This window comes from Mytilus trossulus, chromosome 6, assembly GCF_036588685.1.
Source record: "Mytilus trossulus isolate FHL-02 chromosome 6, PNRI_Mtr1.1.1.hap1, whole genome shotgun sequence".
Classification (NCBI taxonomy): Eukaryota; Metazoa; Mollusca; class Bivalvia; order Mytilida; family Mytilidae; genus Mytilus; species Mytilus trossulus.
The window spans coordinates 90,300,684-90,372,772 of record NC_086378.1 but is presented as its reverse complement, the minus strand read 5'-3'; the positions used below and the strand labels follow the sequence as shown (position 1 = coordinate 90,372,772).

The window sequence follows — 72,089 nt, the reverse complement described above, 5'->3', positions numbered from 1 at the left end:
CACGAACTTCTCTCTAGTGATCGGACTTAAAGTTTAATGTAAAAAAACGGTCCCTTTCCGGAAGTCGCCGTTTTGTTTGACCATGCGACAAGAGATAAATTAATAATCGCAGACCCGAACTCGTACTTTTTTTTTTTTGGAGGATTTCGTTACAGTCGGCGGAAAAAATAAAAATAAAAGCAGGAAGCACTATTTTTATTTTTATTCTGAAATCGGACAATGTGGAGTCGGCGGATCTCGTTAAACAGATAATAAAAAAATTCTGGCCTAATCAGTGACGCTCATATCAAAATAATTAAGCCAAGCAAGTACAAAGTTGAATAGCATTGACTCCAAAATTCCAAAAGGTTGTGCCAAATACGGCTAAGTTAATCTAGGCCTGGTAATAGAAAATCCTTAGTTTTAAAAAAAAAAATCAAAGTTTTGTATAAATTATGTCAACATCTGGTTTTGAAATAAATGTGATTATATCCGATGCATAGCACCTATGAGTGAATCAATATTAATACATAATTTCTTCTTTTAAAACGGCAAATGTAAAATATAAGTGGAAATGTCAAGAAAAAAGCAATCTTCTCATGCCGGACCAGACCATATAATCAAAACACAATATTTCCGTTACGAAATTTGGACTAGTTGAAGTGTATAACTATTTAAAATAAAACCTAGAAAATGTAGTCTATAGTCAACAAAATATTAATTATCAAAGATGCAGAATTTATCTATGATATTATAGTTTATATGTTTCAACTGTTCAAAATTCATTTCTTTTAAATTTATTCTTTCACTACAAACTTTATTTTATTTTGGATTTGGTAAGACATTGTATGTTTCGAAAGTATTTCTATAAATTTTAAAGGCATAATGCTGTTTAATGATAAACGGCCTCGTCTCTTTATCAATTAACTTCAGTTAATCCGCATTTTTTTTTTAAATCGTATGCAGAGGATCTTTCAACTATGAATTATTGACCGGAACATAAATGTTAACAGTTACATTTTTTTTAACTTGCCTGTTGATACACATAAAGTCCTCATAGTATTTGTTTAAATCATCTTCTTAATTCCCTTGTTATTTTAACTGAAATTTTCGTGCCACCTTGTGACAATATTCATCTTCATAATTAGAATTTTAGTGTGTGATCACATTTTTAACTTACAAAACTGGCCTTCAATCTAAGATAACTTCATACTGAAAACAAATTTTGTAACTGTCTACCATAATTTTAATTGGTTCCATCGCAGTAGATTGAAGTTTTATATTAATGATATATTATCACCTGTTTCGGTTGATATGTCTACAGCTTGGTTTCGAATGACGATTGAAATTTAGAACAGTTTAATCTAATATGAATTTGATTGTTCCTATGTAACACGGTAACACAAAATCCATTGACAATTACTGTCCCACGCATTCAATTTCCATATTAGTTTAATTTTGTTCAATTATGTGAGGCAAAAAAAGAAGACATGAATTTGAACGTCTCTTTGGTATCTATCGCCTCTGTTTTATGATGAGTTCGAGTTCGAACGTCTATACTTTTCGTTGCCTAGAGTGTGCAGTTTTCCAATAATTCATTCACATACTTTTTTCTGATAACTTTATTCATACAGTCAGAATCTATCTGGTATGATTGCTGATGTGACAACTATCCACCAAAAATGAAATGAAGTTGATATAAGTAATTATAGGCAACCGTACGGTTTGTAACAATGAACAAACATATACCTTAAAGTTTTTAAATTGTATTATCTAGCTATTTCGGTTTTTCTTCTGAATCAAACTGTAAACCAAATATATCGTATAAATTTTGTTAAACCAAATTTAAATCTTATAAATGAAGAGGTTGATTAATTATCTTTACCATAACATACGGATATAACAAAAAAGACGTAAATACCTTTGACAAAATACGATGAGAAGAACAAATATAACATCAAACCTAATTACATGAATTTGGGACCGAAAATTACTGTGACACGTCTTTTAGCAATTTGAATGCACATTCTGCAAAACAATCAAAATCGGGATAAGCCACGTTTGGTTTTTAAAAGATCAGACGACGTAATGGAAAACCACAATCTAACACGTGGTAAAAATGTCCTTAGTTAGTTTGGACAAAAAACACATCGTATGGATCAATCAATTCGTGAAATTTACGGAGTGTCATCTTTAATCTGTCAAAACTTTGTAAGAGCAGTTTCTGCAAAAGAAGCACAGTCCTGTATATGAAGTCCGTATAGTGTGGAAAAACATAGAAACCCTTACTAAATTTAGTATATACGCCAGACGCGGGTTTCGTCTACAAAAGACTCATCAGATATGCTCGAATCCAAAAAAGCTAAAAGGACCAAATAAAGTACGAAGTTGAATAGCATTTAGGACCAAATTCCTAAAAGTTTTGCCAAATACAGCTTAGGTCATCTATGCTTGAGGTAGAAAGTATTTAAAAAATCAAAAATTTGTAAACAGTAAATTTATAAATATAACCATATCAATGATAATTCATGTCAGCGCAAAAAGTGCTGACTACTGGGTTTGTGATACCCTCGGGAACATAAAGCTTAAACAGCAGTGGCATCGACCAAGTGGTTGTAACTAAACTCATCATAGATAGCAGGACTAAATTTAGTATATATGTCAGACAGGTGTTTCGTATACAAGCACGAAAATGACGTATCAATTGAAATATGTAAACACCATACGAAGGGACAGAGGATATGTTACTGCTGACAAATGTGAAATTGATAATTGGGAAGTTGAAATTGTGCCGTTTATCATATATTTGCGTGTGAAAATTTCTATCTGTGTCCATAATGAGGAAAATATGAAGGTATGAAGCAGTCCTTCTAGAATCAGTAGTATCCTTAATTTCAAGTTCACTGGGATATATGTGATGTAAGTATTGGTTGAAATATGGGTTATTCAATGATAGAACATCATTAATACATCAGAAAGTAATTTAAAGAATTTCGCAAGTGCTTTTTCTTTTTGTCTTTTAGAAGGTTCTGAATAAATTCTGCTTCATACGAGTAAAGTAGGGGTGCACAATTAGTACCCATTGGAATAACGACTGTCTGATGACATATAGGTCCTTCAAATTTCAACAAATATATTGTCGATCAATATTTCCAGCAACTTCACTATATTTTCTGGTAGATTCAGTGTGGTTCTTTACAAAATATGAATTATTGTAACCTAAAAACAAGAAATTTGTATCTACGATTCCCATATTCATAAAAATGCTCTCTTTCAACAGAGCATGGAAAATAATAGTGTAACACGTACACAATTGAGAATCCACATCTTTTTACGCCACTGGTAAAATGTATCTCATCACAATATGTTTGAATCCCATCTTTAACTGTAGAAAGAATAGTAGTCAGTACTTTAGAAAGACGTTTAGTCAAATATGTTGATTACCCAGCTATGTATCGTCGTTTATATGGAGTTTTGTGTAGTTTTGGTAGTTTTGGCATCCAGTATATAATATGGTAAGTTGTCTTCGTTTTCTTTGATGATGATACCAAAAGAAAGAAGGACAGATTTGTGATTTTGTAAACTTTCGTCCTTGGTAAATGATGTTAACGAATATGAAGGGTCACCAGTAGTTCTATTTATTCCAAGCTATGATGTGAAACATTGCAAGTAATGATTTTGACATATTATTGAAGACTTTATCTGTCGGAAGAACGACAGAGTTGTCACACAAAGAGGATAAAGCATCCACAACATCCGGATTTTTTAGTTAGTTACTCTTGTGCTCATATTGCATTGTAGTGTTTGAATGCTCTTCTGAATGCATGATCGAATAGCTTTGATCAATTCCGACAAAGTGGGCAGGTCAGGTTCGTATGGTTCGCGATTTACCCCTTTTCCTGCATAGTTCTCATCTGCATCTATCAGTAACTTGAAGTTCTTTTTAAAATTAATGGGCAGGGGAATTCTATATTGTGGTCCCTTAGCTAACAACTCTCTTAGTTGTTCATTGGTAACGATGCCTTAACGATGCAATAACAAGTGGTAACGATGCAAAACAACGATACCAGGCTTAAAGATTTGTACGCTACATATTACACAGCGTTATGTGTGTTTATAATTAGTAGTGATTGTGCTGGACAGCTCATAAAGATAAATATGTTTTAACACACTAATTAAATATTGCTATGTTTTATATCAGAAACAAAATGGTTGTGACTTTGAAAATATCACTATTTGTCAAAATGAAATTATCTCTGAAATAATATTTGATTTATGCACGTTTTGGTCCCTGCCATTATCAAGTTTAAAGGATCACAATAGTAATCATGGACTTCAAGACTTTTCTGTGTTTGTGTATGTGCATACAAATAAATGCTTCAGTTTAAAAGCTTTATATCAATGTTTAAATAAATTATGTTAATATCTATTTTACAAAAAAAATGCCATGTATATCTAAAATTTATTTTATTTCCAATAGCATTTTTATGTTTTCATTTATGCCCACGTCACACTGTCCCGATTTTTACGCCGATGGCAACACGATTATGGCAATTTTCAAAATCGGGACTGATCGTATCCATCGTAGAATCATCGGCCACTTTTTCTAGCCTTCGTGAACAATTTCGGGAAGGGTTCTAAATTTTTTTAAATCCCCGAAGGCACGATGTTGAGGGTTCGTATTGAGTTCCTATCAACATCCTTATCATCGTAATGTCACCGGGAATATATCTTTGAACATCGTATTGCATTCATGGTTCAATAATTTCCATCGGGCAGTTTTGACATAACGATGTCTACACGAATGATTTACGAAGCTACCCGAAGGTCTTACGATGGCAACACGACTTCGTGAAGACCTCGTAATCCCGTCGTGTTGCCATCGGATGAAAGTACGAAGGCGACAAGATGGAACTACCACGGCAATAAATCCAGCTAAATGTAAGTTATTTTTCGCAATAAATTACATTTAAAAGGCCATGCGCGATATGCACTGGTCAGTCTAATACGACAGTTAAGAAAGACGTTCACAAGACATGGAGCTCATTTCATATGATTTTATGAGAACAAGAAAGGCGACAGCGTTGTTTCTATTAATCCAAAGGGAACAAAAAGAGCAGTTATTACAGGCTCAGGATTTAAATGTTATAATATATAATATAGTAAAATATTATTCTTGGTAAATTTTTCATGTCAAGCAACATATAAAAATCATAAACGCGACTCGTACACCAACACTGCAGGTACACGTATATAGGGAAACCAACTTTTTCTTCATTATTCTGATTTTTTATGTATCGTCTGAGTTGTTGTCACACGATGTTTACTCCAGAACCATTTTGTTTTCTATATGTCATATTTTGCCGCATTTGTTGCTTTCCCCACATCCTTCCTTTTGTCTATATTATTATTATTATATTCTCCTGGAAAAAGCTCTTTTTGAAAAAAAAGGGATCAACGAACCCATTACCTTACCTTTAAGATAGACCAGTAAACATGTGCATACTTATGGGTGATTATTCAGACTAGTGCACACATTTTACGGTTCAAACAAAGCAATGCCGAGCATTGCATCCCCTCGTAAGTAACATGATTTAAATGCATAGAAAGCTGTACACGACGTCTTTTTGACACTATAGGAAAATAATACGAAGAAAATCAAACATTATCAAAAAGACAAACGATTCAGCAAAACAAACCTTATCAGAATCCGTGGTTAAACTCAAGTGTACCAAATTCTCGTACTTGTTTTCTACCAGTCACATTTACTATCTTCCTACTTAATATGGTGTTCAGTCGTATGTATTGACAAAGAATCTTCCAGATGTACCATGAATATGCATAGCTTTTATCTAAACCTTAAACATTGTAACGCAACTTAAAGTTCTTTGTTCCTTTGGAATTTCAACCAAAGATGAAGAACTGGATCTTCCATCACTGTATTAGTTCTTTGTTCCTAAACTACATAAGTGTCCTTACAAACAACGGTAAATTGCTTGGTCTTCCAAGTGCTCCACGAAATCTTTCTAAATGATTAACATCTATTCTATCAGCATTCAAAGACGGGCTTCAAAGTTATTGTGAAACTGCCTATTCTAGAGGTGACGTGAATCAGATGTGTATACTTAAAAAAATCCAAAGATCTTTTAGAGTACATACAATCGAACTCTCATCTTGTAACAGTATTAAAACATTTGACTTTTCTACTCTTTACACAAGTATTCCACATTCAAAACAAATAGACAAATTGAAAGAGTTGGTATTGTTTTGTTTCATAAAAAAGAATGACAATCGTAGAAACAAGTATCTTGTCTTAGGGAGGAATAAATCCTACTTTGTAAAGGACCACTCTGATTCTAACAAAAAAATCTCTAAAACTGATATTATTAAGATGCTTGATTTCTTGATTGACAACATATTTATAACGTTCGGAGGACGTGTTTTTCAACAGACTGTCGGCATTCCAATGGAAACAAAATGTGCCCCTCTACTAGCCGACTTATATCTTTATTACTTTGCGACTGACTTCATGCAGGAACTTCTTAGGAAGAAAGATAAGAAGTTAGAAATATCCTTTAACTCTATTTTCCGCTATATAGATGATGTTCTTTCACTCAATAATTCAAAATTTAGTGACTATGTGGAACGCATCTATCGCATTGGACTAGAGATACAGTCAAGTCGGCTTAATATCTTGACTTGCATCTAGAAATTGACAATGAGGGTCGATTGGAAACAAAACTTTACGACAAAAGAGATGATTTCAGCTTTCCAATTGTGAACTTTCCATTTTTAAGTAGCAACATTCCAGCAGCACCTGCATACGGAGTATATGTCTCCCAATTGAAATGATATTCCCGTGCGTGCATTTCCTATCATTATTTTCTTGATAGAGGGTTGCTGCTAATAGTATACTGCTCTGAAAATATATCATGAACATATCTTTTTCGTGATTGTACTATTGGTTTGCTGTTTTGTACTTACGGTGCCTGCATTAAGTATCTATGAATAAATAAAATGTCATACATATATCGCGCGATGTCTGTAAATCGCACGATCTTCTCAAGTGTTTTTCAGACTATTTTACCACTTGTATCACATACCGTAAATATTGTACAATAAAAAAATACACATAAACTGTACAATTAGATACTGATACGTATCGCATTAATAAGTAAAGTGTATATTATACAAATATAGCCTTTGTATGAGGTCGATACAAGGATATATTGACCTGAAAGAAGTATATTGACTGAGGACGAAGTCCGAGGTCGATATACTTCTTTGGGTCGATATATCCTGTATTGACCTCATACAAAGGCTATATGTGTTATATTATTAATTTCAGACCATTATCAATATGCATATTTGAATCAATATCGTCATTTGATTTTGTTTGAAAGATATCATCTTGTCTCCTTGACAATAACAACATATATTAGTTGTTATTCATTTTTATTTTTTTGTTTGTTTGACATCTTATGTATTTGAAGATTTTTTTCGTCAAATAATCGATCACAGATATCATTTGTTTCAAAACGTTTGACGATATCCTGAAATTCATTACATTACGTCACAAAGTAAATCGATTTTTAAATATTCTAAAAATAACCGTGCAATATGCTCTGTGCAAATTGCTTTTTGCTATCCGCCGTTTTCTCTCTACCTTCGAAAATATAGTTTAACATGTGACTATCCTTAAACGAATCAAATTTGTTAAAATATACGAATTAATAATATTTCGGAATATAGTATTACGTCCATTATAACTGAACTAGTTCATATTTTTGTTAAAGGGCAAACAAACTGAAGCACGCCTACAGGAGTTTTCTGCTCTTTGGTCATGTTTTTGCCCCTTGGAAACATTCCCCATCTCCATTTTCAATTTTATGAATGGTATGTTTTAGATGCACATGCAACTTGCATATGTATATATCTAGATAACGCACTGAATGATATGCATTTTTGAGACTGCAAAAGTAAAATCACAAAAATACTGAACTCAAAGGAAAATCAAAAAGGAAAGTCCATAATCACATGGCAAAATCAAATAACAAAACACATCAAAAACGAATAGACAAGAACTGTCATATTCCTGACTCGGTACAGGCATTTTCAAATGTAGAAAATGGTGGATTAAACCTGGGTCTATAGCGCTAACCCTCTCTCTTTAATAACAGTCTCATCAAATTCCGTTATATTTACATGATGGGTTAAATAAACAGTCACAATTAATAAAATAGTCAAAATATGGGTACATCAGTCATCATTGCATAACAATTTTAAAAGGGACAATTTAACAGAACACAAAAACATCTATCTTCGAACACATGGATTGACTTGGGTGTCTGACGTCATAACATTTGTATACGTCACATAAATTTGTCGTTCAATGTGCATACAAACAGTTTTAAAATTTACATAGGCAATGTAAGCATACAGAGTTAAAAAATCAAAAGTATGTAAGAAAAAATTACAGAAATAGACCGCGATTTAAACTAGTCCAAAAGTTATAGGTAGAATTTATGAGAATCCAAAAATAGTTAATTCCACTACACGATTGAATGATTTTGACGTTTGTGGTTCAACGTATATAGTAATTCATAATAGAAATATATCATATTGATTAGTAGACCAAAATAATACTGACGGGATCTTTTAAAGTACAGAGTCACGTAATAGAACAAAAGAAATACAAAGAGTCGCATAAACAAAACGAACCACCAAAAAATGAAAGCCAATACACACACATTGACGAGATGTATAAGTACCGAGCCACGTCAAACGGATATCACATAAAACCATTCAACAGTAAAAGTGATATAAATAATATAACAAAGACAAATGAAAGAACAGTAAAACATGTTGTTAAGATGAAAAACAACATCAATACGCAGAATCTATACATCAAGACCATCGTGTATTATTTGAGAAGTTGATACGGAATATTTATCAGCAAGGTCTTGGTACCTTCCGATGAAAATTTTTAGAAAGTGAACTTTTGAATCATGCAAATGAAGAAAAACAGAAAAAATGACGAACTAATGAGAAATGAGAATACGTTCCCCTTAGCACTGTAGAAAGATCTTATTGGTAGAATTCGTATTATGCAAGTTTATGTCACAATTCATTCAAAATTTGAAATTGTCGTTTTTTGCAAAATGAATGTGGCTTCTTGTTTTAAAATATTAACATGTGAGCATCTTTTTATCATAACGTTATCTGTTGAGTTATCTTATCTTTCGATTTCCATTGAAATGCAAAATTGAATGATATTTCTTAAAAATTGTCATCTTTTACCAGAAAGTAGTTTATATAAACCAACTTTGACAATTTTTTATACCTAAAAATATTATACTCAATGTAGTTATACTCATATAGATATTGTGACATTTTGAAGTCCGAACACAAACAGATGTTTCTAAAAAAAAAACGTTGTCACGAAAACTATATTTTGACCCTTTGTATGACTTTGAGAAACAATTTGGAAAAGATTTATACCTATATATCAATTTTCAATCCAAACGTCAACAGTCGATTCCCAGAATTAAGGTTCTCGAACAAATAGGTAGTTCATACCAATTTATTAATTTTCGTGTACCTTCGATCACTTTAAAGTAATTTATTGCACGTGTTTGTCAGTTTAAATTTGTTTTATCTCCTTCTTTAAATAAAAACAAATAAAAGGTTTTGGGAACTTTAAAAAAAATGGAAAACAACATGTCTTATAATTTCATGCGTTCATGGAATTTTCTTGAATAGCATATGATACATATACACATTTATTTCTTAAAATCCAATAACCATAAAACATTTCAAGTTATTACAATTTATTACATGTTACGTAACCAAAACTATTTTTTCCCGTTATAAATTTTGAATAAATATTGTAACTAAAATATTATATTTAACTAAATTCTCTACCCTTCTTCAAATGGTTTTGATTAATATTAAAACAGTGTGAATAGTATATGACCCCCATATCTCAAATTTTTGAAATAAAATATAATCCAGAAGATGCTTCTGCAGATGTTTGCAACAAAAACTGAGTTTTTAGCGCAATTACTGTTTTAATTTAACAAAAAAGGTATTTCATTTTCTATAATAGATATTAAAAGATATCATAAACAAGCTGCTGAAACAATTTTGACGAATATTTGGGTTGACGAACAAGCAATGTAATCAAAATAGGGCACCGGTGTTAAAATTTCAATTATTTTTTACAGTTAGGTTAGAGGTCAAGGTCAGGTAATGGTCATGGAAATATGCATAACACTTTATCAAAAACTATACTTCTGAAGCTCTTTTACCTGTGTAGAAAACCAAAGTCTGAGCAATACCGACCCTTCCATAAACTGGGATGATATCATGTGCTATGTAAGTGTTAAAATACCTTGATTCACATGTGGCACCCGTAATGTTGTTCATGTAGTACGAACCCGGTAAATATAAATATTCTTAAACATTATAATTTTCAGGGGTAGACAAAGTCATTCATGCAGGAATAATGGAACATATGTAGATTTTGTCAATGGTTTTCAATATTTTTGTACATATGAATCTCAGATATGATTATTTATGACTCTTATTTTCTTCACTTCATGGGTGTTATTTAATGAAATGAATAATCAAGGAAATTGGATTGACCCGGAGGAAACGGATATACTACAGCATGACTAATCAATAAGATATATAATTTAATCATGTTATATTGTTTACTTTTAGAAATTGTGACTTAAACGGAGAGTTGTCTCATAGACCCTCAAACAACGCCTTCTTTTATCAATTAAATCATCTAGAATGTATTTTAACATTGTTTTGTTAAATAACAATTCTGAAAATAAAGACTTGCAAAACGCAGTATTTGTGTTTGTGTCCTTCGGACGCACTCGATATCACCCTCGGTTTAAGCGGGATTTGTGTCGCTAAGTTTTAAGCTTTCTTTGTAGTGTCTTGTAGACTATGTTTTTTTCTTTTCCCGTTTGTCACTTTTTGCCATGATAATAAAATTGAGAATGGGAATGGGTAATGTGACAAAGGGACAACAACCCGACCATAGAAAAAATCAACAACAGAAGGTCACCAACAGGTCTTCAATGTAGCGAGAAATTCCCGCACCCGGAGGCGTCCTTTAGCTGGCCCCTGAATATATACTAGTTCAGTGATAATATACGCAATATTAATTTCATAATTGTACACAAGGAACTAAAATTAAAATGATACAAGATTAACAAAGGCCAGAGGCTCCTGACTTGGGACAGGCGCAAAAATGCGGCGGAATTAAACATGTTTGTGAGATCTCAACCCTCCCCTATACCTCTAGCCAATGTAGAAAAGTAAACGCATAACAATACGTACATTAAAATTTTGTTCAAGAGAAGTCCGAGTCTGTTGTCAGAAGATGTAACCAATGACAATACACAAAATTACAATAATACATAAATAGCAACAGACTACTAGCTGTTAACTGACATGCCAGCTCCAGACCTCAATTAAACTGACTGAAAGATTATGATTTCATCATACGAACATCAGGCACAATCCATCCCATTAGGGGTTTAGTATCATACCATCATAACACATATGAGAAGAACATAACCCGTGTCATGCCGGGTTAAACATGTTTGTGAGATCTCAACCCTCCCCTATACCTCTAGCCAATGTAGAAAAGTAAACGCATAACAATACGTACATTAAAATTCAGTTCAAGAGAAGTCCGAGTCTGTTGTCAGAAGATGTATCCAATGAAAATAAACAAAATGACAATAATACATAAATAACAACAGACTACTAGCTGTTAACTGACATGCCAGCTCCAGACTTCAATTAAACTGACTGAAAGATTATGATTTAATCATATGAACATCAGGCACAATCCTTCCCGTTAGGGGTTTAGTATCATACCATCATAACATATATGAGAAGAACATAACCCGTGTCATGCCGACAACTTGTTTTTGAATAAATGTTTTAGTTATGTATGGTTGTCTTCGATTAATAGGTTTTAATTATCCTTTTGATATTGTTATTTTCTTTATTTAACAAGTTCAGACATAAATTTTTTCCTTCATTTTCTTATTTACAAAAAAGGTGTTGGTGTATTTAACACACATTCAATGTAGATATTGTTTCCGATTCAAGCTACACAATTGGAAAAGTACAAAAAACGGGGTTTTAAGAGTTGGATCAATACTGAGAATAAGCTAATACTAAATTCGAAAATCGGCATGTTTTTGCGTTTCCTCTCTTGTCCACACAACTTGTTTTAAATAATTTGTAATTTGCAAATATGCAGAAAAAAGTGGCGAAGTACAATGATGACATTCGAAATTCGTTAGTTTAAGCGAAACCAGCAAAAACCATCCCAGATACATACAAAAAAAGGTGATCTAAAAATGATACCAGTATCAAATAGTTTGTGTTGTATAATATCCTAAGACCCTTATGTCAGCATTATATCAGCATGCGTATCACTTCTTTCTAAACTAGTAGCGTTTTATCTCGATTATTCACATGGTTCAAAGGAACATCTCAAGTTGAACATTATTTTTCAACTATTCAATAAAGTTCAAAGAAACATCTCAAGTTGAACATTTTTTTCAACTATTCAACATAGTTCAACTCACCTTAAACATTTTCTTAATCGCAAAAAATGCAAAAAACCAAGAAAGCAGTCATTTTTTTTTATATTTTACCAATCCATACGTATAATATTGACTGCAAAGTAATAAATATCGTTGGTATATTTTACCACTTGCTTAATGACACCATAGTTTAATTGGAACAGTAGCCATCATTATTGTACACTTATCATACCTGGACTGTTTTCTTTGATGAGATTTTTGATTATTTTAGTTTTTCTGGCTTTTCCTTGCTTGTATCTAGCTACCTAACGTAGTATGAGGAATGACATAAGTTTAATTTTAATCTAAACTTTTATTTATATTTAATACTTTGGTGTTTATTATAGGTACAATTTGGGTACTTGATTTATTGTTTTGTATTAATTTCAAAATTATATAATTCTTTCATATCTTCTGTTCAATAAAAAAGAAAGTTTAGGCTAATCAAATATAGTTTGACACGATGCAAGTCATATCATAAATCTTTATAACAGTTGAAAACAAAGCAATCGCGGGAACTATGTCTTTTCAATTATATGTATAGTCAAGAACTGCTTTTTTCCATGAATTAGTATTAAAGTTTTTCCAAGAAGGATTGAGTGCATGTATTCCTCTGAGTAAGAGAAATACCCCCCACTGCTAAGTTAATAATTTTTTGTCTAAAAGAGTTTTAATTGGTTGATATGCAATTGTTCAGTTCAGTCATATATATATATATTATACTTTAGTCTGTTTGTTACATTTTAAATTAACATGAAAACCATGAACAGTTTATTTCTATGGTCGTTTTGTGTGAATGTACTGATTCACACAAACGTATGCATTCCACTGGGAATGTTTTACCCATATGGCTCTTCTTATGGTGACAGTAAACTCCATAAAAACGACGACGGAAGCTCTGATGAAATTTATATAACTACGGCGTTCCCGTTTTTTAATCACAGTGAAAGATCACTTTTTGTAAGTATAGACACAGACTATCATAATGACCATTTTACAAATGTTGTTGTCTTTCAGGCAATATTTATAGTATAACTAATTAAAGAATTCAAATAGAGAAAAATATTCAACGTGTGACCGAACGACACATTAATTCACGAATGCGCGTAGCGAATGAGTTTATTAACAGTGTTGTTCGGTCACACGTTTATATTCAAATGTGAAATTATTGGTTTATGTTCCATTGGGAAATCAATGTAATTCATTGCAACCAATGTTATAATGGAAATTAAGCTAAAAGGTAGGTAAATATAAACTGCAAGCAAGCTTCAATAGGGAGAAAACATTTCTTTTGTTTAAAACTGATGAGATCTGACTTTTTTTTTTAGAAATTCATCTCATCAGTCTTCTACTTTTATCAATATGTATTACTGAACTCATGTCATATGCATTAAATGCAGCTCATAATATTTGATATCATGATAATAATTTCGCCCCAGAAAGTACACTAAAACGTTTTATTTATTATTACAGTTTATGAATTAGATAACTAATTTGATTCACTCTTATATAAAATATGATTGTAACTTACATTAACTTATATTACGGATTACAAATGTGTCGAGGTTTGTGATTGGATAACAACACAGAGATGTCAATATATATTCAGGAAACTGCCGGGGTATATACGACGTTTTTATCCCCAATTGGAACCTCAAAAACGACATCATATCACCGGTTACTATGTGACGTAGTCAAAGGCTATCAGACTTTCAGAGGCTCACAGATGGAAAATAATGACGTGCTTCAGTCAATAATACATTTTTGATACAAAATCACGCAATTTACACTTTTAATACTTAAATTTAATGATAAAAAGTGTTATTATAAATGATTAAATACACGATAAAATTATGTTCACAGCAAATTAGAAAATCCTTCACGTATGCCGAACATATCAGGCTGGGTTTTTCAATATATATATGTGTTTACAACAAATACTTGCACAGGAAAATAATATTAAGTAAGGGGTAATCCGTAATATATGTGTAATTCAGGTCTCAGAAAGGGTATATACTGTGACATTCCCGGCTAAGGGCTTATATCCCCTTCGCCTTCGGCTCAGGGGATATAAACTCTAAGTCGGGAATGTCACAGTATATACCCTGTCTGAGACCTGAATAACATATAAGATTGGTATCATTACCCTTTGATATGATAGTACTGACGCAAAAATTCAAAAAATAACCAATTTGTAAAAACAGCACTTTTTTCTTCCGTTTTTCTAACCTATATATTTAGTCAGATCTCAGCCTGTATCTGCTTTAAAAAAATGTTGTGTTAAGCAATATCCGAAATAAGTTAAACGTAATCCTTTGTTAGTATAACCAACTATAAACAACTGTCATCTAATTGTGAGTTTAATGAATTAAAGCAACAGTAGTATACCGTTGTTTAATAGTCATTAATAATTCAGCTTGCTTTAAACCAGGTTTGACCTACCATTTTCTAAAAAATGTCTAAAACATACCAGATAAATGTCAGATGTTTTTCACTAGTGCCAATGATTGGTGAGGTTTAATTTTGTCAACTTTTGTGGAATTTCTCCCTTGTTTAATTTACCTCTGAATTCGTTTTTTTTTAAATTCACTTTAGTTTTAATCAAATTCATAAAACATAACACATTTTTGTAGGTGAACACAAATGGAGATTTAACTTTTATTTCGCCACTAGCCAGCTATACCCCGGAGTCTTTTCCATTCCAGCAAAATGCTAGAATCATAGCGCCGTATTGGGCGGATGTAGACACAAGAACAGTAGGCGATATCTGGTACAGGGAAACAAATAACATACCGTTACTTGGCCGCGCTTCTAGTGATATACGAGCTACTTTCCCACAGCAGTCAACATTTAATGCGAGCTGGATGTTCATTACAACGTGGGACAGAGTTGGTTTTTACGGGGCTGATGCTTTAGGACAAACGAAAGTATGAAAATACTTTTCCTTGGGTTCAGGGTCTGGTAAAAACAAGTTGGTCAATATAGGTAAAACGCGATAGAAACAATAAATCCTTATCAACAAAAAAGCGAACTCAACCCATAGCAATTAAGTAAATTAATGGAAAAATGATTGCATTCAATTTTCATTCTTTCTTAACAGGGAACTTTGGAACCAAAACAATGTACTTAAATATCTAAATTATTGGTTAAGTATATATGACAAATTTGCACCAAAATTCTGTACAAACAACAGTACATTGCCATCTAATCTGCATGTTGCACTAAAAAATTGTCAATTAGGTTGACAAATATCTGTCCACAGTGAAAGAGGGTCTTCTGAGATACTGTGAAACTGTTTACTAGCAACCATATGTGGATTCTTAAAAATTCTAATGAACTTCTGGATAGTTCTAAATCTTGGTCTTTTTCTGAAATCAGTTCTATAAAAACTTTCGATATTTCAACTCTGTATATACCACCATTCTACATGTGAAATTGAAACATCGCCTGAAAGAAACAATTCAATCCACAATGCCTTTCAACATAAAAATGGTAGCATACGCTATACATTTATTACTTTTATTACTATTTATAATTTTGTTGATAGTGAAAAAAAGGGAAAACATGATACACAGAGGAACAAGTGATGAGTATGCTGGAGTTTCTTGTTTACAACATATTTGTATTTGAATTTGGAGGTAGACTTTTTTTCAACAAATTGTCGGCAATCTTATGAAAACGAACTGCCGATCTCTTCTTATTTTCATATAAATCGGAGTTCTTTCAGACACTGGTCAAAAACAAGATGATAAAAAATGACATATAATTTAATTTCCCTTTCAAATATATTGATGATGTTCTTTCCATTAACAATCAGAACTTTTCTGATTAGGTTTCATTAATATATCCACAAGAACTGAAAATTAAAGAAACAACAAACAGGGATTCGTCCGCCTCATTTATAGACTTAAACCTCGAATTTGACATACCTGTCATCTCAGTACCAGAATCTAATGACAAACGAGACTATTGATTTTGAAATTATCAATTTCCCTCAACTAAGTAGCAATATACCACCTTAACCTGCATATAGGATATATATAGTTATCAAAGGTACCAGGATTATAATTTAATACACAGACGCGCGTCTACATAAGACTCATCAGTGACGCTCAGATTAAAATAGTTAGAAAGCCAAAGAAGTTCAAAGTTGAAGAGCATTGAGGATCCAATATTCCTAAAGATTGTGCAAAATACGGCTAAGGTAATCTATGTCTTGGATTAGAAAATCCTCAGTATTTCGAATAATTGATAATTTGGCAAATAGAAAATTTATAAAAATGACAATATAAATGATATTCATGTCAACATATATTTCCCAGTTCCTAGTTTTATCATTTGATTTTGCCATTTGATATGGGATTTTCCGTTTTGAGTTTTCCTCAGTGTTCAGTATTTTTGTAATTTACTTTTTACACAACAAAATATTAACATTTTTTAATTATCAGTAACAAGCAATATAATGAAAAAACGATCTCTAATCGCTCCAGTCTTCTTATATGTCGGTGACATATAAGAAAACGGGAGCGATGAGAGATTTGTTTTTATTAGATTGGTTAACAGCCTATTATTTATTTTCAAAATAATTCCATTCCATTGTTTGATAATCACACTAATTTAGAATATTTCAGTTTACGTGTTTTTCTTTTTAGAGATGTACGTTTCAATGCATCCTGGTGACTGACGGAAGATACTCATTTGTTACATTCAACTATAACCTGATACAATGGACAACCGGAACAACTGGTGGAGGGAGCTCATCTAGTGGTCTTGGAGGTACTCCTGCTCAGGTAAGAATTAATGGGAGCCCGTCGAGTGGTCTTGGAGGTACTCCTGCTCAGATAAGAATTAATTGGAGCCCGTCGAGTGGTCTTGGAGGTACTCCTGCTCAGGTAAGAATTTATGGGAGCCAGTCGAGTGGTTTTGGATGTACTCTTTCTAAGGTAATGAGTGTTGTAATCTTGGAGAAACTCCTACTCATATAATAACTGGTGAAAGGGCTATTCTACTGGTCTTTATAACAGTAACGGTATCAATTTTCTAGATGCGCATTTCGACAATACATGTCTCTTCAGTGATGCTCGTGGCCTCAATATTTGAAAACCCAAAGCTTATATAAAAGATGAAGAGCTATAATCCAAAAGGTCCAAAAGGTATAGCCAAATCCGTGAAAGGAATCAGAGCTTTGCATGAGGGAGATACATTCCTTAATTTATAATAATTTCTAACATTTTGTAACAGCAAGTTTTGAGAACACAAAAAAAATCGCATTTTCATGCCAGTACCGAAGTGCTGGCTACTGGGCTGGTAATAACCTCGGGGACTTACAGTCCACCAGCAGAGGCATCAGGCACCACATGCGTATTTCGACAATACATGTCTCTTTAGTGATGCTCGTGGCCTACATATTTGAAAAAGCAAAGCTTATACAAAAGATGAAGAGTTATAATCTAAAAGGTCCAAAAAAGTCCTACTCAGTTGATAATTTTGAAAAGGAGCCCGTATATTTGTCTTGGAGGTACTCCTTCTAAGGTTATAACTTGTAATGGAAGCCCGTCGAGTGGTGTTGAAGGTACTCCTGCTAAGGAAATAACTGTTAAAGGGATCCTTTCTAAAGATTTTGGAGGTACTCCTTCTAAGATAATAACTGGTAAAGGGATCCAGTCTAATGATCTTGGAGGTACTCCTACTAAGATAATAACTGGTAAAGGGAGCCAGTCTAATGATCTTGGAGGTACTCCTACTAAGATAATAACTGGTAAAGGGAGCCAGTCTAATGATCTTGGAGGTACTCCTACTAAGATAATAACTGGTAAAGGGAGCCAGTCTAATAATCTTGGAGGTACTCCTACTAAGATAATAACTGGTAAAGGGAGCCATTCTAATGACCTTGGAGGTACTCCTAGTAAGATAATAACTTGTGAAGGAAGCCCATCTAGTGGTTTCGGAGATACTCCTGCTCAGGTAATTACTGGTGAAGGGATCCAAACGAAATATTAGTCTCTATATATTTAATTTACCCTCACTTCCCAGTGATTTCCCGAACTGTCCCTTTTACAGGATCTAGCTAATGCATGTATTGTTAAATGGTTCTCGTCCTAAACATCCATGAAATATTTGCAACCAGAAATAAGCAACCAACAGTCAACTTAAAAATGTAATAATGTCATTTACTTTGCTTTATCACAGGCTGTAACTAAATCAAAACATAATGGTGTATTAAAAATAAATAAAACGAATAATGTATTAATAATTGAATACTGGAGGGGCTTTTTTGATTGAAAATGGAATAAAACTTAGAATAGTGAAAAAAACATTTTCCAACTCTAAACTAAATTAGAAGCTGACATAAACTGACTTTGTACAGGAGTTTTTCCGAGGAAAATGTTGTAAAAACATTGCAATATAGCTTAATAGCTAAACATTCTATATGTATGAAACACAATTATAGTTATACCGATCAAATTGTATGTGAATGTGAATTTGCATTGCTATACGACGTGTCTCTATTTGTGGTATATCCATCATTCGTGTATTAATTTTTGATGTTTATGTTATGGTTTCGGTTGTATGATCTGTTATGTCTTCTCGTTTGTAGAGCAAATAATTATAAAAGAGTCTTCCCATAACATCATTGTCATGATAATTGGTTGGAGTTTGGACGGGTATTATGAAAATAATTGTATAAATTTCGAGATTATATGTGCGTTATGTAAGCGCGTCACTGGTTTTGATATCATGTGGTGTTTGTCCTTGGTTGAATAAGTTCGTTAATATTCTGCTGTTTGTATGTTGAGTCCGCATTTTTAAAATGTGTTTACGCGCTTCTCTGTTATGAATGATTTTGCATGTGTTTATGAGTTTGACTGTCCCTTTGGTGTCTTTCGTCCCTCTTTGTGCTGTAAATATGTCATAAAGTGTTGTAATTTTAGCAAAATATTTAATATCGTCATAAAGCGGAAGGTTTGGCTAGCCATTTTCAACCCACATTTGTTTTTTTAAAAGGCGAGTACCAAGTCCAAATATGGCAGTTGTCATCAAATAGTTCATTTCTATGTATGTTGGCGTTTGTTTTTGTTGCAACTCAGTGTTCCTGTTGTTCCTCTTAAAGGTGATTTATTTGCCTCAGTTTTAACTGATAAACTGAATTTGATTTCTCCCAATCGATTTATGAATTTTGAACACCGATATACTATTGTTGCTTTTGTTTTGTATCTGCAGGTTGGATTTGATGCTGGTGACGGAATACATTTTTATGCTGTAACAGGATCACAAACACCCGGTATTATTAATATAACACAGATGTCTAATGTTGGAATTCCAGGAAAGTTTATATTTGGTGTTGACCAAGCAACCATAGAACAAGTTACATGTAAGAAATAAGATGTATATTTGCATTTTTGAAAATGATACATGTATTCAACTTGTCATACTTGAAATATAATCTTCAAAGAAAAATAGAGGCATTTCAGAATCTAACATTTTAAAGTTAAACTGTTTTACAGTTAAATACAAAATGAGAAGATGTTTTATGATGGCAAATAAAACACTCCACAAGGAACCACATGCCACAGAAATTATTGATCACATAAGGCCTTCAATAATGAACAAAGCCTATACCTTATAGTAAGATATAAAAGGTCAAATGGCAATGTTGAAAAATACCGCTAAAATGACATCATTGCGTACTGAAATACACTACAAATAAACAGTAAGAACAGAGAAATATATAAATAAATGATATAATAGAATATAACCACATGCAAACCAGTATAACAATGGACACCACCGATAAAACGACAGTTCATCAGGAAATTACAATAGAATTATAAACTGAGTGTCACACGAATGTATCAGCGCCACAAAAAGTGACGTACTTTCTGTGACCGTTTATTTTATCACAGGTAAATTGTTAAAAATATAATACAAAAAGGTGATTGAGTTTGAAATGGTTTTATTTTATGTTTTTTTCTGACAATGACAGGAATATAAAATTTTAATTGTGTTTGTTATTATGTAATTATTTTTTTAATTTCTAACTTAACTAAACACGTCGGGTTTTCTTTTGAACAATGTTGAATAAAAACTGTTGATTAACAACTTTTAAGCGTTAAATTTGTATTCTGCATTTATTTTAAATCTTTCATCATTAATTTCCGTATCTGTTCCAGGCCAAACGTTTCAGATTTTTCCTCAGTGTCGTGTTGATTTAAATTCTAACTGTGAATTATGGTGGTAACACTACATGAATATCCATTGATTTTTTTTCCGATAAAGTGTGATGTTCAAGTTTTCATTTTTTTTTTATCTTTATCTAAGGGTGAAAGCAAATAGTTTATTCAAATTGTATCAAATTAAAACGAGCCAAGTAAATTTTAGTCGAGGTGTTTGGTACCACCTTAAGATAAAACACGGCCACTATCCCTGTAAATCAGGTAAAGCAACTATGTTTTTTAATCTAAGGATTGTCCTAAATATTCATTTCATATTTTTCACTTAAGGTATGATCATCTCAGTAGTCGGTACCGTGGTGCTTACATCACTTATAAGAACCTCTCTTAAATTGTCCGTAAATATATATTTTAAAATTATAAAGAAACAAAAGTTTTAACTCACTCAGACAACTTCGACCTTTAGATTATATGGATTATGCTAATTTGTTATGTCCATTTTTATTTTAGAGCTTTATTTGTTTCAGTTTACGTTCTTATACATTCTCAGCTTTCGAATTTTCGGCTTTATGAATTCTTGATGACGTTAAATACAGAAAAGCGTTTCCGACGCATGAAAATTAGAATGTGTTGTTTTTCTTGTTTTCTTTTGGAAGTCCCTACTAATCATTTAAGTCAAAAAAAGTTTTCAAATTTTCTCAATTTTACTAATTACATATTAGCCTTCAGTTTCTGTTTTTCAAGGATTGCTGTGAAATTGCATTTATCCAACATATAGTTTAATCTATAATGTCTTATTTTAGCGGCACAGACTTCTACATTAGCTCTGGTATCAGGAAGACAAACCACAGAGGATACAGCCACAGAACAGATCGTAACAAGTCAGTCAAACTGATGTTTTCCTAAACATATATCAATTAAATTATATTGAACATTGAATATTTCGACGTTGTTTGATTTATTTCCACATCAATTTTTCTAAGCAGTCGAGTGATGTTTCTCTACTGTTAAATTAAATGCGTTTAGGAGATTCTGTCCTAAAACTGTAAGAGGATGGTCTGAAAATCAGTCAAACTACCGATATTGAATTCAATGTGGTAACAAATACCTTGACTAAAATTAATTAAGATCATTTAATTTTCCAAATCTTTTGACAAAATATTTACAGTGAACCTTTGACAAAATAGGAAAAAGTAAAATCACAAAAATACCGAACTCAGAGAAGAAATTATGGAAGAAATTAAACCACACACTTTATTGGACGATTTCATTGAAATCATAGCAGTTTGACAAACACCAATTTTGATTATTCTGGAGCTTAATATTCCCCTTGTAATAAAAGTACGTGATTAAAATGTTCAGCTGATTTTAGGGAGTTTTCTCCATGACTTTTTCTCTTAAAATGACGATTTTTCATTAATCTTTTATCTTGCAGACTGTTTTGGTAACCCATGTCAGCATGGCACATGCCTATCTTTAGAACACACATTTATGTGTTTGTGTGACCCTGGATATGAAGGATTGCATTGTCAAATAAGTAAGTCCATATGTATACTTGATACAAATAAGGCTTGTTAAAAACGAAAAAGAACCCGATTCCATAAGTGTGCACATTATGCAAATGTAACACAAATTAAATGAATGTATAAAATTATAATCCTGGTACCTTTGATAACTATTAATATAATGTTGATAGATATTACAGCAAATGATTACAAGAAAATATCGTGTTTTTTTAATATGAATCTACAACTAAACAAACTGTGCTTCTTTGCATGCTTTGACTGCACACGAAGTGTAAAAAGTAAAATTACAAAAATACTGAACTCCGAGGAAAATTCAATCGTAAAGTCCCTAATCAAATGACAAAACACATCAAACGAATGGACAACAACTGTCATATTCCTGACTTGGTAAAGACATTTTCTAATGTAGAAAATGGTGGATTGAACCTTGATAGCGCTAAAGCTCTCACTTATATGACATTTGCATCAAATTCCTACTTATAATGATGACAGTGATCCTCTACAAAATAAAAACTATAACTACAACAAACAAACTACTTAACAATGTTGGCAATAAAACCGTTTGATAGCTTATGATTTATCATCTCTACAATCATGAGGAGACCAATAATAAGTATAGCCAATATCATCTATGGCCAACATTTCCTCAGGGTGTTGGAGCATATTTGTGTTTTCTTCTTTCATTTGAGATGTATCCTCAGTAAGAAGTTTGTTGCTGTTTTCCTTCTGCATTAAAAAATGACTTTCATTTGGTCAGTTTAATTAAATTTTTAATTATTCAGCTTTAGATATAAAAAAAGAAGATGTGGTATGATTGCCAATGAGACAACTCTCCATCAGAGACCAAAATAACACAGAAATCAACAACAATAGGTCACCACACGGCTTTCAAAATGAGCAAATCCCATATCGCATAGTCAGCTATAAAAGGCCCCGAAATGACCATGTAAAACAATTAAAACGAGAAAACTATTTATATAATTTTTTTAGGTATGTTTATATGTTTAAAACTTCATTAACCAGTGCAGTGTTTTGTTATATATTGTGAAATATGTTTAGTTCGCTACCGAATTAGATATATGAATTAAGATGCGTATTGTTTATTTCGACAGATACAAATGATTGTGTAACAGAGCCATGTCTATACGGGTATTGTGTTGACAAAGTCAATGACTTCGTTTGTGAATGTGGAATGTTATTTAATGGTAAACGATGCACAAAAAGTAAATATACAAATAAACACTGATATATAAATTTAAAAGATTAAAGTTATTCAATACCATACATGACATGTTTCATCAGCTACTACAAATGGCCTGATCGATTGATTTATCTTTTTGTGTTGAATGCCAATTTTAACTCGTTTTACTCTTCATGGCGGCCAGATTTGATCAGCGTAGGTAGTTGGAGTGACCACAGAAAATCACTGACCTTTAGTATGAAAACTGGCACTCTTATCAACTTCCACTTAGTCACAGCGGCGACTACTGCAAATGGAGTGTCTAATTAATCACTGTTATCCTAGAATTTTTCACACAGTCTATATTCAAGATTTGTCAACTGGCTTCAAAATCGTACCGCTTTAACTTTTTGTTTTTTGCAAATCAACTTTTTACGCATATTTATAGCAAAAATCAAACTAAAGTTTCCCTATTAACAATAACTCGACATTCAGCGTAAAATCCTATCGGTATTTTTGTTATTTCACGTTTTTCCTGATTCATGACTACGAATACGACAGAACGCTGAGTGTTAACCTCATATTAGCGACGACATGGGTGTCTCTAATGGAGCAGAATAACCAATGTCTACAACGGCATTGTGTGATTCATCCTTATCAACTTGTAGTTTCTGAAAAATGTTTTGTAAATTGTGAATTTTTCTTTTCGTATTTTTGTGAATGACGCTGTCTATCCTTCGATTTGTGATTTTTTTTTTTATATATGTAGAGAGAGATAATATCTAGCTCGATTTCACAACAGTTATTATCAAATAATACTTATTGTAGCGGTCATATTTTAAACAATTGGTTATGAAAAATAAACACACAAACTGTTTAAGATAAAAACACACAATACACCTATTGTAAACTTTGTCAGAGTTGTAACTGAGTTTTCTAGCAGTCTGTAGTGTCCAAAGCATCAATAGCCAAGGTTACGATCCAGTACGCTCCTCTTCATCCTTGGCAAATCAAGCCAACATTAGTGATTACAATGCTGAGCCATTTGCTGGTAAATAACATTCTTGTCCATTTCGACATCGTCATTCTTGACCAATGGCAATATTTGAACTCTCTTCAATGTGAAGGTTTAACAATGGCCCTTGGCTAGCGAAGATGCTTGGGCAAAGAAGGGGGTAAAATAACATCACATGCACATATGTTTTAAGTGGTCAGAATCATTGTAAAGATTTATTGTTAGAAAAACTATAAAAACGAATAACTATATCAATCATACAGTTTACCATATTTGTTTTTTTCGTTAATAAGGCAGTTAGTTTTCTGCTTTGAATTAATTGTTTTATATTTGCATTTCTGGGGCGTTTTATAGCTGACTATATGGTGTGGATAATTCTCTTCATTGAAGAACTTACGGTGACCTACAGCTGTTAACTGCTATGTCATTTGGTCTCATGTTCAATTATATTAAATAGAATACACAAATATTTTCATTGTAGTGAAGACTTGGGCTATAATAACAACAATCGTATCATCTGTAGTTTTATACGTCATGTCGTGCTGCTGTTGTGTTTTTTTGTAAGTATATTTATCACACTTGTCATATCATTCAATTATTCATTCATCTTGAAATATGTTTGAAATATATGCCACTTGGCATAAGGCTAACACCAAGCTATCAATTTAAACAAAGACATCGTTTCACTGTTAAAATGAATAAAAAATAGTGGAAAGAGAAGAAAAAAAACCAAACAAATATTGCAATAAATAAAACGACATGCTACATGTAGGGACAGACTAAAATCAAGCATTGTATAACAAAGTTTAAAATTACCGCAACGTTTACTTAGCTCTACAAAACCTTCAACCGCATTTGTTTTTGTTGGGGGTAAACCCATTCAAAGAGCTACTAAGATTTAAGATTTCAAGATTGTATTTTACACTCTGACAGTTTACACAATTTGGATCACCGTGGAAACAAGTGTGATTAATCAAATTTCTTGAAGTGAATGATACTATTTACATGTTATATTTAACATTGTCATAAAAGCGGAAAATTTGGCTAGCCACAAAACCAGGTTCAACCCAGCATTTTTTCTTAAAATGTCCTGTACCAAATGACCATTGTTACATTATAGTTCGTTTCTGTGTATGTTGCATTGTAGTGTTTTATATTTGATGTGTTTCCCTCAGTTTTAGTTTGTAACCCGGATTTGTTTTCTTCTCAATCGATTTATGAATTTCGAACAGCAGTATACTACTGTTGCTTTTATTTATACTATATGTTTTTATAAGACGAAATGTTTTTTTGATGCAGCGAATTCTGCAAATCCGAGTAAATCCGGGTAATTCAGTCTTTGATTACATGTTATATCAGTTAGAATTATCAACCTGTCCATTTCGCACAATGCATGTAGGCGTTCAGAAATGTCACCACAAACATTACTTGAAAGGATGGCATAAACCAAAGCAGTTTCTGCTTCTTATTATGTTTACATAAGACAGAAAATATTATAAATTTTAGGTATCATTTAATTATCTAATTTGTTTACGGATATTATAAAGTCATGCTTTTTTTGCATCAAATTCATATTTGCAAAGTTTCGATAACACTTTGTTTTATTTAACTCCTTTAAATTACAGTTTGGTCTTAGGAGTCTTAGGGCAAAACAATTGTACATGCAACATTTTCACAGAGCAATACTTTTTTAATAGTTCTTCTTTATTGCATTTTTAGTGTATTGTCAATCTGAAGTATCTGCCTATTATTTCAATGTAAAACAGTGTCCACATTTGCAAACTAAACAACACAACATAATTAAATGGAATGGCCATCTATAAGAACTCTGCAGAATCAACCCTGTACAAAATCAGATAATACAACTCTGTGTCCACACTTGTTATATATCAATGTACAGGGAGAGAGAGAGAGCGATTTTTTTTTTCGTTTTATAATTAAGTTTGATTGTCTTTTGCCTTCCTATTTGGATCAAAATTAAAAAAAGGCTCGTTACGTCAGCTTCTAAGGTTCAGTTACCACCAATTAGATTGTGGTCTACTTTAAAAAATCACTTATAACCAAAAAAAATGGTACAGCGCAACGTGATAATTAAATTCAAGTACACGACTTAATTCTAATGATGTTGATAATTATTTTAGGTGTAAACAGAAAAACAGTGATTCCAAAGCCAAATCATCAGTTATACCGCACAAACAAAAACCATCTCCAAGAGGAAAACCGGTACCATCTAAGGCGGGAAAACGAAATGCGTGGGTGGTCTGACATATATATTGTCACGTGACAATATACTGCATCCAATGGCGATGATAAAATGGAGGAAGATGATGATTTGTACTTTCATTTTTAATTTACATCTGAGACAAATTTATGCAAATTCTTTAATATTTATATGATTCTGAGATATTTAAAAGAAAAGTTAAAACTGAGTTTTACCCTGCGTATTGCTGTGTGTTTTTTTAATCTTCATTGGCTAGAGGTAAAGGGGGAGTTGAGATCTAAAAAATACAAACATGTTTGACTATACCTGTAGAAAAGAGATCCTATAAGTTTAAGGCAGCATTGTACTAAAATTGCGGAAATCACTTTGTGATCCTATAAAAAAGATGATTAGTAAAGGTCATCTTACCAATGTTATAATTTGGTCTCTAGATATAGTTTACATTGGCACAAATATCGATTTTGTCATCAGCAAAATAAGACATAAATATTTTTTTTTCTTTTCAAACGGGATGTATAGAGATACATGCAAGTACATGCAAATGTTTTTCTATAAAGATGTGTTTTAATTGATTTTAGTCTCTGATGCATGATTATTTTATAGTGTTACTATAAATTTACACTTCTTCGGTGTATGAACAGCCAAATTATTAATTTTGTCTGTTCCCGCTGAGCATCCCGGGGGTTCTCTCAGAGTAGTTCGGCTTCCTCCACCATAAAAACAGACTCTGCCTGGTGTCCTAGCACTCCCACGTGTTGGGTTGAAGATTGTTCTTGTAAATGTTGAACATTGTAAATATGTTAATGACACATCTCCATTAATTACTATAAGGAGTGTTCATGGTTTCCACTGTACCCTCGCAGCTCTCGAGGGTGCTACGTATTTACATACATACAAACCTTACAACATAATTATTTTCATTAACCTGTGTATATCATTGTATATTGCAGCTTTTTTTTCAAGGTTATTGTTATTTTTTTGAAATTGTTAAACTACTCACAGCGGTATACTACTGTTGCCTTTATTCATTTAACCCTTTTCTTGATGTTGTATTTACACTGTACCATGGATCAAATTTATTCGATTAGTCTTCGTTAACTAATGTTAATATGTCTATTGATTGTTAGAAATTTTCCTTCTGTCAAATTTTGGTTTCAAAATTTTCGATTGTAAATAATCCCCCCCCCCCCATTTCCCATTACGAGGCCATTTGTAAATGTGTATACAAATTAAAAATCTCGCGCTTCATATATACTTTATTAATCCTCTGTGTAAAACATTACGTGTCTACGACGAATTAAAAGATGTGTGAAACGGTTGTTCCAGCCAATCAGTAGTCGGGCCAAAAACATCTAGATTATTACGGATAACAATGCTCTTGAGGAACAATATTCAGCAATCAGAATATAGTGTTGGGGTAGTTAGGTTATTATTTTGGATTACATCAGTTGTCCTTAAACTTTTTGTTACATCTACTTGTAAATTTATTGAAACGATTTTATGTAGTTTGCCTTTCATTGAGTTATAAATAACTACTAGAACACACCCGCGAAATCGCGGGCATATAAAGCTTGTAAACTGTTGTAGGATGATTTTTTGTAAAAGATATTTTGACTGGAGAATTTCATATAAGGTATCAAAAAGCCCTCCGTTATGTGTTTCCTTTCTGTTAAATTCGATTATTTTTTTGTGTTTCTGGCCTTATGCCACAATTATTCTTCCTCTTTGGTACAATGCATTTTTTTGTAAAAGTCAAATTAAATTAAAAATTTGCACCGCTTCAAACATGAAACAAATGAAACTGCTCAAGTTATATACCATTATTATTAGATAATAAAATGTGCTTGTAGTACAATACATCAGTGCTTTTCCTTTTTGAAAGCCCTATTAACATGCCAATGGTAGGATTTGAATCTCGTATAAATGACAAACGCTCATTTGAGGGATGCTCTGAGGGGGGCTGATTCTGAAATCCCGGGCTTAAAAACATGAAATCCCGAGGTGCGTATTTTAATGAAATTCATATCCCGACATCCCGAAATAAAAAAAAAAATATTCCCGCATCCCGTAAAAATCAGTTCCGAAATCCCGAGCTTAAAAGCACCAGATCCCGACGTTCCAAATAAGTCTTGTCTCCCGCTAATCTCTACTCTACTTTCATTTTGGCCAAATCACTACTTTCACTTTCAACAATAAATTTGTATGCCCCATCTATGGGAATTATGTTTTTTAGTCTGTTCCTCCGTTCGTTTGTTAGTCCGTCCTTCTGTCCTGCTTCAGGTTAAAGTTTTTACTCTCAACAATAAATTTTCATGCCCCATTTATGGGAATTATTTTTTCTAGTTTGTTCTTCCGTCCGTCTGTCCCGCTTCAGGTTAAAGTTTTTGTCGAGGTAGTTTTTGATGAATTTGAAGTTCAACCAACTCGAAACTTAGTAAATATGTTCCCTATGATAATATGATCTTTCTAATGTTAATGCCAAATTAGAGATTTTACCCCATTTCACGTTCAAAACATAGCAAATGATAGTGCCGATCGGATGTGGCATCTGTATACTATGGACACATTCTTGTTTTTCATAGGGCCTGTGTCGTTAAATCTTAAACGAAACATGATAATATAGGCTATGCATGTGTCGTTATTTATGTGACGATAAGTGAATGACAAAATGATTGTGTTTATTTTCACACGGCCTGGGTCGTTGCTTACAGTTGGGATTACGAAAGTGGCTTGCATGAATCTTAAATAAACATGATAATATAGGCTATGTCTTTGTCGTTATTTACGTGACGATAAGTGAATGACAAAAATGATTGTGTTTATTTTCACACGGCCTGGATCGTTGCTTACACTCGGGACAACATATAACGATTCAGGCAATGTGAAAATGGCTTGCATGAATCTTAAATAAAACATGATAATATAGGCTATGCTTGTGTCGTTATTTACGTGACAAATAAAACATGATAATATAGGCTATGTCTGTGTCGTTATTTACGTGACGATAAGTGAATGACAAAAATGATTGTGTTTATTTTCACACAGCCTGGGTCGTTGCTTACACTTGGGACAACATATAACGATTCAGTCAATGTGAAAATGGCTTGCATGAATCTTAAATAAAACATGATAATATAATCTTAAATAAAACATGATAATATAGGCTATGCGTTTATTACGTGACGATAAGTGAATTACAAAAATGTTTTTTTTTTATTTTCACACGGCCTGGGTTGATGTTTACACTTGGGACAACATTCTTATATAACGATTCAGGCAATGATAATATAGGGTTTGTAATGTAAATTTACAAAAATAAACGGAAGAGGAAGTTATCTATGAATAAAAGCCGGGGTGATGACGGACACATATCCGGACTTCTTTTTTCCCGTTTTTCTCCCAAAATAACCGAAACTGAATAATCATAAGAATGGATGACAAATGCGACTATGCATGGTACCTATAGGACATACAGTCACAATTATCAATCTATTGAGGAAGGAGGAGAAGCGACACCAAAAAGGAGGTCTTCTCGTTTAATAGTATAGATGTAGCATTATGGTTTTGCCTATTGTTGAAGGTTTTACATTAAATTGTAATTGTTTACATCTGTGTTCTACTGTCACACATTACTTTAGTACTAAATTTTATATTTCAAACTGTCTAATTATATTGACTTCTTTTGTGTACATTTCGTATGCAGCAGGCATATTTAATTTATTCAATACTAATAATGATCTCAAAATTCGCTATGAATTCACATGTCCGAAATATTTGTTTTTGATTTGAAATAACTAATTTGTAACACTTATATTTTATATTTGGACTTTATTAAATGAATTTGGACTTTATCAATTTGTTTATGTTTACTGTATTGAACTGCCGACTTGTGTGTGAATAAAGAGCTAGTACCCCGCATTGTGAATCGTTCCCAAAGACGGAATCCCACTCGAAACCGTTCTGGCAATGTTTATCTGGAAAGGTACAAAATCTTTCTTACTACTACTATTCTAATGAATTGTTGTCTTATTGTAATGTTTGACAGCAACTAAAATGTATCAATTTTATAATTAACTCGCCTTGCCCGATGTGCCAGTGGTAGTATTTCCCATAACTTGGCGTCCGTTGTCAGTCGTCTTCATCGTAGTATGTCTTCTTCTGTTAACTTTTATGTAAATCTTCTCCTCTGAGAACTGACAAAATTTGGTCACAATCATCTAGTTTAAAACTGTACCCGATGACCCGCCTGCCAACCACGATTTTGGTCGACACGGCAAAAAATATAACAAATAGTTAATGCAGGTCTTGTTTGTAATTTTGAAAACTGTTATAATTCATTTGTAATCAGAGAAAATCTGAAAAGGCAGAATTGTTTAGATTTTCCAGCGTTACCTATTGTCTATTTACAACAAAACTGTCAGACGACATTCTAAAGGAGACATTTGTCTTGCATTGCGAATCTTACATTTTGTTTTTTTAATGTCAACATGGCTGAAATCGGCGATAGACTTTTTATTCACGTTATTCGCCCTTGAATGACGGGTTTTACATTTGATTTGCGTTTGTGTTTGATATCTTCATAACTGCAATATATCATAAAAGAATCTTAAAAAGCAAAAAAATAACCAATGGGATATAAACTGCTAATAAGTCTTTGTCCGAATTCTTTAGTCTAATCTATATTTGAGCTATTGCACTTTAACGACGGTCTTTTCCAATGTGTTGTGTTTTTGCTTTTTATCCTGAAAACTGTGATAGATAAACATACAATTTGATATTACAATAATGATCAGCAAGACATATTCTACACATAGGTCAGCATATGGAAATCATTTGTCGACTCTTTAAATTGGAATTATTACACCTTTATGACGATTTTTACCAATTTATTGCGTTTATTTACTATGATCTTAAAAACTATAAAATTCAGAAGGAAGCTTTAAATTACAAAATATACCTGCAAGACAAAATCAACAAACAAGTCAAAATTTGACAAATTAGATAGTAGACACTTTAAGGGGAATATAAAATATAAATATGGGGTCACCGTTCATTTAGGCTCACAATCTGCCTCCGAAAGAAGCATGCATTTTTGTTAATGTCCTTTTTTCTGTTGAACGTATAGGAGAAATATTGGTAATATCGAAATAAAAAAAGAACCAAATTACAGAAATCGCTTAAATTTTACAATTATTTAGTTATGTACAGCTTGTTTGAAAACAATAATAAAAAATATAGGTCACCGATGAGTTAAAAAAGATATTTCAATTTAAACGTCAAAAAATAAAAAAATTACATTTTTGCACCAAAGGGAGATAATTTGGAGCTTTTTTTTAATGATATACACATTTTAAAGTCATCTGTGGTCAAATCAAATCGATTTGTCTGGGTGATTTTTGTACCAAAGTAATAACTAATAGTGTAATAAATAAAATTTGTAATGAAAACAAAATGTTTAATTTTTTGCTTAAATTTTTATACCCGCGAGCCACCTTAAATGATGTGGTTGCCAATAAATGAGAATTATTTTACTACCTTTTGTGCAAAAACTCAAGATTGTTTGAGTGTGTTCATTGTGAAGTTAAAGAAAAAGGCTATCGAGCTAAATTTTTGTTTACTGTTAAAATTTGTTTTGTTCAAATTATTGATTCAAAAGATTAACAGAAGGTCATACAAATCTGTCATTTTTAACTCAGTGGTCAGAATTAATTACATTGATGATCATTGTAGGATATCATATTGATACTGATTTGTAAACTTTATCTCTGATATTGACAAATATTCGATAAATTTATCAATAAACAAACATAATGAGATCCCTTAAATATTTATAGATACATGTACATAGATCTTCGAAATGAGTTCAAACCATTTCTGTTTTTATTTCAATATAATGAATATTCATGTGTTGATATTAAGTTAAAGTTGACTTAAAATATGGGACAATAATTATAAGTGCCTTTTGTCTCAACAGCCTACTTTTATATATTATATCCACCGTCAATATAATCCCGATAGCTCTGTGATAATATATCGGGTAGATGGTCACCACGGTGTTTCATATTAAAAAAACCCGATGTATTGATGTTGATACATACATTTCAGCATGAACTATGCAATATTCTACTAGGTCACCGACTTCGCTTCTTCGATAAAAATCTGTCAAACTAGTATATAAGCTTAACATTTGTGCATTACTAGTCCTGTTCAATCAGCCAAGGTAGTTTCATTTGTTGCTGTTACTAAGTCCTGAAACGTGTGTCTTTGAAGTTTTTCAAAGTCAACAAGGTTTGATAGTTAGTTTATTAGAGAAAACTCAGCCGCAGAAGACTGCGTAACAGGAGCATATTTATATACACAATATTAATTACAACATAGTTCATCATACAAACAGAATACATTTGTAAATTATACATCTTCAAAAATAAGTTTGTGTTTATTATAGTTTTAAATTAGACAAGCATCTTTTCTACCTTTTGAATAAAAATTGACAGCTAAGACAGCACATTACTATTACTATATTTCAGCATGCCAAGTACTTTTTTTTCATTTGGATATTTTAAATAGTATGGAGGTATGAACTTCCCCCTTAAATCCTTAACTTCACAGTTGGTACATTTACATATACATGTATAGTGGTATATATCTCCAAGACCAGCTTTACAGAGTGGACAAATCCTCTCATTTCGTGGTACATTTCTCCATCTTCCTGTTTCGATGGGAAACTTTGTATTACATACCCTTAATTTACATATGTTTACTCTATGACCCCGCCTTAATTTTAACAGATATGGTTCCAAGCAAAACTCTTCTTTAAAGTATAGATAAAATTCCCCCCTTGATGAATTGTTTACATCTGAGAACCGTTTTTGAATAAACTGGTCCTGGAGACGCTGCCTTACATTAATTTTAATATTATAATAATCAACTTGCTCCGGAAAATTATATAGTTCACAAAAGCCACAATCATTAAACACAGATTTTACATAGTTAAACCATTTAAAATTACAACCTTTATGCTCATGCATGTACCAAAGTAACTTATAAAGTTTACCCGATAGTTTTTATCATTTGTTGCTAGCTTGTGCCAAAAACATACCATTTTTAACTTGATCTGCAGTTCAAGTGGAAATCTTCCAAGTTCCCCATATACCATAAAATTTAGCGTAGATGATCGCACACCCAAAATGCGCTTACAAAACTGTAGATGTAACTTTTCAGTATTATTTTTATTTTCAAACCCCCATATTTCCGAGGAATAGGTCAACATAGGAACCACCAACGCATAACAGCTTGGATACTAAAATCATTGAAGTTAGTAACCCTATGAATATCTCTGATTCAATCAAACTAAAATTTATGTAAGACATCTTATTGTGTAGGGAACATCGGGAATGGTTTTTAGAGTTACTTAACGAATTTATTTTTCCTTTTTTTTTAATAAATGATACTTATTTTTATATATGTTAAAAGAATTAGCAATATCATGTCGATACTTATGGATTAACCGTTTCAAAAATGATATCGGATATGTTCCTTACGTTGTTACTACAATCCCCCTCCCTTTCACGAATGTGACCTACCGAATTAAACTATTTACAGGATTTGTTTTCACATAAGCAACACGACGGGTGCCACATGTGCAGCAGGATCTGCTTATCCTTCCGGAGCACCTGAGATGACCCCTAGTTTTTTGTGGGGTTCGTCTTGCTTATTCGTAAGTGTTCTATGTTGTGTCATGTGTACTATTATTGTTTGTCTGGTTTTTTTCTTTCATTTTTTGCCACATGTGGCGTTGTCAGTTTGTTTTCTATTTATGAGTTTAACTGTACCTCTGGTATCTTTCGCCTCTCTTTCAACATTATTCTATATCAGCATGTTTTGTACTTATAGAATTAACTAATGGTTTAGTTGGAGATGGGTTCCACAATCTCTTTATTTGTCAAAATGGCACAATAATGGATCTCTTTGTTTCAATGTTGTATTTAAATAAACCATGTGAAGCTTAAATGTGTGGTATCCTTATACTAATGCATAAAGAGTTATTAGCAGACTTTTTTCTATTTATATATAAAAAAAATGGGTTCACGGTTTTATACCTGGACTTCTGAGATCTTCTGTATCCTCTTTTTCTCCCATGTTGTATTTACACTGTTCATTGTAGATTAAGTTGATTTTAGTATACTGTGTGTTATGTTTTAATTTGCTCATGTTGCACACTTGTGTGTCTGAGCTGTTGAAATAAAATCTTGAAAATCTTGACCAAGTATAGAGCCAATTAAAATTTAGAAAGGAAATGGAAAATATTTCAAAGCGACACATTAACTTATATACTCATCTCGTCAATAAGTACCACTAAACAATTCATTGGCCTATACACTTATGTCCGATCAGAAAAGATTTCATTTAAAATCTAAATCAACAACTTTATTTGATAAAGCGAGGTTTGTTATCTCTGTAAATGTCACCGTCGACTTCTGTTGCTTGTTGTTACAGATTTCTGATATTCTTTAAACTTGGTGATGAATTCTATTGTGACCAAAAAATAAATGACGACAATATTGAAAAAAATACACTTAGGTTCAGAACATAAAAGATAAAAGGACATTAACGAAACAGCTCCAAAAAGACACAACCTTTCGTGTAGTACCAATCTGAAATTATACATTTCATATAGTCTAAATATAACAAAAAAAAGCGGCGTTTTGCATTTGCGCCGATTTTTTCTTTCATTTGCACCGATTTTTTTGTCATTTGCGCCGATTTTTTTTACAGGTAAATTACAGGTGAAATGATATAAGAAGATGTGGTATGTGTGCCAATGAGACAACCCTCCATCCCAGTAATGTTATTTTCATTTATCATTAAAGACCTTTTCCGTTCGCCAGTTATACATATGTTATGAATTGTCAATCATAACATGTATATAACTGTTGTCTCCTGCTTAAAATCAAAAGAAAAAACCTAAGATAAAAGCACTTTGTTTATACTAAAATGACGAATTAAAAATATATGAACAGCATTCAAATCCATAAAACCGGAATACATTCAAATTATAAATCTGTTCTTGCCCAATATTTATAGGAAGCAGATCTAATATATTACTTTATTATGATTTCGTCTCTTCTATAATTGGCGTAATTGTCGATAACGAAGGCCATCTTTTCTTTGTTTGGCATACATACTGGTGGGGGCATTTCTAGAGAACGCATTTTCGAACAAGGAAGCTAAAAAAACAAGAGTTTCAAATGATGAAGTTGAAATCATACCTTCGTTATTTTTATGGACGCCATCACGAATTGGTTGTACGATGTCTATGAATGTATGCCATTTGTCATCTGAAGGAGCGTCAGGCAATGTCAAACATGAAGCAGTCATCGATTTCATTTAGGCAAAGAAATAGTAACCCGAAACATTGGCCATAGCCATTTACCAATTGCAATGTCGCTTGATTTGTCTTTATACTCTGTACTCAGCCAATGTAAAAGTATGAACTTACCTGTAAATCCAATTAGGAAAATATATATAAAATCGGCGCAAATGAAAGAATGAAAGTTTTCAAAATCGGCGCAAATGTCAAACGCCCAAAAAAAGTTGTGGTGTGATTACTAATGAGACAGCTATCTACCAGAGACCAAATTACATAAAAGTTAAAATACATTAGATCGTCAACAATTAAAAATCCTTAACGCATAGTCAACTTTAAGCTGGGGTCACACATTCACGATGTTTACTACCGTCCTCGACAGAACCATTCCCGATTAAAATTTATCAAAAGTCTGATCAAGATCCTGTGAATCGTGGATGGAAATTCAAACTTAAATCAAAATTTGTAAAAAAAAAATAATTTGATCACGACAACAATCAGATAGTGTTCAGGAAGCGACGATATTCAACCATTTCTAAGCGAATTAGTCCCGATAATCCCGTTCTGAATCCGCTTCTAACCCGATTTGTATTTTTCACCAGGTAAAATTCGACCGAGTATGTCACGACTTCGTCCCGACTCTACTGAAAGTAATCCGACAGAGATCAGACAGTGACCAGACAGTGAACCGACGCTGACGGAAGATATCCGTTAGAAAACTGTCGGCATATTCGGGATGATCAGGTACTGTCGGGACGTAATCCTATCACGGTCCGCTCTATCGCATTGCAAACGGCTTTGTCAGGTCTCCGTCGTATTGTATTCTGTTATTGTCGGGACTCTGACGTGGGAATCATTGATTAATTTCGTATTAATAACGGGACTGTTTCGGAACGATTTCGGTAAAAAAACGGTTCGCAATCGACAAGATCTGGATGCAATCTGGACTTAATCGGCAGAAAAACAACTATGAAAAATTACTCCAGATCATTCCCGTTCCACAAGACACCGTCCAGAATACACAAGACATTGTTCGGAATTCGATCCGATACAGCAGAATCTGTCACGACATAGCCACGATTGTAATCCGACTAGAAAAAATCGGCTGAGTTGTCCCGAATGTTACGGGACGCACCTAATTCAGTAATTGTCGGGGTGCTTTGCCGAACTATTCGGACCCTTCCCGACACTTAAGAGTCTGTTACGAACTAAAACGACTGTGTTCAGACAATGATAGGACATTACAGATAATTGAGGATACTAATCCGACTTTTTCACTTTTCGTGTCGTATTGCTGTCTAATCTCAAACGGTAGCAATAATCGGCAATGTGTAAACCCCGCATTAAAATGTCCCGTCAGTACAAATGTAAAGCAATTTAACGAGAAAACGCAAATTAAGCCCGATTTATGTACTAAACAATGAACGATAAAAATATATATGTTAACGAACGACAACCACTGAATTGCAAGATCCTACTTAAGACAGGCACTCACAGAATGTGGTAGAGTTTAAACTAGTTTAAATGCTTCAATCCTCCTGTTAGCCTTGGATAGTGGTGTAACAGTACAATTTTAGAAAATAGAATACAAATCGGTTTAAAAAGGGATTAACTCATCAGATTGATACAAAGTCGCTCTTTTAAGATGAAAATGAATTTCTGCACGAAAAAAATATATTACAACATGATACTTAGTTTCAGAACATAAAACTGTAAACGTCGGATTGGTTAAAAAACAATATTTTCTTATTCTAAAATTACTGTAACTTATCGTTTTGTACATGTGAACATATAGTTACCGAACTTTTTAATCATTCATTTTACGGTTTTATCGAAGACGGACTTAAATTTCAATCCAAATGTGTGTGCATTCGACAACCAAGGTCTCTTCAGTGTTGCTCGTGGCCAAAATATTTGAAAATCCAAAGCTTATAAGAAATACAAAGAGTCTTTAAAAAAAAAGGACCAAAAATTATAGCAGAATCAGGACAGGGATTAGAGATATATTCCTTAATTTTAAATGATTTCTCAAATTTTGTAATAGCAAATTTCAATAACAGAAAATCTCTTTTTTTATGCCAGTACCAAAACCATTAGGAAAAAAACCCTGGTCTAATCTATTCTACAAATGTTTAAAACATAAAATCATTTACGGCCAATACAAAGCTGTGATGCGTACAATGGTCAGCCGATAAAATTGTAAGACAATAACAATCAAAACCAAGGAGTAAACAAAGACTCGTAAAACAAAAAGACATTTTTATCATCACTAATAAATAAGAAATAAGAAACAACATAAACTCCACTAAAAACCAGGAGTGAAATCAGGTACTGCCGAAGGGAAAGCATTTCCTGCACCGTATATGACACCCGTCGTGATATTTCTGTGTTCAGACCGGCCAATAATGATGCAAGGTTAATATTATGACTGAAGAAGAATATTAGATATGATTTCTAACACACTTTTATCGTAATGATCAATCAGCTCATGATGGCGACCGTAAAATTTCTTTAGTAATGACTTTAATTTGATAGATGCATAGCCCTGTCTTAGCAACTTATGAGACAGCAGTACCCCTCGTTCAACAAATCAATGTACTTTGAGCTAGCTCTAGAGTAACGTATTAATTGAGGCACATATACTCCACATGCTTGTGCCGCTGGGAGGATGTTGCTACACAGAAATGGACAGTTGACCTATATGAAAATTAAAATCATCGCCTTTGATATAAATTTTGGTATTTAACCTACCATGAGTAGTCATTTCAAGAAAAACAGTCTAAGTATGGAGCAGATTTATCTGTGTCGGTAGTATCTTTCAATTTCAAGTTCACTTGGATATATTTAATGTAAGTGATCACTTAATCTATTTTCATAAAGATACAGTACATTTGTACATCATCAATATACCAAAAGGTGAAATTAGAAGACTGGGCTAATTACTTTTCTCCGTTCTGTTCAAGCCCTTGGATAAATTCTGCTTCATATGAATACAAAAACAAATCTGCAAGTAGAGGAGCACAATTGGTACATATTGGGATTCCAATAGTCTGTTTGAAGACCAAACCTCAAAATTCGACAAATATGTTTTCAACTAAAAAGTACAGCACATGAGTGATATCCTCTTCGGTGCATTTCTTTGTTCGACTCTGTCTTTTTATTTTAACAAAGTAAGCTGAATTCCTGCCTAAAACTAGATATCTAAAACGTCTAGTGCCCCCCCCCTTTTTTTTAAAGAAACATAAGCTGACGAGTTCTTTCAGTCGAGTTTTAAGTTTAGTATGTGGAAAAGTGGTGTAAAGATCAAAAATCAAAGGTTTTAATGTTGATTAACTGTAACTGTGATTGGTGAATAATTTTATACTGAGCCCTGAATCCTTCCCTAGCCTGATGCAAAGATGTGACTGTAACTGTGATTGGTTAATAATGCTAGTGAGCCCTGAATCATTCCCTATCCTGATGCAAAGATGTAACTGTAACTGTGGTTGGTTAATAATGCTAGTGAGCCCTGAATCATTCCCTATCCTGATGCAAAGATGTAACTGTAACTGTGGTTGGTTAATAATGCTAGTGAACCCTGAATCCTTCCCTAGCCTGATGCAAAGATGTAACTGTAACTGTGGTTGGTTAATAATACTAGTGAGCCCTGAATCCTTCCCTAGCCTGATGCAAAGATGTAACTGTAACTGTGGTTATTTAATAATGCTAGGGAGCCCTGAAGCTTTCCCTAGCCTGATGCAAAGATGTAACTGTAACTGTGATTGGTTAATAATGCTAGTGAGCCCTGAATCCTTACCTAGCCTGATGCAAAGATGTAGCTGTAACTGTGGTTGGTTAATAATGCTAGTGAGCCCTGAATCCTTCCCATGCCTGATGCAAAGATGTAGCTGTTACTGTGGTTGGTTAATAATGCTAGTGAGCCCTGAATCCTTCCATAGCCTGATGCAAAGATGTAACTGTAACTGTGGTTGGTTAATAATGCTAGTGAGCCCTGAATCCTTCCATAGCCTGATGCAAAGATGTAACTGTAACTGTGATTGGTTAATTATGCTAGTGAGTCTTGAATCCTTCCCTAGCCTGATGCAAAGATGTAACTGTAACTGTGGTTGGTTAATAATGCTAGTGAGCCCTGAATCCTTCCATAGCCTGATGCAAAGATGTAACTGTAACTGTGATTGGTTAATAATGCTAGTGAGCCCTGAATCCTTCCATAGCCTGATGCAAAGATGTAACTGTAACTGTGATTGGTTAATTATGCTAGTGAGTCTTGAATCCTTCCCTAGCCTGATGCAAAGATGTAACTGTAACTGTGATTGGTTAATAATGCTAGTGAGCCCTGAATCCTTCCCTAGCCTGATGCAAAGATGTAACTGTAACTGTGGTTGGTTAATAATGCTAGTGAGCCCTGAATCCTTCCATAGCCTGATGCAAAGATGTAACTGTAACTGTGATTGGTTAATAATGCTAGTGAGTCTTGAATCCTTCCATAGCCTGATGCAAAGATGTAACTGTAACTGTGATTGGTTAATAATGCTAGTGAGCCCTGAATCCTTCCCTAGCCTGATGCAAAGATGTAACTGTAACTGTGGTTGGTTAATAATGCTAGTGAGCCCTGAATCATTCCCTAGTCTGATGCAAAGATGTACCTGTAACTGTGATTGGTTAATAATGCTAGTGAGTCTTGAATCCTTCCCTAACCTGATACAAAGATGTAACTGTAACTGTGGTTGGTTAATAATGCTAGTGAGCCCTGAATCTTAAACTAGCTTGATGCAAAGATGTAACAAGATAGCTGAACAACAAACTGTAACGCAATCAGTTTAAGAGGATTTGAATCCGATAGGTTAAAAGCACATAATAAAATATCATAAATTCTGGAGACACAAGTTACCAATATAAAAGTATTCATGGCACCAACTGTGCCCCTTTAATAGCAGATTTATTTCTATATTGCTATGAATCTCAGTTTATGACCAAACTCAGTAAAGACCCATCATTGTTACATTTGGTTGATACATTCAAAAATACATACCATTATCTGGATGATATTTTTTCGTTGAATAATCCAGAGTTCTCTAAATATACTTCAGAAATTTACCCAAACGAACTTACTTTGACTAAATCTAACATAAACAGCAGCAGTTGTCCTTTTCTAGATTTAGAAATTTCAATTTCAAACGGGAAACTTCACACTAAAATTTACGACAAAAGAGACGATTTTTCATTTCCTATTGTTAATTTTCCTTTTTTAGACGGCGATGTGCCTTTGGCTCCATCATACGGTTTTTATATATCGCAACTCGTTCGGTTTGCCCGTGTGTGTTCTGATGTCATAGATTTTAACGAACGTAATCAATGCATCACTGGTAAATTGTTGTGTCAGGGATTTCGATACCATAAATTACTTAAAACTTTTACTAAATTCTTTCATAGATACAAAGATATGATTAGTAAATTTGGCTATACCTGTAGAAAGCTTATTAAAAATGGTATTTCACATCCTAAATTTTATGGTAATATTGTACTTAAAGCGAGGAAATCACTATGTGATCCTTGTAAACTCATCGAACCTTTAAACAAACTTACAAGTAAGGGTTATCGTACCAATATTGTAATTAGATCTCTGAATATAGTTCACATTGGCACTAATATTGATTTTGTCATTAGCAAATTAAAACATAACTAAATTTCATTATCTTTTGAGGCGAGATGTATAGAGACACAGACACGTTAACTTTTATTTCTATAGAAGTCGCTCTTCACTATACTACTACCTGTCGATACATTTATTTTTTGGCATTGCACAAGTCATGTCTTCTTTGACTATTAATGACGTTAAAATACTAAATCCTAGTGATGTGTTTTAGTCGATTTTAGTCTCTGATGCATGATTTTTTACTATTAATTGGTTTTGGCTTTTAACTAGTTGTCAGTAACTGCGAGTACTCTCAAATCGTATTTTCTTGTTAATTCGACCTGTTGATACTGTTTATAATGCGTTTTTGTTATTTTTTATTTATATGGATCTTGTCTGTACACCAGCTTTGATTATTTGTAATATCTTCATTTTTCACTTATTCTTACAACATTTGTATAAACTTCAAGATTATAAAAAAACGTTTTTTTTCTAAAGTGAACATTGATTGGTTAAATATTTCTCAGTGTGTTTGAATTAGTTTGTTAGCTTTTTGGTCATGAATGTTTGTCTCTAATATTTAATTAACTGTGCATTTGTATTCAGATATCGCAGATCAAATTTATTCGTTCATTGTGTAATCATACGTTTTTTGATTGAGTTAAGTCTGCCAATTGATATTTTATCGTATGTTTTTTCTATGTTGTGATGTTATGCTATTGTTTCAGAAAAAGGGAGAAGGTTTGAATCCATTAAAACGTTTAATCCCGCTGCAAATGTTTGCACCTGTCCTAAGTCAGGAATCTGATGTACAGTAGTTGTCGTTTGTTTATGTAATATATACGTGTTTCTCGTTTCTCGTTTTGTTTATATAGATTAGACCGTTGGTTTTCCCGTTTGAATGGTTTTACACTAGTAATTTTGGGGCCCTTTATAGCTTGTTGTTCGGTGTGAGCCAAGGCTCCGTGTTGAAGGCCGTACTTTAACCTACAATGTTTTACTTTTTAAATTGTTATTTGGATTGAGAGTTGTCTCATTGGCACTCACACCACATCTTCCTATATCTATAGTTAGCGAAAACTTGCTCAAAACCAGTTTTGATTTATGAAGTGATCGTACATTATAATAGATATAGCTAGTACTTATGTGGCCTAATAACTGTAACTGTGTTTAACGAGGAAAATACAAAAAAAAACAGTTTAGTTTTATTTCACAAGTTTTATTATACGGGGTAGGTCATTTTTGCGAATGTTGAAAGGTATCACAGTATGTATATTCATAACGCTTTCTTTCGGATTTTATCGGCGTTGTTGCCGAATAGGTCTAGTGTGTCGATTTTTTCTCACGAGATATTTGTCAATAACTTGGTCAATGTAAGATCTGTTCGTGTCTAATGTTCACTTTTACCTATCAAAAGTGATTTACCCAATCAATGAAGTTATCTGGTAACTATTTAGAGTATCATCTTCGGACTATATATCTATTAGGGTGACAATTGTTCGTCAGATTTGTAAACATGTATCATAAAGATATAAATTACAAAGTGTATCAATAATTACAATTCTACAGGAAAGTGAACATAAAAATATTCAAATTTACATTATAATTTAAACAGAGAAATGAGATATTCGATTTGTGTCTTTTTTATCATTTTCATACTTAACTCTTTGTATAGTTTCAGTGATGCGTGTTTGTCTTCTTCCAATTATTGTGATGTTGAGGGTTGGGGCCAATGGGGGAATTGTAGTGCTACATGTGGAGGAGGTAAACAAGTGAGACAAAGATATATATGTTGTCAATACAATACATTGATGGACTGTTTACAAGGCTGTGGTATTTCTTTAAGTTTGTGGAAAGCAAAGGCCACAGAAGAAAGAGTCTGCGGGAAATGCAATCCCCATGGAGTTTTTAATACCACACTTAATCGCTGTATTTGTAATGGCGGTTATGACGGTAAATGCTGTAAAGGTGAGTTTAAAAAACAAAATTGTTAGAATTTCAATTTGATGCTTTAAAGGGTGCATATATAAGGTGAAACGTCTCAACGAGACAATTTTTTTAAAAAGTTACATGTTTTTGATTTACAATCTTTTTTTCTTTTCTTTTTTTCTACTGATTTTAATTTGTCTGTTAGGCTCGATTTATAAATGTAACGTTCAATACGTTATAGCAACTTAAATTATTATAGAATTCATTTGTTACTTAAATGCAAGGGGTATTGAAATGTTTCCAGCCTCAACTAAGGTCTAACTCCCATTGCTATATATATATGAAAGTCAATAAACAAGAATTTATGAAAACTAATATACCCCTGTTATGGAACAGACTGTTAACTAGGAAAAAGCGAAACATATGACTAATCACTTATATATACTTTATGACACTTAAAACGATGAATTATTTAAAAAACAAAATCCACATATTTCTATTTTTTTCAAATCGTGCAAAAAGATTAATTTAAATTTCAACTGTTTTAATTGTTATACCCTTCCTAGATTTTAAACAAAAATCAACTCGTTTGCTAAAAAATATGGTAACTTCTAATAGTTGCTCTTACTTAACCAAACACTTTTAAAATGTCTTAACACAGATTATGTACCTGTCGAAAAATTGTATCATACGCCGGAGTGAAAATTCAGTGATATTAAAATGGATTCCAAAAATAAACGTCATTAAATTTTGTATTGAAGACCCATTTGTGGCCTTTGGTTGTTTACCCCACTTTAATCGGGTTATTGTCATTTTGACACATTCCCGATTTCCATTCTCAATTTTATTATATTTAATCAATGGTTTTATACCAATAATTATCTCTCATAAATGTTATTTCTATCATTTAAGCCAGAATACCAACAACCATTAAAACAACTACAGCTACAACAAAACCAACAACGTTGAAAACAACGCTTACAACAACTACTCCGACTACTACAACAAAACCAACTACGTTGAAAACAACGCTTACAACAACTACTCCGACTACTATAACAAAACCAACTACGTTGAAAACAACCCTTACAACAAATACTCCGACTACTACAACAAAACCAACAACGTTGAAAACAACCTTTACAACAACTACTCCGACTACTACAACAAAACCAACAACGTTGAAAACAACCCTTACAACAACTACTCCGACTACTACAACAAAACCAACAACGTTGAAAACAACCTTTACAACAACTACTCCGACTACTACAACAAAACCAACAACGTTGAAAACAACGCGTACAACAACTACTCCGACTACTACAACAAAACCAACAACGTTGAAAACAACGCGTACAACAACTACTCCGACTACTACAACAAAACCAACAACGATGAAAACAACGCTTAAAACAACTACTCCGACTACTACAACAAAACCAACAACGATGAAAACAACACTTTCAAAAACTACTCTGACTACTACAACTTATCCAACAGCGATACAAAAAGCACTTACAACAACTACTCCGACTACTACAACAAAACAAACAACGGAGAAAACATCGCGTACAACTGTAACAACAACTTCCCCAACTACATCCATTCCATCAACCACATCAACAACAAAACCAACAACGATAAAAACAATACTTACAAAAACAGCTTTAACTACTTCAGCAAAACCAACAACACAGATATCTTCATCAACGACTACAGAAACCACAGCATTAAAAACTACGACAACTATTACAAAAACAACTATAGACCCAACAACAACGAAACCAGTTACAACTAAAACATCCAAACGAAACAGTACGAAGACCACCTCAGCGACCAGCACAACCAAACCAACTTCTTCAGGCTGTTATGGGAATATCTGTCAGCATGGAACGTGTATGCAGACAAATCATCAGTATATCTGTGTTTGTTCTCCTGGATTTGAAGGACCAAACTGTGATTCAGGTAAATGATGCTTTAAAACATTCTATTTCTCAATTTTTTTAACAAACACTTATGGGTTTCTTAAATTACTTCGTATCACTTGGTCGTTTATAATGCTGGTGGAGTTTCCATATCGACCAGTAGTCGCAATATCTGCATGTATTATGATTAAGTTGGTCATACTTTAATGTTAACTTTTGACAGAACTTTTTTTCGATTTTTTAAGGATATTCTACCCAGGGAACAATTTTAGTTTTTTGTATAACATGCATTTCGGAGTTAAGTATGATGTCCGTAATCCCTGAACTTGTATATCTTTTTATTTAAAGGCCAGCTGAAGCACGCCTCCGGGTGCGGAAGTTTCACGCTACATTGAAAACCAGTGGTGGCATTCGGCTGTTTTCTGTTCTTTGGTCGGGTTAACTTGTTGTCTCTTCGACACATTCCCAATTTCTATTCCCAATTTTAACTTAGCTGTAGTTGGCAAAACCTTTCATAATTTTTACAATGCTCTTACTTTTTTTGTACTTTATGTGATCATTTTAGCCTTTTGATTCAAGCGTCACTGATGAATTTTGTGAAGACGAAACACGCGTCTAGCGTACAAAAATTTAATCCTGTGTCTCTGATGAGTTTATTTCCTACCAACAAGAACATCATAAATACCTTTCATTATAAATTGAATCGCTTTACGATAATCTGTATGTTTGATGTCCTTTGGGTTTATGTTAGTTTACTAGTTCAAGACACAACAGCGACTGTTCCTTAATTGGGTCTTATACATGGCTATAATTACACGCATGTGAAGAAAAGCAAACCAACAATTGAAAATATAGTTTTACATTTTACTCAATTATAAAGATCACATTTGTTTTGAATAGAGCAAATACAGAATGATAGATAAGGATTAATATTATTAAGAACTATTTTGAAACAATTCTTGGATTAATTAGTTTAATTAATTTTACATGTAGATATAGACAACTGTGCCGATGAGCCGTGTGAGTATGGAGTCTGCGCAGACAAGGTCAATGATTTCAGCTGTGATTGTATGGCGTTTTTCAAAGGAAAAATGTGTAACAAAAGTAAGTAAAAAAAAAATATACTCGTACTGTTTTCTATTTTTTTTTAAAACTAAAATATATAAAACAACTTTAATTTTAAATCAGCAGGGATATAAAGATATTATGAGCAGTTCGGGATACCCGACAGAAGGGTCTCATCTTTTGTGTTACATACTGTATGCCATTGCCAGCGAAGTTACAAATGAGTGAATAAGATCACTTCATGGCTGCATATATGATACACCATTAATAATATAACAAGACAGAACACGTATTCTACACACCTTGAATTTTTCATGTAAAAAAAGTTAAATATATTTATTCCATATTGGTATTATTTTAGTAGGTTTCTCTATATGAAATGGATTTTGAATAAGAAAACGTATTCACCTGGAGAAAAGAGTTTTACATGCAACGTTATGAAAAAAAATGTTTCATGTAAAATTTGTTTTGGTATATGTTTGTCATTTAATACATTTTCTTCTCTCGGAATATGGAATAAAACAATTACTGTCTTTTGTTTTGGTAAATATGCGGTTTTATTGACTTTTGAAAAACGGATATTCACTTCTGCCGTTGGCCTCAGTAAATATCATTTTTTCTAAAGTCAATAAAACCGCATATTTACCTCATCAAAAGACAGTAATTTTATAACTTAGTATTCATGTGCAATGGATTATTCTAGATGCCATGCAATTCTTTTACATGTACAGAGAAAATTATTACAAATTTGTTTGAATCTTTTTGATAATATTTAAAAGACAAGCCCTTTCACATAGATTATTTAGCAATGTAACCTAAGAAGTGCTTATTATAAATCATATTTTAACACATGTTCTATTACAGTGGAAGCCTGGGCTATTGCTTTCCTGTCTCTAGCAGCCTTAGCGTTACTTTTAACCTGTTGCTGTTGTTTCTGGTGCATTATGGGAACGTTAGTACTCTTGTATTAAATATTATTTACACCAGACATCTTTCGCAAAAAAAAAGAAAACACAACCCGAAATCTATTTGTCAGTATGAAAATAAGGATATATGTGTTATGATTAGTTATAAGACCTCTTATCACCAGTAAGGCAGAAATGTCATAGCCATAATGCACAACTACGACACAATCAAATGTAGAACAAAAAGCAAACGAGAAAACAACGAACCAATTTATTAAAACATTAAAGTAAAAATATATACACGTATATACAGCAATTAACTACAACAAACGAATAACACATCTGACTTTGGTTCGTGACACAGATTGATTGATTGTTGTCTTAATACCTTTTTCAAAAATATTGTGTTATTTCGAGACAGTCAGTTTCTATTGGTGGAGGAAGAAGCGGTATCCGGGGAAAACAACTGACCTTCATAGAGAAAATGCCGGGAAATTAATAGCCTCACTTTGAATAATCAATCCTCCAAATACCAAGGACAATTGTGTAACAGCACAAAATAAGAACAAACAGTAAAAATCGTTATTCATATTTTTTTTATCTTTTGTGTCGATTGGTTGCTGTCTCGACGACACCAAATAACTAAACAAATTGACAAGTAACTCAACATCAAAAACACCTACAGGGCATCGTGCTCCCCCCTCCCCAACACATATAATGTTTTAATTGTGTCAAGCTATTATATATCTTATACAATACAGAGAGATGCATCGTGCTTCTCAAAAACTAATATTGTCTTTTGATTTTGTTAAGCTATTATAATACAGAGAGATGTGTATAATTTTGAATAATTTTGAATAAAGATACATTAAATGAAATCATAGATCTTCTACATGCACGAAATTTGCTATAGGAAATCACAAGATCCCCCTCCCCCTAAAAAAACAACAACAAAACAACAAAACAAAACAACAAAACAACAACAACAACAAAAAAAACAACAAAACACAAAAAAACCCACCCACATGGTTATAATATCTAGAAAAATAACCCCAAAAATAAATTGATTAAATGAACGTAAGGTAGCTTATTTTGTTTTCATTTGCAGATGTGACCGAGATGATGAAAAGCGAAAAGTTCGACCATTAAAAGAAAAACCTCGACCAAAACCCGCAGAACGACCCCCTCGTTACGATTGGTTCTAAAGGCACTTCATCGACCGGTCATTCAGTCATTGTAGAATTATATATATTAACTTAAATTAAGTTATTATTATCAGTATAACGAGCTAACGCAGTAAAATCATTATTATCCTGGTGGCGACAGTAGAATTAATACGTAGCTCTGTTGTGTATTGTATGAAAAATAATAAACTGATAGACTTGTTCTAATATTTATTTTCAAAAACTTATCGATTCTGACGCTTACCTTGTTGGTCTTCAATGTTCTTTAACTTTGTACTTTATTTGGCTTTTTAACTTGTTTTATTAAATGGCATGAGTAAACTTGGCAAAACATTTTAGGAATTGTTGGTCCTCAATGCTCTTTAACCTTGTATTTTATTTGGCTTTTTAACTTGTTTTATTCGAGCGTCATTGATGAGTCTTTTGCAAATACAAAATTCCAATTATTTACACCTATTGAATTTAGATACCTGCATTTTCCAGGTAGACTTTTCGAGTAATTTGCTGTCGATAATTATAGGATTCTGATTTAGATACATTTTGTCTGTTATTGGGAAAATATAAAAAAGAAGATGTGGTATAATTGCCAATGAGACAACTGTCCACAAGAGACCAAAATGACACAGACATTAACAACTTAAAATTAGGTCACCGTACGGCCTTCAACAATGAAAAGCCAATTCCTGAACAATTTATTGCTTAGTGATTCAAGGAAACAGAGATTGACATATAATGGTTTAACCAAAGGGTTTAATAAACTCGAATGTATTAACAGGTGTAATACCACCATTGATGGTCCCCAATTAGTCTTTGTTAAATTTGCACATTTAAAAAAATGAAAAAAAAATGCAGAATTAATATTTGGTTCAGTTTTATCCTGTCAAGTTCCATAGAAAAAAGTTCACAGAACATTTCATTACAAAATAACCATCACTTGAAGTTAACTAAGCAAACTATCCCCCTTTTTTAACCTGTGTACAAGCTTTAGTACTCATGTAACCTCAAGTTTCCAAAAATAGAACATAAAAACTCCAAATAAAAAAATAATAGTACTTTGAAATACCGAATATTATCAGATTATTACATGTAGATGTAGATGTAGGATTAATTACCTATAAATGTCCAATTCATAGGGAACATTTGTGTTCTACCTATTTTCGTATTCAACCTGATATGACGTCCATTGATTTGGTGGTATATATATATATATCTTTATTCTCATCACCAAATACATAGGTACAGAGAAGACATGCATGTATAATACAATATATTAACTACATAAACATAAATATACAATATATACAACAACAGCAAAGACAAAAAGAACTTATTCAGGAGGACACACTCGCTTGTTTATAATTCGTATAAACTTACATAAATTAATGAGATCTGTCCTATTTGTAGACGACATAATTTCAGTAAATACAATAATGTTTGGCCTTACACTAAAATTTCGATTTATAAATTTATTTCTCTCTTCTCTAAAATGTGAACAATTAATAATGTAATGAAATTCATCTCCAATATCTAGCTTACATAAATTACACTTTCTATTTTCCCTTTCTATATTGTACCATCTTCCAAGTTCGACTGGAAGTTTATGGTTGCATATTCTAAATTTACATAATGTCAAAAAATCTTTTTCGTCTAAAATATTAAAATATTCTTCAAAACACAATAAATTCTTATAAATACGATAATTCAAGGCTTTGGAACAGTTTTGAATAGTATCGTTCCATGTTTGTTTGAACTGATCACACAATCTTACTTTAATATTATATTTCAACCATACATCATTTAAAAAGAGCTGTGTGTTCCAGATATAAGAAAATCCACATTCATCGAATATATTTTTAACACATATTAACCATTTAAAATCTATGTGTTTAGTACAATACAAGTGGTACAGTAGCTTATAAATAATACATGAATACTTTGACTGTTTTCCCATAATTAATCTAGACCAGTAGGATATCATCCTTAATTTTACATCAATAGAGAGTGGAAAACGTCCTAGCTCACCGTATATCATACAGTTTGGAGTGGAAGATTTCAGATTTAGGAGCAACTTACAAAATTTTAGATGAACCTTTTCGACAATATCACAGTTGCTAAATCCCCATATTTCTGATCCATATAAAAGAACAGGTTTTACAACTCTATCAAAAAGATCTAACTGACAAGAAACTGATAGGCTATGAAATTTTCCCCTTTTTAGTATCTCATACATCGCTTTTGTCCCTTTTTCAACTTGTGATTTAATCGCCTTTTTATAATTTCCCGTTTTTGTCAACAATATACCCAAATAGCTAAACTCTTGAACGATTTCTATTTCTTGATCATCTAAAACAAAGTGTAAATTGTCCGGTAATCTTCCATATGAAAAACATAATATTTTGGTTTTGGATACATTTACTTTTAATTTCCAGTAGTTACAGTATTCATTAAAAAAATCTAACTGTATTTGAAGATCTTCTGGTGTTTCAGACATTAACACAGTATCATCAGCATATAATAATAAAATGATATTGAGAAATACATCAAGTTCATGTTCTAATTCTTCTGTAACTGTCAAAAGGCCCTTACAGTCTTTTGTTTGTAAAAAAATTTCCAAGTCATTTAAAAAAACTGCAAACAAAAAAGGGGACATATTTTCCCCTTGCCTTACCCCATTATTACATGGAAAATAATCAGACTTGCTGTTATTAAAAATAATATTTGATTTAATATCTTTGTACATACTTTGAATCACATTTAACATTTTCCCATTTACGTTGTTTAATAGTAGTTTATGCCCTCCAAATTTTGTCAAAAGCCTTTTCAAAATCTATAAATGCACAATAAAGTTTTTTCTTTCTTTTCTTCAAAAGTTCAAACAAAGAAAGTAATATAAATAAATTATCCATAGTGCTATAGCCTTGCCTAAAGCCACATTGTGTTTCATGTAAAATTAGGAAATCGTCAGAATATTTGTTCAAACGCGCGGTTAGAATAGCCGTAAACAGTTTACCCAAACAACTGACAATGGTAATTGGCCGAACATTTTTAGGATTATTTCGGTCTCCTTTATTCTTGAATATTGGTATGATATTACCAACTAACCAACTCTCTGGTACAAATCCGGTATCAAATATCAAATTAAATAATGTTTCATAAATATCGATAAGCTGGTTCGAAGTTGCTTTTATGTATTCATTTATAACAGCATCTTCACCACAAGATTTATCGTTTTTCAAATTTTTAATACATTTCAAAATTTCTCCTTTTTCTATATACAAATTCAAGTCATAATTAAGTTGATTAACCTGCTCTTCGTCGAGAGGTGGTAAATCAGCTCCATTATCATCCGTTGGAGAAGCATTTAGATCCTTAAAGAAATCAAATAATTTCTCTATTGGGATATCCGGTTGTTTTTTACGCTTTCCCTGGTTAAGTACTTTCCAATAGTCTCTAGAATTTTTTGTTCTCAATTCTTTCAATTTTTTTGAAAGATTTTGTCGGTATAATCTATGATTTTTGTCGAGAGTTTTCTTGTATATGTTTTCCGATCCAGCCAAATTGGATCTATTTACTGTAGTTCGATTTTTTTTAAATTTTCGTCTAAATTTACGATAATTTTGTCTCGCAAATTTACATTCTCGGTTAAACCAGGGTTTACTCATAGACGATTTCTGACGTGTTTTCCCGTTTTTACTATGAGAAATGCCAAATGTAGCTTTTGCACTTTCTATAAAAATTTCACATAGTTTCTCAACATGTATATTTACATTTACATCAACCCTTGTTTTTTTCAGGTTATACAAAAGATCTTTTATTTTACCTTGGTTTATATTTTGCTGAAATTCTATCAATTTATCACTGTCCCACTTTCTTATCCTTTCTACACTTTCTTCTATATAATCAGGTACCTCACATCCTTCTACATTTGTTGCATACACACTAATAGACAATGGACAATGTACATCAGAAAATAATTTTGAAAAATCTACTACTTCCAAAGTACAAAATCTATTTATAAAATTCACATTACTAATGCAATAATCTACAACACTTGCATTCCTGCAAGTCAACTTTCCTTCCTTGTCACCATTTATCCTCCCATTAAGTATAAAACAGTTATTCCCTTTGCAAAAGTCCAATAATTAAGAACCATACCTATTTTTTCCAATATCTCTATTTTTTCTTTCCCTCGGAATATCTAAAAAGTCCAAAATGGACACACTATTTTCTATTAAATCAGAGAAATTATTTGAAGGATCATGTGAGTCTAAAGTAAGAAAATCTTTCTCTGATGCTGTTCGACCATTAAAATCTCCAACCAAACTGACAAATTTATATCGTGATGACAAGTCCAGAAACTCATTTTCAATCTGACTAAAAGCATCCCAAGATGCATAAGACGTGTACTCTGGTGGAATATACACAATTCCAAAAACTGTATCGGTATCAGTGTTCATAATTTTAGAACTTATCTTGAACCAAAAAACAAACTTGCTACATGTATCAATTACCTCAATGAAGTGTTCATATTTCTGTTTGTAACCAAGTAGTATTCCACCAGATTTCACTTTTGCAATTTTTTTTCTATTTTTAAATTTAAATATATAACCTGGTAGTTTTATTTCATCTCTATCATCAAGTTTGGTTTCAACTAAGCATATAATGTCATGACTTCTTAACAAAGTTTCAAATTCAGGATATTGTAGTTTTTTAATAATTCCACAACAATTAAGTGATAAAATATTGAGCATATCAGGAGATGTACTTTTTAAACCACTATTTGACATATCTAAATTTTCTGTATCAAAAGAAGCATTTGTATCATAGAAACTGTCTGTAGTCATAATTACATTTTTATCAATAACATTTTGATTGTCAATATTTTCGGTTTGATCAACCTCATCAATTTCACTTTTTAATTTTGTTTTTTGTATTACACCTACAATGATATGGACAGTGACTAGAAAACATAATTCCGTTTTGGTTGTTTTAGTGTCTGTATAAACTACTGGCTTAACACAACTACCGTGAAGAAGGATTCACCTTCAGTTGATGGTGAAGATCCTTTTGCTTAATCTTTTTTTTCTTCTTTCCCGTCCTAAAATTAGACTAACAAAGCCAAACATCCATTAAATTTTATAAAGTTATCTTGCTGTGTTGTTAGAAAACAAACGAGTTTCAGTTTCGTGCAAGAGTTATCTCGCTTTTGCCAAAACGATGTTTATTGCTTTAAGCAAGTTTAAACCCGACAAATTCTGTATAAACCTGTCCCAAACCAGGAGGAAGTGGCTAGTGTTTGCTGCTGTAGATCATATTTGCGTTTCATGCATTGCTTTGTTCACGAATCATATCGTTAATTGTCTTGTTTGAATTGTTTTACATTTGTCAATTCGCGTCGTTTTAAAGCTAACGATGTGCAATGGATTTTGCTCATTGTTGAAGGGCGTACGATGACAAATAGCTGTATGACAAATAATTCTGAATTTCTATGTTATTTGGTGTTTGGTGTAGAGTTATCTCATTGGCAATTAAACCACATCTTCTTGTTTTCATATTTGAAAAGAATCGTCAACATTTAAGGCTTTCGTCTTCTCGACCTACACGCACTGTAATATTGTTAAATGTATTTAATTTTGAATCAAAATTGTAGATTTTATGTAACTGGGGAGCAATATCTTCAATTTGTAATGTAGCATTTCCCTTTATCTGTATCCAGAATAAACATTTTCAACGTTCATTGTCTTTTTTATTGATTAAATTAGATTGCATGCTTATATATAGACAATAACTGTTTCGTGTCTTAAAATATCAGCTGTATTTGTACGAGGCTGGGAAACAATGTGTATGCGAGCTTTAAGCGAGCTATTACAACTGTTTCGAGCCGAGTACAAATATGTACAAATACAGCTGATATTTAAAGACACTAAACAGTTATTAATATATTATTTGTGTTTTGAAAGACACAAAAACACATGTTTTGCATTTATTTTCGATTTGAAATCCTTTGAGGCCCGTGTAGTTATACGATACAGTAATCACACATTCAGCTGAAGCCGGGTTCGGAAAAAACCCCATCTCGAATGGTCAACAATAATACATCGCTCAAGGTGAATAATTATCTATTCTAATATGAGGTCCTCATTACGCTTTGTAAATAAAGCCGTGTTCTAATGAACACAAAATATGTTTTACACATGCGCACAAACTTTCTGTAGATAGATATAGGAAGATGTGGTGTGAGTGCCAATGAGACAACTCTCCATCCAAATAACAATTTAAAAATTAAACCATTATAGGTTAAAGTACGGCCTTCAACACGGAGCCTTGGCTCACACCGAACAACAAGCTATAAAGGGCCCCAAAATTACTAGTGTAAAACCATTCAAACGGGAAAACCAACGGTCTAATGTATATTAACCTTATTTCCATCGTTATCCTTTAAAATATATACATTTAAGGAGCTAACATAAACTTTTATTGTATATTTTAATCGAGCAACATATATGTACCCTGCTTGTAGTTTTTTAATTTATCAAATATGAAATGTAAGGGACGACATCAAAAGTTCAATGAAGGATAAAAAAAACTTAATTCACATAGCTTTTTCACGGACCCCCTACCCCCTCTTAACTTAATTTGGTGAAAAATGTTTGACCCATATAGATATATGTAAAAATCAATGTGGGATAACCAAATCTTGCAGCAGTTCAACCCTCCACCCAAAACTATTTGAATTAAGTTTTTTTTTTTTTTTTTTTTTTTTTTTTTTTTATCTTACATTGATCTTTTGATGTCGTCCTTAATGTACAGACTCATCGGTGACAGTAAAACATGTTTTCGGTATTTTCGTACGAGGCGACACGCCCTATAAAAATACTGTATTTTTCCTATTAGAATCGAAATAATTCCCTTATGTCATGCTTTATGCTCATTTTAACATGGTTAGGCATTATATTTGACCACATTTTACACCTCGCTAACGCTCAGTGTAAAATATCTACAAAATATGATGCCTACCCTTGTTGAAATGAGCATAGAGCATGAAATGAAGGAATCATTTCTTAATTTTTACATAACAACTAATTTCAACAGTAAAAACAAATAACAAAACATAGTCCAATTTGAAACACTCAACAGAAGTGTACGAGTTGTCCTACGCTTTAGACTCGACATTTACTTAACATGCATACTGAAATTGACATTGTTGTTTTTGTTACACAATCATACACATTCAAGTTTTGAAATGGATAGTTGTCATCGAAGGAAAGACTGCTGTTAATGTGTGTATGTTATCAGAAAGTTGTTGTCATTCTTATTGCTCTAAAGAAATGTTTGAAAATAAACAGGACGTATAAAAGTAATCGTTAATTCGCAATTGATACGTCTTTGGAATGCGATTGCAATCCACATTCTGAGGTCACTCACGCAGGTTCATATAAAACTCAGTCCGGCAGTGGGCGGAGCTTTAAAGCGACAAAGCCGCCACGTAGCTGCTACGACATTGAACGCAACCTAGTATAGTATATACAGCATAGCGATATTATCTGTAGGCCTATATTTTTAAATTCTAAGAGACATCTGATGATCGGGTTTTCTGCTACTCTTACATTTATTTATGAAATGCTTCCAGCTAGGAAACATATTTGACACAAATCGTTGTTTTTCTATGGTCTCGAAGGTTGAGATCTCACAGGATTTAGACATGGTGTCGAATAGTATGATATTTAGTTTAAATCTATGTCAGGTATAAATTTGGCCAAAATGCAGCAAATGTTTGTAATTTGGAACTTAATATGAGTAAACTAAGTTTATGTTACAAATACTTATTACATTCAATTAATTTGGAATATATCATTGGAACACAGGAAACAATTTTACAAGAATTTAGATATAAATATATAACTACGTAAATTCAAGGACGATAATCGTATATATTCTATTTTTAAACGTTAAGTAATAATTTGTTTGTTCGATCTCTGCATGTCACTCATCTGTTAAGAATAAACATAGCTCTTTTGTGATACAAATTTACAATTTTAATAATACTTGCATTTATCTAAATTGTTACATATACATTAGAAGATGCTGTATGAGGGCCAAGGATACAACTCTCCATCCAAGTCACATTTTGTAAAAAGTAAACCATTATAGATATTAGTACGGCCTTTAACACGGAGCCTTGTCTCCAAATATAACTAGTGTTTTAAGTCATTAAAAAAGGAAAACCAACGGTTTAACTATATTAAAAACGAGAAACAAGAAACACTTACAATAAACAGGTTCCTAATGACTTCGGACAGGTGCAAAAACTGCAGCAGCGGGTTTAAACGTATTAACATGAGCCAACCATCACCCTAACCTGAAGTAAAAATGATTATACTGAAAGGGAAACAGAATCATTAAAGAAGAAGTACTGTTGCTGGGGATACGTAGCATTATGTTGTACTGTTACACCACTGTCCCAGGTTGGGATCCCGCTAACATGTTTAACCCCGCCACATTCTCTATGTATTTCAGGTGTCTGTAATGCATTAATTGTCATTTGTTTAATAGTTACATATTTACTACATAGTCAATCTGAATATTTCTAGTTTCTTTATAATAAATATTAATCTAATATGCACTCAACTTGACATTGACTAAATCAATCTTCTAATAACTTATTAGTTTGATTTTTTCATTTAAGAGATAACTGTATTGTATTTGAAGCTTTAAGGACGTCCATCGGTAGTTTTACTGTCGCAAATTTAGTTTACCTGGCGACGCGGAGCGGAGACAGGTAAACGGGTATTTGCGACAGTAAAACTACCGATGGACGTCCGCAAAGCTTCAAATACAATACAGTTATCTCTATTCTAATGCAAAACAAGTTCATTATTAAATTTCAATCATTATTTCAGTGTAAAATCTTCATTAAAGAAAATTCCGCGAAAAAATGTTATCTTCTTTGGTCCCTACACTAGGTGACGTCATAGTTATGCTTCCGGCGTCAAACATAAACACCGGGCGTTTTATGGCTTCTGTGCCGCTTCAAAATGTAATAAAATTTGATAAAAAGAAGATTTTTAGGCGCAACAAGTGAGTTGTTTTGTTTATTATTGTAGAAATAGCATGTCAATACATTCCGAAATTCAAAATGTCGGCTTCCCTAGTTACAGACAAGGAGATAGAGAATTTTACGCTTGCTGTCATCCAATCAGAACAATTGTTACAAAATAATTGCATTAGAATTTTTAATTGATTATTTTGAATTCAGCTTTATTTTACTTTTCATTATTTTGTTTGAAATCCGTGATAAAATAATTACGTTTTATGACCCAATGGGTCGGGTGTATTTTATTGCGTATTTAATATATCTATACTTTACTGAAATGTGATAACACATGTCACCTAAATAAAAACTTACTGACTTACTTACTAACTATTTGTTTCTCGTTCATTGTTTTCTACATGAATTAGGCCGTTAGTTTTTTCGTTTGAATTGTTTTACATTGTTATTGCTGTGCCTTTCACAGCTGACTATGCCTTAATTATTGGCTTTGCTCATTGTTGAAAGCGGTACGATAAACTTGTTGATTTCAGGGTCATTTGGTCTCGTGTGGAAAGTTGTCTCATTGGCAATCTTACCACATCTTTTTTTTTTTTTTTTTATATTAGTTGGATGTTGCATTAAAACATAAGCTAAGGGATATTAAACTCTATAGCTAACATAGGAACACTAGTTCCATATACGTCATATATTGCCATAAGGTAATTTTATGATTGTTTTGTACCTTGCAAATGGTAAAGGTATGCTTAATGATAAATGAAGCATCAACAAACATATTTCATATATTTGTGATATTGCTAAGAAGTTGGCATAAAATCAAAACTGACCATGTAAAAATGATTATGCAAATTCCCGTCACGCACAAAGAAAATTCACATCATTACCAATGCTTAAAATATTTGTAAAACATTATTTTGATCTCTTGTTAACATGAATGAATATAATTTTGCATTTGATCGTCGCGTTAGATTACTTTGATATTTATAGAGGAGTGTGTACCCATGACGTTTTTTTTTTAGATATTGAGCTCTCCTATATGTAGCGGCATTAGTCTTTTTACTGAAATCTACAAGGCTGTCTTTTACTTGCAAGATATATGTCACTCTCTTAACACGAGTTAGCTTAGTCATTATATCAAGTTTAAAATAGTTCTACTCCCTCAAACTAACCGGCTTCCGTAGAGAGGTTCTTGTACTACTTATAAGACTTAATTGTATAGGCATTAATTTCAACTTGCCAGGCTAATGATATTACTATAGAAAAATACAGAATGGGTACAGACAGTATTTACCTGTTTAAAGGTAGGCAGATTATACAAAACAATTGGTCAGGGTATGTTATTTAAATGATATACTTTTTTTGATTCCTGTAAAATAACAGGTTGACTGTATTATGCAAAACGTATAGGAATTTGTCCTCAATAAAGGCAACAGTAGTATACCGATGTTTAAAACTCATAAATCGATAGGATAGAAAAAAAAACAAATCCGGGTCACAAACTAAAACCGAGGGAAACGCATTCAATATAAGAGGAGAGTGACGACACAGCATTAAAATGTAACACACACAGAAACGAACTAAGCATTAGACAAAATCCGATGAGAATAACACATATAACATCTAAACTAAATACATGAATTTGGGATAAAAAGTACCGTGACACGTTTTATAATAATGTGAATCCACACTCAAGTGTAAGAAACAAAAAAGGAACAAACGACACAGATGATATCGGAAATGTTTCTTGTGTCGTAACTTCAATACTTCCCCTTTTCACGAATGTGACCTACCGAGTTAGAATTTTTACCTGTATTCAACTTAAGCAACACGACGGATGCCACATGTGGAATAGGATCTGCTTACCCTTCCAGAGCACGTGCGATCACCCCCAGTAGTTGGTAGGGATTGTGTTGCTTAGTCTTTAGTTTTCTATGTTCTGTACTATTACTCTATTGTCTGTTTGTCTTTTTATTTTTAGCCATTGCGTTGTCGCTTTATTTTCAATCTACGAGTTTGAATGTCCCTCTAATATCTTTCGCCCCTCTTTTACTACATACATGTATACATGTATATGCAAAACAAAGATATCATTGATATCAATTGAGAAAACCATCATAATTTGACAGTCTCAGATGCCACTGACCTAGTTCTGCGACGGAATATATACTAGATTGTTTGCGCATTGTTTCTTATTCATAACATTTGTATTTTTCTAGGGGTAAACATTTTTAAGTTGTTTGTATATACATTGCATTGAACGACAAATTTATGTGACGTTTAAAATTTTCTGACGTCAGACATGCTTATCAATGAATGTGTTTGTAGATAGAGTTTTCTTGTGTTCTGTTAAATTGTTCCTTTAAAATTGTTACACGATGATGACTGCTGTACCCATATTTTGACTATTTTATTTATTATAGATATAGGAAGATGTGGTGTGAGTGCCAATGAGACAACTCTCCATCCAAATAACAATTTAAAAATTAAACCATTATAGGTTAAAGTACGGCCTTCAACACGGAGCCTTGCCTATGTCTGTTTAGTTCTAGCATCATTGTAAATATAACGGTATTTGATGAGACTGTCATCAAAGTGAGAGGTTTAGCGCTTTAAAACCATGTTTAATCCACCATTTTCTACATTTGAAAATGCCTGTACCAAGTCAGGAATATGACAGTTCTTGTCCATTCGTTTTTGATGTGTTTTGTCATTTGATTTGGCCATGTGATTATGGACTTTCCGATTGTATTTCCTCTAAGTTCAATATTTTTGTGATTTTACTTTTTTCTTACCTCATGCGAAATCTTTTTTTTCTGTTTGCAAAATGTTATCTGTTTTGTACTTGTTTGGCTAATAAAACTTGATCTAAGCGTCACTGATGTGTCTTATGTTGACAAAACGCGCGTCTGACGTATTAAATTATAATCCTGGTACATATGATAACTATTGACATCACTGGGTCGATGCCACTGCTGGAAGCTGTTTTGTCCCCGAGGGTATCACCAGCCCAGTGGTCAGCACTTCGGTGTTGACCTGGATATCACATATATGGTCATTTTCCTTTTGTAATTCTTGGTCGTCAATGCTCTTCAATTGTGCACTGGTTCTTTATAACTATTTTGATCTGAGCTTCTCTGATTAGTTTGCGTTTATTGCCCACAGTACAGTGTTCAATAGTAATCAGCTAATATGTCAATGGTCTCGTGTGCAAAGTTGTCTAATTGGCAACCCTACCAAATTTAAGTTTTATAATGACAATTGTTTGAGAACTAAAACAAAGAATACGACAATTCAATTTTCATATTATAAACTTTTCGTTTTTATGTATCACATTGTGAGAAGCACCTGCAGATGTATGTTTCTCGAAAATATTACTGCAGATTAAAAGAAACTAACAAGAACAAACAAACACAAAAGATATAAAAAGGACAGCAAACCTCTATCAAGGAATTATGATAGGAAATACAAGCCCTGTCATATCGTATCAATTGGGAGATATATTCTAATGTAACATATATCTTTAGAAAACTGTCTGTTCTATTTTGAAAAAATCTTATTATTATTGTTGTTTTCTAAATCTGGAAATCTGGATGTATAAGAAGCCTGCTAACCATGTAATGTATCGAAGGACTAGTTTGTAACGTTGCATTGAAGGGAATATATGGTAAATATGTCTTGTATTTAAGTATTGAATGCTTCTTTTTGTAAATTTATTGAGGTGTAAAAGCGTTGACCGAAGTACATTTTGTATGAAGCGCGGAAGCGCTTCATTCTAAAAATGTACGCACGGTCAACGCTTTTACAACCCTATAAAGTTACAAAAAGAAGCATTCAATACTTATAATTACATTTTTTAGCTATAGGATTATAAAAACACGGTTTTCATGAAGTTTAAATTTTAAAGTCACCTGTGGACTTTATGTTGGGACCTCGTGTCATTATGAATGAAATGTTATTGTCTCATGCAATTGCCGACGGAATAACATGTGATGTGCAATTAGCCAATAAGAATAACGTATTATAATGAAACATACATCTAATGTAATTATTCATAACACACAAAACAAATGAACCTCTGTTCTCTAATATTATAAACACAGAACTCCAGATAACTATATATGATCGGATATAGACAAATTATATCACTATCTATGAAGTGATAAATGGAAAGTATAACTTGTCAAAGAATAATAAATATGTTGTCTGTAACATGTAACAGTGTTTTGGACTTTAATTTTAAACGTTGAAAAAAAGTATATAAAAACAATGAGTTAAATGTAGTTTCGGTTTAAAAGGATATTGACATGGAAATTTAGATCAAAACTAGTTTGTAAAATGATACAGACTTTTTTATAGATCGTTTCTATTTCATTACACATGCTTCAGTGAAGAAAAACTGGATAGTCTATCTAATTAGAACAGATTTTATAGAAAATTAATAGAATGTTGTTAATCTGTCAATCTGCTTTGACTCTAACAAATTGACTAGACAGTTATCAAAGGTACCAGTATTATAATTTTATTACCCCAGACGCGCCTTTAATACAACTCATCAGTGACGCTCATATCAAAATATTTATAAAGCCAAACAAGTACAAAGTTGAAGAGCATTGAGGATTCAAAATTCCACACTGTTGTGCCAAATACGGCTAAGGTAATCTATGACTGGGATAAGAAAATCCTTAGTTTTTGAAAAATTCCAAATTTTGTAAACAGGATATTTTAAAAATTGACCACATTATTGATATTCATGTCAACACCGAAGTGTTGAATACTGGGCTGGTGATATCCTCGGGGAAAAACGACCACCAGCAGTGGCATCCAACCAGTGGTTATAATTTAGTACGCCAGACGCGCATTTTGTCTACATAAGACTCTAGACTACTAGACATTTGGATTGGAATTTGTGTGCTTCACATTTTGTAACATGAAGCATTTATGCCGACGATGCTTTAAAATCATGTCCGACGACTAAGGGAGCATACATTCTTAACGATTACACTTCAACAATTAGCCAGATATTGAAATCAAGGCTTCACGCAATCAGATGTCAAAATCAGAAGAGGTGGCAACATTTCCAGAGTCAAATTTCATGTTAGTTAGAACCCGGCAATATTGTTAACACATTAAACCTATTGGTAAAGCGCGCATTTACGTGGACACCTTACAATCGTAAGGAAATGCATACCGGTAGTTGGCAAATTGTGTAAACATTACAAAGTATGTTTAGTTTCCGTTGACGAAAGATATATCATCACATGACAAATGGTTGGCATAAGTCTTCGTGAAGAAAACATTAGACTTATACAGTCAAGAGCTTGTTATTCAGTGGTTGTCGTTTGTTGCTGTATTTCATATTTGTTTTTCGTTTATTGTTTTGTACATATTTGAATTAAGCAGCTGGTTTTCTCGTCGTTGACAACCGTACTTTAATTCACAGATACTTAAATCAACTTAATTTGGTCTTTGATAGATGCTAGTTAATATCTCGTTGGTAATTAAAACATATCTTATTTTCATAAATATTATAGTTTATTTAAATCAACTGTCGACTTACAATCATCATTCTACCCACTCTTAAGATGTCACATCTGGTGCACTGCAGTTACAAATAATCGATCTCAACGGTTTTCTGCTTGCGTTTGCTTGATTTTACGTAATATGCTTGTCATGAATAATTTGAACCTTTTTTTTTGTTTCTTGTGCAATTTTATTCAAATTAAACGCGTTCAAATCAATTATTGAAATAGCAAATATATATTTTGCGCTTCATAGTTAAGTATGTCAATTTCTTCATACAAACAACGTTAAAGAAGGCCATTTGGATGTTACTAGGTTTACGGCAGATTATTGTGCCATTATTTTTTTTTTTTAGATAATTAGGTCAAACTGTATCTTCAAAACTGTGTTAAACAACGCACTGAACTGTATTTTAACGTTTATGTATGATGAACTATATATCATGTTCATTATTATTTAACATTATTTATTCAAATTTATACTGAGATAGGGTAGATATCTATTATTTATGTTGTGGATTATTTCGTTCGAACAAATATAAAAAAACATGCTTGATACAACTTGAGATGTATACATGTAGCAAGCTCAATGTTTTTTCATAGTTCATGAATTATTATAATTTATTTTTCATTTTATTTGATTCATTCAGTAGTGTCGTTTGATCATACTAGTATAAATACAACTTATAAACAGCAGATGCATTAATATGCTAATATATAACCATTAGTGTAAATATTAAAGTCTTGTAATAAAAGAATTGTTTTCTCTAATTTTTGTGACATTTTCACATTTCTCCTCACTAAGGAAAAATCAGTTCCCGGCAAATGATTGGTTAATATTTAATTGTGACGTTAAATTTTCTTGTTTTCTTCTGAATTTTCTAGTTGTGACGTCATGAAAAAAGGTGACTATGACTAATGACGTCACATTAAAAGTACACAACTTTCCTCAAATCTTAAGGAAGGATAAAAATCATTAGAGAATCAGATTCCACCACTGTAACTCGTGTATTACGATATTTTCCCACTATCAACAGTTAAATTTCAATTATTTAAAAAGTTCGGCATTAAAAATTTAACTGTCTCTAGTGGAGAAATAGTTGCAGTTGTGGATCTATATGCCTCCCACTGAGCGTGTCAATTGCTAAATGGATCACACATTTATCATGACATCTCCACGAACAAATACAAGGAAACAACTCACACACAATACCAGGCTTACAACAGACGCGCGTTTCGTCTTTTAAGCTTGTCACTCGAGTAAAAAATGAATAAAAAGACAAATAAAGTACAAATTAAGGTGGTATCATGGGTGTCTTCCTCCATCTTGGATTGTAAAAAAAAGAGAACCAAAGGTCCACATTTTCTATCGAGTTAGCAAAATTTGATGCAGGAATGCAGATATTTAATGTGAGTTTTCATATTAAAGAACCAATTTATAGGAATATAACTTATCAATATTGATATTTTTGCAAAAGTTGAATATTTTTGGTTGTTTTTAAAAAATAAATAAATTGGCATTTTAAGGGGAGGTAACTCTAAAACAGTGCATTTTCTGAAGGATTCTTCATGGAATTTTCCTATTTTGTATCTTAGCTGGAAAAAACGTACGGTGACCCTATCTTTTCTTTTGATATTCTCAAAGCATTGTCTGAAAGCTATCTTTTCCTGAAGTATTTAACAATTTCTATTATTTTGTTTAGTTTCTAATCACAAAATGGTGTATTTTCCCTGTATAATCCATACAAAATGTGTCATTTTGTCACGCCCTGTAGCTTGAGAAAATGCGCGGTGACCTATCATTTTTTTTTATATTTTTCAACATATATCTTTAGATACTACATTTTGGCAAAGTATGAACACATTCTATCATTTCTATTTTAGACTCCCATACCACCTTAAAGTCCATGAAAACCATGAATTCCGGTATTTTTTTTATTAAAGTAGTTCTGACTACTAGACTACCATAGACTTAAAATCCTATCCCATGTGACAAAAACAAAATGCAACAATTAAAAGCTAAAAGGTCATATTATTTTCTGGAATTGTGTAATATCTTTACACGGAATCTGTTTGATAAGTACAGATTGATATTTTTGTATTTCCTATTATGATTTTCTAAAAAAAAGGGATGCTGCTTACCAAGGTAGAAATTGAATTAAGAGTTCCAAGTTGTGAAGTTGAAATCATTCATGGGATAATTTTAAATTACCTAGATTAATTCAATACATTTTATCTGAAAACACCTATCTTTAACTAGATATACTATTAACCTTATTTGCTGAAACAGTTACAGGACTGAGTGATTCTCACTCAGTGTATGTAAAGTGCGGATCCTAAGATATCATTTTTACTGTATATGCCAGAAATGTCTAATGTAGAAAGATAAATAAACAGACGAACTTTTTTTAATTTTTGAAGAAAATGAAGAAAATTCGTTAAAATGTATATGTTCAGAAATACATAATACTAATAAAACAAAGTAAGAGAAGCGAGCGGGGTTTTATCACGCCTAAAGCCATCCAGCTGTGAAATATATACCAAAATAGGTGAATGTTTATGACATTTCACGAATAGATCGTGCAGGTGCTTTATAACTAACAGGTCAGATGTTGTTGCAGTGAAAAAAAATCATTTTAATACAATTAATAAAGTTGTATAACGTAGAATATGTTTTGTCATTCAGTTTCTTCATATTTAACTAAATTCCACTATGATGATTTCGTAATGCTAGTCATGTTTACTGTCGAATAATGATACTATTCTTTCATTTTGACTGTGGAGCGAATCATTAGTATTGTATATGCGGTGCATTTTCACTGTATAATATTTTTATTTTTTTTTATCTATTACAGCTCATTTCTTTAAGTATGTAGAGCAATACTTTAGTTGACTTGCTTGCTTTTCTTTTATTGGATAATCATTATGATAACACCCAATTTAATTCAAATATTGAAAATAAAGGTTAAACTATCATATGCCTATTCATATTGTTTAAAAATGTCAATCTTATTTACAAAGTTTGTATAAACAATTAAACAAACAAAGCAAGCAAGCCAACCAAAGTTTTGCTTTGCATGCATTATGAATTTAGCTGTAAAGCCTTAATTTAGCCGACTTGCTCAAACAATAGATAAAGTAAGAGAAAGATTTGATAAAATTTAACTTACGGAGGAAAGTTTGGGTTTAAAACACTAATAAATTTAATAGAAATAACATTTATTTCAAATTTATTCCATTTAGTTTTTTATAAAGCGTATAGGGATCTTTATCCTTATTTTTTTTTATCCATTTCCATGACACTTCACCACTAATTACGTACATCTTGATATAGATTGAACCTTTGTTTTCCCGTTTAAAAGGTTTTACACTGGAGCTCTTTATAACTTGCTGTTCGGTGTGAGCCAAGACTCTATGTTGAAGACCGTATTTTTACGTATAATGGTCTACTTTTATAAATTGTGACTCGGATGGAGAGTTGTCTCATTGTCACATACGACATCTATATATGGCTCAAAAACGAAACGAGACGGAATAAAAAGGGATAAAAAAATCCACGCTACTTTTTTAATATATTTATGATGGGCTTAATATGAGTCAGAATAGAGTAAAATAGTGGGTCGCATTTGGGTATAAGCGTGACGCCGGATTGCCGATTTTTTTGCAAGCGTGACAGGTGAAAGTCAAATGATTGTGTCGTGAAAAACGAGAAATGAAGTCTAGCGGGACACGGATAATTACAAAAATGAGAACTGAATAGTATAAGCGGGATACGGAAATCTGACAAAACAATAAGCGGAATACGGGAATCTGCCAAAACAGTAAGCGGGGTCCGGGATCAGAACCCCCCGATGAGACCCCCAGAATAAGATATTTTTGTATATTCATCCTATTGTTACAGTCATGCCTTCAATAACAAATGTATCCGATGCATGCATTTTTTTTTATATTTTTGGTTCCTTTTTCAATTTTGTGGGGTCCAAATTTATAGACAAAAGTCCTTTAATATAGATATTTGGGATTCGTTGACATGCTGAATCTAACCGTGTATCTAGTTTGGGGATTTTTTGCCTAATCGCTGAAATAGCCCACATAGAGTTCCAAAGGGTCTAAAATCAACAAAAATGAATTGTAGCAATCATTTCGTGTACAATAACCAAAATGTGTAGGGTTTTACCTCTGCGGTAGTATCCATTCGCGGATCTAGAATTTTTCATTTTGAGACTCGCTTTTGTTACAAGTTTGAAAAGCTATATATTTGATGAAGAAAGAATGAGGAGTTTGTATTTCAATTTGAAAATACATGTATCATAAATCCTAAAGTCATCAACTAAGTTTTTTCGTTTGTTGCAAGTGCATTTATCACATAATTCTACAATAAAAATTCCTCGCATCTTTGAAAATTCTACATAAATAATGACTGCACTAACAGTGATAATTCATCGCATCCATAGTTAAAATGGATCGCTTTCAATAATCGATATGCTATATTATGATGCTTTTATAACACTTATTTGAACTTTAATGCTATGTTTGTATATTATAAAGACATATCACAATGAAAATATGTTAAAATTTATCTTCAAATCACTTAACTTGATATTTTCAAAACATAAACAAATACAGTTTTCCCATGATCCTTTAGTCTACAATAGACATACCCGCATATAACAGTAAAAATGAACTAGCTGGATTCGCACTTTATATTCACTGCTAACTTATGATTTCTGACTGACAAGATAAGTTTAAGGTCAAGGATAGGAACATTAAATGTTACAATAAAGATGCAATCTATTACTTTTACAACTTCATTAAATATCAAGTGATGTATAACGATTAAAAAGATTGTTTAATGTAATGTGACTGAGGAAACAAAATTCTCTTAGAACTTGTTAACATCTCCTGCTAAGTCAAGTTTGATCTATAGTTGTTAATGTTTGTGTCATTTTGGTCTTTTGTGGATAGTTGTCTCATTGGAAATCATACCTTCTTTTTTATATTTGAGATAATCAGGCCGTTTATTAAAGCTAAAATTGTTTTACATTTGTCATTTTCTCTATATCTTACTATTCTGTATGGGTTTTTCAAATTGTTAAACATGTAAAAATATAGAATGCAAACTGGACATCTCGTCTATTTTCCTAAACTGTTCGATATGAAGCCATGGCAATGTCAGGTTTGTTTTCGACTTATGAGTTTAAATTTTACTTTGGTGTCTTTTGCCTCTCTTCAAAGGAAAGTGACAAGAAATCGTAGACAAGTATTCTTTAAATACTTTACAAACTATTAAAGATTCTACTGATCATAGGTGCTGACATTGTGTATCTTTTTATATAAATTTTAGTTATCCCTGTATTTGCAGTCGTGCTTATATTTCATTTTATATATAAGTTTGTTATGAACACGAACAAATTAAAACAATGCAAAAGGTTCGAAAAAGGTTCGGTACCTTTGACAAAACAGGGTTTCTGCAACTCTTTCAAGAAAATAAGAAAGGAAATAAACTGATCATAGGTACCAGGACTAAATTAGTATATACGCCAAACGCGCTTTTCGTTTACAAAAGATTCATCAGTGACGCTCGAATCCAAAAAAGTTAAACAGGACAAATAAAGTACGAAGTTGAAGAGCATTGAGGACCAAAATTCCTTAAAGTTTTGCCAAATACAGCTAAGATAATCAATGCCTGAAATGCAAGCCCTATACTACCATTGGATTATAGAGAGAATGCCATAATTTCTGCACGTTAAGCACTCTTGCAATAATTTTTGTGGTGTCTTGTTGCAAGCCAATTATCTGTCCTACCAAAGATATATCCTTATAAATAGTGGCATTTCATATTTCACGCCCTCTAGAATAGTGATAAATGATTACAAGAAATTGTTCACCTGTCTGACATAAAGTCGGTACCTATCTGTTCAAAAGTTTAATTTGTTGTCTCTACACAATTATTATAACTACACTTCGGCATATAAGATAAGATAAGATATATTTTATTTCAAATAGTGGACCCATTACAGGTATAATTGGTACATTGATTTTTTATTACACAATTGCAATAGAAAATAAACAAAATTAACAATAGAAATACGTTTGACACACGCACCATAAACAAAAATAACAATAGAAATACGTTTGACACACGCACCAGAAGCAGCATCACATCAGTTATTGAGATTTTTTTTCGAGTTAAGTCCTTCCTCTGTGCTGATGCATATGAGCAAAGTCTATTGTTGTTCATATGCAGGAGTCACAAAGAGCAGGTGCTTAAAGGTGTTAATATATAACGTTAAGTTATAAGACAATGACGACTAAAATAACAGTCATTGTTGTATTTCAACTGCAAACAAACATGATTTATCTTTCTTGCTTTGCGAGTTCTGAATTTTGAATTTTGAATTATGAATATTTAATGATCCTTTTTGGCTTTCGTATAGGTTGGTAGTATTTTTTTTATAAACAAAAACTCATCAAATATATATCTTGCTTATGATTTTGCGTATCCGAGGAACGTTGTTTTCTCTTCACGAGTTTCAGTACTACATGTTTTTGAATAACAACAAATACAAATCGAAAAAGGATATTTAAGACGCAAGTTTGAATTTATTTGTTTTTGATGTGTTTTGGTAATTGATTTTGCCATGTGATTATGAACTTTCCGATTAGATTTTCCTCTAAGTTCAGTATTTTTGTGATTTTACTTTTTATATATCAACTTTATATGACTTATAGGAATATCAATAGTTTAACATTTATTATTAATATGTATTCTTTGATATGAGGAAAATTGTCAAAATGTCGTAAATAAAGAAAATCAGTGCGACTTAAACAAGTTCTAGATATAAGGTAAAAACAAGAATTTATTAGTTAAAAAAAAAAAAAAAGATAAAAACATCTGGTGCATTTACGGCTCAACCTTGGCCTGGAACGCCAGTAGCGTAAAATTTGTAAGTTAGGTGGTTTTCGTAGTACTCTATTAATTTATTACAGAACTAAAAGAGGTCATATTTCACATATCAGTTGAATCAAAATGGAACTTATTTCAACCTAACAAATTATATATGTCATTTAGATTATATCAAAAATAGGCAGTGCATCGGTTAATAAATCAAAGCTGTAAAACAAATTAAAAGTAACATGTTCTAATCTATGTTTGAAGACATTTTTTTTCTTCTAAAATATGTGACTATATAAAAGATAACAAAATCATAAATGTTCATCAACTGAAAGATCGTTGTTACAAGGTAGGTCCAGATTATGTGTGAATTCAAGAGTATCATGAAAATTATCGTTTGGCATTTCTTAAAAGTTTATATAAAAAAATAACACTATTAATCATTTAAATAATTTTGCAGTTTAAATTGATAAAAATATCAACTATTTATATATATATATATACATGTATATCTATACATATCAGTTTACAAAAGTAATCTACTATTAAAGTATTATTAATCGGAAAAACCAGTAAAGAGTTATCAAAGGTAAAATTATCCAATGAAAAACATTTATTTTCAAAGCAAAGGCATTCGATTGAAAAACACCGGCCAAATTGAAAAGTGAGAAAATACCGTCTTATTAAACGCTGGTATCAATTTTATGTTGAAGAAAATGATAACAAATGTCGGCACTTCATTTGTAAGATGACATATAAGTATTCAAATATCTGCAAAACCATTCAAAATTTAAAGAAAATTTCAAGTTCTAAAACTTAAATAACCTTCAAACTTGTTTTAGTTAATAATATGTTTTATCAATGAAAGTAAAGGTGTGAAAATTAAGAAGTGCCACTAAATTATCCGATTACACAGAAGATAAAGTATGTATTGGTTACCGTAGCCAATTGCGGAGAAAAAGAGAAACTGTACAAAATAGACGTTTCATTCCATAACACAAGTAATTTTTCAAAGAGAAAGGTAAAAATACATTTTCAGCATGGCTACACAAGCTAAAAATGTAGTCTTATAGGAATATTTTTCTATATTAATTACAATTAATTCCATACTAAAGTAGTCAATAAATAAAGTAAAATATTTCCCTTTCTCCGTATTTTTTGGGACATCAAAAGTCAATATGATCGTTTTGAGGCAAATTTTATCTACCTCACTAATTCTTGTTAGGCACTTTAGAATAGAAACTTCACATTTCCTCTTATTTTATTAAACGTAATACATAGGACTGTGCGGGCATATTTCAAAATTTCTGTGCCTGGAGTGCCTAATACTTTTACACATATTCGTTACAACCATTTCCTTCACTTACGTTCTTTCTCATAATTCTATTCTATCCATGTGTTTCATATTGGTGAAATACTGTGTACCTATGATCATTATGAACCCAAATCATATCTTAAGGTGGTACCTAACACTACAGTGAAATTACTCTGTAAAACCAGCTAAACGTTTTAATAAAGGGAATATTTAGCTTCTCAATGATCAAAATTGGTGTTTGTCAAACTGCTATATAACCAGTGTAATTTTGTTTTTGTTTTTTGATTTTGCCATGTGATTATGGATTTTCCAAATTGATTTTCCTCTGAGTTCAGTATTTTTGTGATTTTACTTTTTTCTGATAAAATTGTTGGTTCGAAATTTTTAAACTTTTTATATTTTTGTTAAAGGGTCAAAGTTAATACTCTGTCAAAATTTTATGAAAAGTGAAAGTGTTGGGTACCTGTGTAAATCAGGTTCGTACCAAAGTAAATGACTCATGATAATATTTGTTATGTGAATCCAGAGTAAACACATGATATAGAAGGGAATAAGAATCTAATGATTTATCTTCTTGACAGAC

General features: G+C 32.3%; 2 protein-coding genes across 2 annotated transcripts; both read left to right on the top strand.

Moving 5' to 3' along the window:
- The first annotated feature begins 39,508 nt into the window (after positions 1–39,508).
- Positions 39,509–40,843, top strand: LOC134723118 (uncharacterized). Its single transcript, XM_063586759.1, has one exon. The coding sequence runs from the start codon at positions 39,509–39,511 to the stop codon at positions 40,841–40,843; it is 1,335 nt and encodes a 444-aa protein (XP_063442829.1).
- Positions 40,844–43,528: 2,685 nt separating this feature from the next.
- LOC134723117 (salivary glue protein Sgs-3-like) lies at positions 43,529–48,868 on the top strand. Its single transcript, XM_063586758.1, has 5 exons — positions 43,529–43,685; positions 44,559–45,614; positions 46,568–46,678; positions 47,504–47,591; positions 48,653–48,868. The coding sequence occupies exons 1-5, from the start codon at positions 43,529–43,531 to the stop codon at positions 48,747–48,749; spliced, it is 1,509 nt and encodes a 502-aa protein (XP_063442828.1). The 3' UTR covers positions 48,750–48,868.
- The last annotated feature ends 23,221 nt before the right edge of the window (positions 48,869–72,089 follow it).

Coding starts and splice junctions, on each gene's coding strand:
- LOC134723118 (XM_063586759.1), top strand. CDS start 39,509: ATGCTAGTGAGCCCTGAATCATTCCCTATCCTGATGCAAAGATGTAAC.
- LOC134723117 (XM_063586758.1), top strand. CDS start 43,529: ATGGACTGTTTACAAGGCTGTGGTATTTCTTTAAGTTTGTGGAAAGCA. Junction 46,679..47,503: donor AGGAAAAATGTGTAACAAAA/GTAAGTAAAAAA, acceptor GTTCTATTACAG/TGGAAGCCTGGGCTATTGCT. Junction 47,592..48,652: donor TTCTGGTGCATTATGGGAAC/GTTAGTACTCTT, acceptor TTTCATTTGCAG/ATGTGACCGAGATGATGAAA.